The sequence below is a fragment of the Equus asinus genome, chromosome 29, assembly GCF_041296235.1.
Source record: "Equus asinus isolate D_3611 breed Donkey chromosome 29, EquAss-T2T_v2, whole genome shotgun sequence".
Classification (NCBI taxonomy): Eukaryota; Metazoa; Chordata; class Mammalia; order Perissodactyla; family Equidae; genus Equus; species Equus asinus.
Window position 1 is genome coordinate 20,140,461 of NC_091818.1, and position 65,315 is coordinate 20,205,775.

A 65,315-nucleotide genomic window follows, 5' to 3' on the forward strand; every position below is an offset into this window, starting at 1 on the left:
GATGTGAATCCTTTTATGTTTGCCCTATGTGGGGTTCATTGAGCTTCTTGGATGTGTATATTTGTAACTTTAACCAAATTTGAGAAATTTTCAGCCACTATTTCTTCAAATATTTTTTCTGCCCCTTTCTCTCTCCTCTCTCATTGGATTTCCTTTATGCTTAAGGTGGGAAGCTGGATCAGGTCCCATGAGTCTGTGAGGTTCTGCCCACTTTTGTTTTTTTTTTCTGCTCTCCAGACTGGGTAATCTCAATTGACCTATCTTCAAGCTTATTGATCCTTTCTTCTGTCTATTTAAATCTATTGTTATGCCCCTCCAGAGAATTTTTAATTGTTAGAATTTTCAGTTCTAAAATTTCTATTCAGTTCCTTTTTATGGTTTTTATCTCTTTATTGATATTCCCTAGTTGGTGAGATATTATTCTCCTGCTTTCCTTTACTTCTTTGTCTATGATTTTATTGATCTCTTTCAGCACATTTAAGATAATTTAAAGTCTTTTTCTAGTAAGTTCAATGTCTGTGCTTCCTTGGGGAGAATTACTGTTAATTTCCTTTTTTCCCCTAATAATAGGTCAAACTTTGTTTCTTTCATGCATCATAATTTTTTTGAAACCTGGAGATTTTGAATATTATAATGTGGCCACTCTGGAAATCAGATTCTTCTCTCTCCCCTGGGTCTGATGCTACTGCTTTTGGGAAGGTTATAGTTGCTTGTTTAGTGACTTTTCTAAACTAATTTTGTAAAGACTAAATTCTTTGCCATTAGTGACTACTGAAGTTTCTGATATATAAGCTTATTGGTCAGCGAGTGATTTGGCAGAGACTTCTTTGGGTGACTTGAGCCAACATCATCACCATCAGCAGCAGCAGCAGCAGCAGCATCTCCCAATCTTCGCAGATTGGTTCTGTGTTAGGGCACTTCTTCAGTGCTTAGCAAAGCTGTTTACAACTCTTCATTTCTAGCTTACGGAGCCTAAAGGTCAGTTGGAGGGGAAAGCTTAGGATCTTCTCAGGTCTTTTTTGAGCATGCCTCCTGTGCTGTGTATGTGTGTGGCTTTCCAGATTCCCCATATACCTGAGATGTTTTCAAAGCCCTTATTCCCCTGTCTCCTTCCCCAGCTTCTTCTTTCCCAGGATTTTCAGTGTATCTGCTGCTTGTCCCAACTGTGCTCTCTTACCCAAGGCAGCTATAGTTAGCATATTTGCCATTAAATGCTTTTGACAAATGCTGTGCAGGAATCTCCTTTGGCTCTGAGAAAGCTGGAGGAAAGAAAGCCAAGCCCTTGAGTGGATTCCTCAGGGAGTCACCAGACAGATCAAAACACATAACCACAGTTCTGGGAGAATAAGGTCCAAATTACCTCCTCTGAACCAGAAGCTGCACAAAGAACACAGATTTCTGTCTTCATAGCCACTGCCAGCTGGGGAGTAAGATATGGTACACAGGTAAATTAAATGCCAGAGGGCTCTCTTACTGAAATTCAGCAGCTTCTCTCTTCATTATGCATTCCCTCCATTGTTTCAAGTTTTTTGTTAGATTCTAAACATCAAGAAAGTGGATTCTGAAAGTTTTTGCCAGTTTAATCACTGTTTTAGTAGGGGGTGAGGCTTTGGAGTTCCCTAATTCACTATTTTTAGTGACGTCACTCATGGGTAACTAATTTTGACAAAGGCACAAACTCAACTTGATGGACATCTGCATGCAAAACAATGAACTTCAATCCATACTCTACACCATACAAAAAACTAACTCAAAATGGAACATAAACTAAATTTAAAACGTAAAACAATGAAACATCTAAAAAAAAAAACAAATCAGAAAATCTGTTGCCTTGGATTAGGCAAAGGTTACTCAGCTATAACTTCAAAAGCATCATCAATAAAAGAAAAAAATTTATAAATTGGACTTCATCAAAATTTAAAACTTCAGCTTTTCAAAAGATATAGTTAAAATTTGGCAAACATAAGCTACAGTTTGGGAGAAAATATCAGCAAATCATATAGCTGATAAGGGACTCATATCCAGAATATGTAAATACTCAAAACTCAATAATGAGAAAACAACTCAATTTTTTAATTGCAAATATTTGACAAAACACTTCAATGAAGAATATATATGGAGATATAAAATATATATAAAGATATAATAAGTATATATTAAGTAATAATAAGAATATAATGCAGAATATAAAAATAGGACATCAGCAAGATGATATTTAGTAGATCTCAATCTAGGCCCCACAAAAACAATAATCTAACAATTACTCACAGACTAAAATAGCTCTGCAAGGGCTCTGGAGTACAATTAAGAGTACCCAGTGGAGCACAAAAACCGAAGAGGGTTGCAAAGTGTAGGAAGCATTTTACCTGTGTCACTCCATCCCCAGACTGGTACTGCTTGGTGCCAAGAGAGCCCCTCAGCTGTAACTTCCCTGCAGAGGAAAAGGACAGCAAGAGGACCCCAGCAGGCTTTGCCACTGAGGACCCTGGCAACACTTGAGCTTGATACTTCAATACTGAAGACTTCATTGCTGAGGAACCCTTCAGTCTTTGCTGATACCCCAGCTGACAGAGCTACCCAGATCCAGAGCCATTACTGAAACCCCCTCCCCAGGGACAGAGACACTGCTGTGTCTCCCCAGGGTTGGAGATGCTGTACCCCATGCCCCAGCTCTGGTGCTGTCACACATGTGCCTTGGACCTGGAGCCACTGCACCTACCTCTGAAACAAGAAGCCCTGCACATCCCAAGAGAACTGCAGAGAACTGGTGCTCTCATGCACCCCTGGAAGCAGTGTCCCCATACCTAGTTCCAGACTCAGCACCATCATGCATGCCACCCAGCCAGCACCCTCATGCTGATGCATAGGTGGAAGGCCTTTTCTTTTTTTTTTTAAAGATTTTATTTTTTTCCTTTTTCTCCCTAAAGCCCCCCGGTACATAGTTGTATATTCTTTGTTGTGGGTCCTTCTAGTTGTCGCATTTGGGACGCTGCCTCAGCGTGGTTTGATGAGCAGTGCCATGTCCGCGCCCAAGATTCGAACCAACGAAACACTGGGCCGCCTGCAACAGAGCAAGCGAACTTAACCACTCGACCACGGGGCCAGCCCCTGAAGGCCTTTTCTTGACCAAAGTCAGCCCATACAGTCTGAAAGATATGACTGCTCCTTCAAATGCAGACACCAACTCGAGGCTACGGGAACACGAAAAATCAAGAAAACATGACACCACCAACGGAACACAACAAATTTCCAGCAAGTGATCCTAAAAAAAATAGAGATACACAAATTGGCTGACAAAGAATTCAAAATAATTGTTTTAAAGAAGCTCAGTAAGCTACAAGGAAACATAGACAACTGAATGTTGAACAAAATGGTAAGTTCAGCAAAGCGATAGAAATCATAAAAAAGAATCAGACATAAATTCTGAAGCTGAAGAATACAATTAAAGAAACAAAAAATGCAATAAAGAACTTCAACATCAGAATGGATCAAAAAGGGGAAAGAATCAGTGAACACAAGGACAGCTCATTTGAAACTATCCATTCAGAGGAGGAAAAAGAAAAAAGAATGAAAAATAAGGAAGAAAGCCTGTGGGATCTATGGGATATCATCAAGTGAATCAATATAAACATTGTAGGAATAACAGAATGAGAAGAGAGAGAAAAGGGCAGAAGCTTAAATAATGACCAAAAAATTCTCAAATCTGGGGAAGAAAATAGACACCTAGATGAAGAATCCCAAAAGACCCCAAATAAGTTGTACATAAAGAGGTCTACATCAAGGCACCCTACAATTAAATCATCAAAACTCAAAAACAAAGAGAAAATTTTGAAAGCAGCAAGCAAAAGGGACTTCTCACATATAGGGGGCTTCCCCCCCACCACCATAAGACAATCAGTGGATCTCTCAGCAGATACCTTACAGGCCAGGAGAGAGGGGGATGATATATTCAAAGTACTGAAAGAAAAAACCTGCCAGCCAAGAATACTATACTTGGCCAAATTATCCTTAAAAATGAAAGAGAGAAAGTCTTTCCCAAATGAAAATAACTGAGGGAGTTCTTCACCGTTAGACCTGCCTTACAAGAAATGCTCAAGAGAATTGTTCAAACTGAAATGAAAACACACTAAAAGTAACATGAAAGCATATGAAAGCATAAATCTCACTGGTAATAGTAATTATATAGACAAACACAGAGTAATGTAACACCGTAATTGTGGTGTGTAAATTACTTCTAACCGAAATATAAAAGTTAAAGGACAAAAATATGTTAACAGATGCACATAAAAAGAAGCAACCCCTGAGAAAAACACAAAATGTATTGGGGGAGAGTAAAAGTGTAGAGTTTCTATATGCGATTAAAGTTATTAACTTAAAGTAGATGGCCATAACGACAAGATATTTCATGCAAGCTTTGAGGTAACTACAAAGAAAAAACCTATAATAGACACACAAAAGATAAAGAAAAAGAATCAAATCAAATTGCTACAAAAAATCATCAAATAACAAAGGAAGACAGCAAGAAAGGAAGAGAGGAACAAAATAACTCCAAAACAGATAGAAAACAATTAACAAAATGGCAATAGTAAGTTCCCACCTATCAACAATTGCTCTTAATGTAAATGGTTTAAACTTACAATTCAAAAGGCATTTAGACAATCCTGATCAAAATCCCAATGACATTCTTCACAGAAATAGAACGAAGAATCCAAAACTTCATATGGAACAAAGAAGACCCCAAATAGCCAAAGTGATCCCGAGAAAAAAGAACAAAACTGGAGGCATCACAATCCCTGACTTCAAAACATACTACAAAGCTGTAGTAATCAAAACAGCATGGTACTGGCACAAAAACAGACAAGCAGATCAATGGATCAGAATTGAAAGCCCAGAAATAAAACCATACATCTATGGACAGTTCATCTTTGACAAAGGAGCCAGGAACATACAATGGAGAAATGAAAGTCTCTTCAATAAATGGTGTTGGGAAAACTGGACAGCAACATGCAAAAGAATGAAATGAACATAATCTTGCACCATATACAGGAATTAACTCTCAATGGATTAAAGATTTGAGTGTAAGACCTGAAACCATAAAACTCCTAGATGAAAATATAGGCAGTACACTCTTTGACACTGGCCTCAGCCACATCTTTTTGAATATCATGTCTACTCTGGTAAAGGAAACAAAAGAAAAAGTTAACAAATGGGACTACATCAGACTAAAAAGTTTCTGCAAAGCAAAGGAAACCATCAACAAAATAGAAAGACAACCCACAAACTGGGAGAAAATATTTGCAAATCATTTATCAAATAAGTGGTTGATCTCCAAAGTATGTAAAGAACTCACAGAACTAAACAACAACAACAAAACAACCTGATCAAAAAATGGGCAGAGGATATGAACAGATATTTTTCCAAAGAAGATATACAGATGGCCAACAGACACATGAAAAGATGCTCAACATCACTAATCATTAGGGAAATGCAAATCAAAACTAAGATGAGATATCACCTTACACCTGTCAGAATGGCTGTAATTACCAAGACAAAAACCAACAAATGTTGGAAAGGATGTAGAGAAAAGGGAACACTCATACACTGCTAGTGGGAATGCAAACTGGTGCAGCCACTATGGAAAACAGTATGGAGATTCCTCAAAAAACTAAAAAGAGAACTATAATATGACTCAGCTATCCCACTACTGGGTATCTACCCAAACAACTTGAATTCAACAATCCAAAGGAATATATGTACCCCTTTGTTCATTGCAGCACTATTCACAATAGCCAAGATGTGGAAACAATCCAAGTGCCCATCAACCGGTGATTGGATAAAGAAGATGTGGTATATATATATATATATATATATGTGTGTGTGTGTATATATACACACACACACACACACACACACACGCACACAATGGAATACTACTTAGCCATAAAAAAAGACAAAATCATCCCATTTGCAACAACATGTTTGGACCTGGAGGGTATTATGCTAAGTGAAACAAGCCAGACTGAGAAAGACAAACACCATATGATTTCACTCATATGTGGAATATAAACAAATACATGGACAAAGAAAAAAGTTCAGTGGTTACGAGGGGAACGGGGGTGGGGGTTGGGCACAGGGGGGTGAAGGGGAGCACTTGGGTAGTGACAGACAAGAAATAATGTAGAATTGAAATTTCACAATTACGTAAACTATTATGAATCTCAACTTTTTTAAAAAGGTATTTAGAGTGGATTAAAAAAAACAAAATTCAGTGATATGCTGTCTACCAGAGACTCACTTTATTTATTTAGTTAGTTTTTGGGTTTTATTACTATTTTAAAAAATTATTTTATTAAGGTCACATTGGTTTATAACATTGTGTAATTTCAGGTGTACATTATTATATATCAGTTTCTGTATAGACTGCATCATGCTCACCACCAACAGTCTACTTTTTATCCATCACCATACATATCTGCCCCTTTACCTCTTTCACCCTCCCCCCACGTCCTTCCCCTCTGGTAACCACTAATCTGTTCTCTTTGTCCGTGTATTTGTTTATCTTCCACATATGAGTGAAATCATATGGTGTTTGTCTCCGTCTGCCTTATTTCACTTAACATACCTTCAAGGTCCATCCGTGTTGTTGAAAATGAGATGATTTTGTCTTTTTATGGCTGAGGAGTATTCCATCGTGTATATATATACCACATCTTCTTTATCCATTCATTGGTTGATGGGCATGTAGGTTAGTTCCACATCTTGGCTATTATGAATAAAGCTGAGATGAACATAGGGGTGCATAAATTGCTTTGAGTTGTTGATTTCGTGTTCTTTGAATAAATACCCAGTAGTGGGATAACTGAATCATGTGGTATTACTATTTTTAATTTTTTGAGGAATCTCCTTATTGTTTTCCATAGTGGTTGCACCAGTTTCCATTCCCACCAACAATGTATGAGGCTTCCCTTTTCTCTACATCTCCTCCAACATTTGTAATTTTTTGTCTTGGTAATTATAGCCATTTTTTAAAATTTTTTTATTACAATTATGATAGTTTACAACCTTGTGAAATTTCAGTTGTACATTATTGTTAGTCATGTTGTAGGTGCACCACTTCACCCTTTGTGCCCTCCCCCCAGTCCCCCTTTCCCCTGGTAACCACCGATCAGTTCTCTTTGTCTATATGTTAACTTCCACCTATGAGTGGAGTCATACTTATTTCACTTACCATAATACCCTCAAGGTCCATCCATGTTGTTGTGAATGGCACGATTTTGTCCTTTTTTATGGCTGAGTAGTATTCCATTGTATATATATACACCACATCTTCTTTATCCAATCATCAGTTGCTGGGCACTTAGGTTGGTTCCATGTCTTGGCTAATGTAAATAATGCTGCGATGAACATAGAGGTGCATGGGACTTTTGGAATTTCTGATTTCAGCTTCTTAGGATAGACACCCAGTAGTGGGATGGCTGGGTCATAAGGTATTTCTATTTTTAACTTTTTGAGAAATCTCCATACTGTTTTCCATAGTGGCTGCACCAGTTTGCATTCCCACCAATAGTGTATGAGGGTTCCTTTTTCTCCACAACCTCTCCAACATTTGTCACTCTTGGTTTTGGTTATTTTTGCCATTCTGACAGGTGTAAGGTGATATCTTAGTGTAGTTTTGATTTGCATTTCCCTGATGATTAGTGATGATGAGCATCTTTTCATGTGTCTATTGGCCATCCTTATATCTTCTTTGGAGAAATGTCTGTTCATGTCCCCTGCCCATTTTTTGATCGGGTTGTTTGATTTTTTGTTGTTGAGCTGTGTGAGTTCTTTATATATTATGGATATTAACCCTTTGTCAGATAAATAACTTGTAAATATTTTTTCCCAATTAGTGGGCTGTCTTTTTGTTTCAATTCTGTTTTCCCTTGCCTTGAAGAAGCTCTTTAGTCTGATGAAGTCCCATTTGTTTATTCTTTCTATTGTGTCCCTCATCTGAGGAGTTATGGTGTCCAAAAAGATTCTTTCGAAACTGATGTCAAAGAGTGGGTAATTATAGTCATTTTGACAGGTATAAGGTGATACATCATTGTAGTTTTGATTTGCATTTCCTTAATGATTACAGATGTTGAATATCTTTTCATGTGCCTGTTGGCCATCTGTATATCTTATTGGGAGGAATGGCTGTTCATGTCCTGTGTCCATTTTTTTTATCAAGTTGCCTGTTTTTTTGTTGTTGAGTTGTATGAGCTCTTTATATATTTTGTAAATTTAACTGCTTGTTAGATATATGACTTGCAAATATTTTCTTCCAGTTGGTGGGTTGTCTTTCTATTTTGTTGATGTGCAGAAGCTTTATACTCTGATGTAGTCCAATTTGTTTATTTTTTCTTTTGTTTCCCTTGCCTGACTACACGTGGTATTTCAAAAGGTGCTGCTAAGACCAATGTCAAAGAATGTACTGCCTATATTTTCTTCCAGGAGTTTTATGGTTTCAGGTCTTACATTCAAGTCTTTAATCCATTTGAGTTAATTTTTGTGTATGTGTAAGATAATGGTCTACTTTCAGTCTTTTGCACGTAGCTGTCCAGTTTTCCTAATGCCATTTATTGAAGAGACTTTCCTTTCTCCAATGTATGTTCTTGGCTCCTTTATCAAAGATTAGCTGTGCAGAGATGTGTTGTTTTATTTCTGGGCTTTTGACTCTATTCCATTGATCTGTGTGTCTGTTTTTCTGCCAGTACCATGATGTTTTGATCACTGTAGCTTTGCAGTATATTTTGAAGTCAGGGAGTGTGATGCCTCCAGCTTTGTTCTTTTTTCTCAGGATTTCTTTAGCTATTTGGGGTCTTTTGTCACCCTATTTGAATTTTAGGATTCTTTGTTCTATTTCTGTGAAGAATGTTATTGGGATTCTGACTGAGATTGCATTGACTCTGTAGATTGCTTTAGGTAAAATGAATATTTTAACTATATTTATTACTCCAATCCATGGGCATTGAATATCTTTCCATTTCTTTATGTCATCATCAATTTCCTTCAATAATGTCTTATAGTTTTCATTGTATATGTCTTTCATCTCCTTAGTGAAATTTATTCCCAGATATATTATTCTTTTTGTTGAGATTGTAAATAGGATTGTATTCTTGAGTTCTCTTTTTTTTTTTTTTAAAGATTGGCACCTGAGCTAACTGTTGCCAATCTTCTTCTTTTTTTTTTTTTTCTGCTTTTTCTCCACAAGTCCCGCCAGTATATAGTTGTATATTTTACTTGTGGGTCCCTCTAGTTGTGGCATGTGGGATGCCACCTCAGCATGGCCTGATGAGCAGTGCCATATCCACAACCAGGATCTGAACAGGTGAACCCCGGGCCGCCGAAGCAGAGCACGCAAACTTAACCACTCAGCCACAGAGCTGGCCATTGAGTTCTCTTTCTGTTAGTTTGTTATTAGAGTGTAGAAATGCAACTGATTTTTGTATGTTGATTTTGTACCCTACAACTTTGCTGTAGTTGTTGATTATTTCTAATAGTTTTCTAAAGGATTCTTTAGGGTTTTCTATATATAAAACGATGTCTGCAAACAGTGAGAGTTTCACTTCTCCACTCCCTATTTGGATTCCTTTTACTTCTTTTACTTGCCTAATTGCTCTGGTCAAAACCTCCAGTACTACGTTGAATAAGAGTGGTGAGAGTGGGCACCCTTGTCTTGTTCCTGTTCTCAGATGGATGGCTTTCAGTTTATCCCCGTTGAGTATGATGTTGGCTGTGGGCTTGTCATCTATGGCCTTTATTATGTTGAGGCATTTTCCTTCTATACCCATTTTATTGAGAGTTTTTATCATAAATGGATGTTGGATCTTGATGAAATGCTTTCTCTGCATCTATTGAGATGATCACATGGTTTTTATTCCTTGTTTTGTTAATGTGGTGTATCACATGGATTGATCTGCAGATGTTAAACGATCCCTGCATCACCCCACCTGATCAAGGTGTATGATCTTTTTAATGTATTGCTGTACTCGGTTTGCCAATATTTTGTTGAGGATTTTTGCATCTATGTTCACCAGCAATATTGGCCTGTAATTTTCCTTCTTTGTGTTGTTCTAGTCTGGCTTTGGGATCATGGTGACATTGGTCTCATAAAATGTATTAGGAAGTGTTCCATATTCTTAACTATTTGGAATAGCTTGAGAAGGATAGGTATTACATCTTCTTTGAGTGTTTAGTAGAATTCTCCAGAGAAGCCATTTGGTCCTGGACTTTTATTTTAGGGGAAGTTTTTGATTACTGTTTCAATCTCTTTACCTGTTATTGATCTATTCAGATTCTCTCTTTCTTCTTGATTCAGTTTTGGGAGGTTGTATGAGTCTAAGGATTTATCCATTTCTTCTAGATTGTCCAGTTTGTTGGCATATAGTTTTTCATAGTATTCTCTTATAATCCTTTGTATTTCTGTTGTAATTTATCCTCTTTCATTTGTAATTTTGTTTATTGAGGCTTCTCTCTTTTTTCTAATGAGTCTGGCTAAGCGTTTGTCAATTTTATTTATCTTCTCAAAGAACCAGCTCTTAGTTTCATTGAACCTTTCTCTTGTTTTTTTAGTCTCTATTTCATTTATTTCTGCTCTAATTTTTATTATTTCCCTAGTGCTGTTTTTGGTCTCTGTTTGTTCCTCTTTTCCTAGTTCTGTTAGGCGTAGTTTGAGATTACTTATTTGAGATTGTTTTGTTTGTTGAGGTAGGCCTGTATTGCTATAAATTTCCCTCTTAGTACTGCTTTTGCTGCATCCTGTAAGACTTGGTATGTTATGTTTTCATTTTCATTTGTCTTCACATATTTTTTATTTCTCTTTTGATTTCTTCATTGATCCAATGATTGTTCAGTAGCATGCTGTTTAATCTCTACATATTCCTGCCTTTCCCAGCTTTTTTCTTGTACTTGATTTTTAATTTCACAGCATTGTGGTTGGAAAAGATGCTTGATATGATTTCAGTCTTAAATTTATTGAGGCTTGCCTTGTTTCCCAACATAAGGTCTACCTTTGAGAATGTTCCATGTGTACTTGAGAAGAATGTGTATTCTGCTGTTTTTGGATGTAATGTTCTATGTATATCTATTAAGCCCATCTGGTCTAGTGTTGAATTTAAGGCCACTATTTCCTTGTTGACTTTCTGTCTGAACAATCTATCCATCGATGTAAGTAGGGTGTTGAGGTCCCATACTATTATTGTGCTGCGGTCAACTTCTTCCTTTATGTCTGTTAATAGTTGCTTTATATACTTTGGTGCTCCTGTGTTAGGTGCATATATATTCATAAGTGTTATGTCCCCTTGGTGGAATGTCCCTTGTATCATTATATACCGCCCCTCTTTGTCTCTCATTGTCTTTTTTATCTTGACGTCTGCTTTGTCTGATATAAATATGGCAACACCTGCTTTCTTTTGCTTGTCAAGTGCTTGGAGTATTGTCTTCCATCCATTCACTGGGAGCCTATGTTTGTCTTTAGAGCTGAGATGTGTTTTTTGGAGGCAATATATTGTTGGGTTTTGCTTTTTAATCCATCCTGCCACTCTGTGTCTTTTGATTGGAGAATTCAATCCATTTACATTTAGAGTGATTATTGATGTATGAGGGCTTAATACTGCCATTTTATCTCTTGTTTTCCAGTTGTTCTATATTTCCAGTTTCTGTTCCCTTGTATTTCTGACTGCCATTTCAGTTGGGCGGTTTTCTATGATGGTTTTCTCAGTGTTTTCTTTATTTATGATTTGTGTCTCTGCTCTGATTTTTTATTTTTAAAGATTGGCATCTGAGCTAACATCTATTGTCAATCTTCTCTTTTATTCTTCTTCTCCCCAAAGCCCCCCAGTATACAGTTGTATATTCTAGTTGCAGGTCCTTCTGGTTGTGCCATGTCTGCTCTGATTTTTTGTTTAGTGGTTACCGTGAGGTTTGTACAAAAGATCTCATAGATGAGATAGTCCATTTTCTGATATCTTCTTATCTCCATTAGCCTAAGAAGGTGCACCAATGGTCTTCTTTACAGAAATAGAAAAAACAATCTTAAAATTCATGTGAAACCACAAAAGACCCCCAATAACCAAGCAATCTTTGAGAAAGAAGAATAAAGCTGGAAGTACCACACTTCCTGATTTCAAAATATATTGCAAAGTTACAGTAACCAAAATAGTACTGTACTGGCATAAAAACAGACACATAGACCAGTGGAACAGAATGGAGAGCCCAGAAACAAATTCCTGCATCTATGGTCAATTATCTTCAGTAAGACTGCCAAAAACTCACAATGGGGAAAGAACAGCTTCTTCAATAAAAAGTGCTAAGAAAACTGCATATCCACATGCTGAAGGAAGGAAGTCAATTCTTATCTTTCATCATACACAAAAATAAACTCAAAATGGATTAAAGACTTAAACATAAGACCTGAACCATAAAATTCCTAGAAGAAAACATAAGAGAAAAAATCTTCTTGACATTAGCCTGAGCAATGATTTTTTTGGATATGACGCCAAAAGCACAGGCAACAAAAGCAAAAATTGACAAGTGGGATTGAAGCAAACTAAAAATCTTCTGCACAGAAAAGGAAACATTCAACAGAGTGAAAAGGCAACCTATGAAATGGGAGAAAATATTTTCAAACCCTGTATCCAATTAGGAGTTAATATCCAAATTACAAAGGAATTCATCAACTCAGTAGCAAAAAACATAACCCAATTGAAAAAATGAGCAAAGGACCTAATAAACGTTTCTCAAGAGAAGACATACAAATGGCCAGCAGGTACATAAAAAAGTGCTCAACATCACTAATCAACAGAGAAATGCAAATCAAAATCACAATGAGATATCACCTCACACCTGTTAGAATGGGTGTTATCAAAAGATACTAAGTGTTGGAGAGGTTGTGGAGAATAGGGAACTCTCATACACTGTTGGTGGGAACATAAATTGGTACAGCCATTATGGAAATCAGTGTGGAGGTTCCTCAAAAAATTAAATAGAATGACCACGTGGTCCAGCAATCCCGTTTCTAGTTATGTATCTAAAGGAAATGAAATCAGTATCCGAAAGAGGTATTTGCACTCTCATTCATTGCAGCACTATTCACAATAGCCTAGGTATGGAAACAACCTAAATGCCCACTGACAGATGAATGGATGGAGAAAGTGTGGAACAAAATGGAACACTATCCAGCCTAAAGAAAGAAGGAAATCTGTCATTTGTGACAACACGGATGAACCTAGAGGACATTACAGTAAATGAAATAAGCCAGACACAGAAAGACAAATAGGCATGATCTTATTTATATTTGGAATCTAAAATAGTCAAACTCATAGAAGCAGAAAGTAGAATGGTGGTTGTCATGAGCTGGAGAGAGGGGTAAATGGGGAGATATTGGTCAAAGGGTGCAAAGTTTCAGTAATGCAAGATTGGTAAGTTATGGAGAAACACTGGACACCATTGTGACTAGTTAGCATAGTTATCAATGTGACTAGTAGTATAGTTAACAATACTGAATTGCGTACTTGAAATTTGCTAAGACAGTAAATCTTAAGTGTTCTCATCACAAAAAAGAAAAAGGAAGGAAGGGAAGGAGGGAGGGAAAAAGGAAATGGTAACTATGTGAAGTGATAGACATGTTAATTAGCTTGATTGTGGTGATTTTTTCACAATGTATACATATATCAAAACATCAAACTGTACGTCTTAAATATGTACAATTTTTATCTGTCAATTATCCTTCAATAAAGTTGTGAAGTAAAAAAGAAAATAAAGGAAAAAAAGACAGAAAATGATGAGGTCATATTAAAGGGACTTTACCAGGAATTATGGGTAGCAATTTCAAGCATAAAACCTGATTTAAAAAAATTATATTCATGAAAGTACAAATTTCTCATTAAAATTTTTCTGAAGATATAAATATGGCAAGTAATCTCATAGAAAGATGTTGAACAGCATTAGTTACCAGGGAAATGCAAATTAACACCAAAATAAGACTCTACTACACACCCATTTGTAATAAAGTATCTGATTCCAATTTTGACATTTGATTGCTAAGAGTTTTCCAGCCCACCTCTCCCTCTTCCCTTCCTGCCCCATAACTGGGAAAGCTGCTAAGAAAATCCAGGTGCTCCCTCCTTTAGTGCCAGCGGGAGGTGTAAACCACACAACCCTGGCCGCAACCCCATCCCCTAGCCACCGTTAAAACCCCAAGCCAGTCTCCTGTCCTTGCTCTCTCAAGTCATTTTCAGACCAGCTTAAGAACCCTGCCCCCCTCTCCTTAGAGAGTCTTATTATGTAATAAACCTTTCCATACCCTCACTGTGCGTCTGTGTATGGCACCATCAGCCTTGAAATCCAAACCAAATTTTGCATGGGTGTTCATCCTACCTATGCGAGGTGGCCAAAATACTAAAGAGCTAAAATCATAAAGCCTTGACTATACTAAATGTTGGTGAGGATGAGGAGGAAGAGAAAGTAAAATTATACAACCACTCTGGAAATCAATTTGGCAGTTTCTTAATAAGCTAAATAGATATCTATCATATGGTCCAGTAATTCCACTCTTAGGTATTTGCCCAAGAAAAAAGAAAGCATATATTCATATAAAGACTGTACGTGAATGTTCATAGCAGCTTAATTTGTAATCGCCACAAACTGGAAATGACGAAAGTGGTTCATAAAATGGAATATTATTCAGTAATGAAGGACTGAACTGGTGATACACCCAAAAATATGAATAAATTTCAAAACAATTATGCAGATTAAACAAAGCCAAATATGAGTACATATTGTATTTTCCCATTTTTATAAATTTTAGTATATGCCAATATCTATAGAAAAGAAAGCAGATGAGCGGTTGTCTGAGGAGCAGGCTGGAAAGGGAGCGAAGGTGGAGCGGGGCGGGGGCCAGGCGGGGTTTCAAGGATGCACCACGAAACTTTTGGAGGTGGTAAATATATTCAGCATCTTGATTTTGCTGATGAGTACATAATATGTCAAAACTGATGAAATTTTATACTTTAGATATGCACAGTTTTTTATATTTTAATTACACTTCAATTTAAAAAGACTGGATAATTTTGCCTTGAGCAGTTGTTGACAGAAGAATGAACCAAGAACCGTGGTTTGGGGCATTTCTGAGATCTCTCCTTAACCATCATTCTGGGAATTCTCTTCAATTTTCTCCTTTTTTGGTCTCTTTTTTTTTCCGAATCCCTTCTTCCTCTTTCTTGGTTTGCTCCCTCACTGGATGGAAGAGACCCTTTAGTGGGGGATATTTCTATAAGAAAGAGTATTTCTGTAAAAATATTTATTCTACCATCACATTTATATGACAGTTTGACTAGGCATAGAATTTCAGGTTAGAATTCCTTTTCCGTCAGAACTTTGAAGGCTTTGACTATTATCTTTCTTCCTTTGTTGCTATTAAAAAATCCAAGCTTATTCTTATTCCTGATATTATTCCTTATTCCTTTGTGTGTGGACATTGGTTTCTTTGTACATCATCTTCCCTTCTGTCGTCTCCCCCATCTCTCTGAAGGCCTTTAGGATTTTCTAATTGCTTCCGTCAAAGTTTATGATAACGTGCTTTAACATGAGTCTATTTTTATCCATTGTGCTGGCCACTCATTGAACACTTTCAATTGAAAACTCATATCCTTCAATTCGGCAAATTTTCTTGATGATTTTTTCCCACTTTTTTCTTCAATGGGGGTCAGAGTTTATTTCTTATCAGAGGAAGAAGTGCATTTGAGGTGCAAAGAGGTGCTGTTAAGAAACGTAACCAATGTTCTGAAGGCTTTTAAACACAGATAAGAAAATTAGACAATGGTAACAACTGTCATTAAGTTGAAAGGCTAAAACCAGTATTTCAAACTTTTCCTAAATGTGTGATTAGGAGTGATTTGATAGTCTTGGAAAACAAATACTCTACATTTCCCAGCATAATGAACTTCTTTTTAAAAAGCAAAACAGATTTTAGTTGCACAGAATTTAAAACAGACTGTAGCTTATGTAACTAAACTTAATAGCCTAAAATATTTTCTCCTAAATCATGCCGCACATATTTTATTAATCTATGAATAAAATTTATTCCAGGATGGTACTGCACATATTTAATCATACTCAAATCTTTCTTCATCTAGGAGATCAAATATAGCTAATGTTGCTTAGAAAATGGGAACTACGAGACGGCTTTAGAATTAAGAAACATTTAAACCACACTTAAATTCAAATATTACTTAACACAGCTTTCACCCTGAAGCACAAAGAAGTCTGAGGTACTGTCTTTGTTCAGAGCAACCAAGATAAAAACATCAAATAATTTCAATTTTCAAAGTGATTTTATTAAATATTTAAAGACTTTAATTAAGGTCTCTCACAATATGGTTATGCTAGAATATATGTAGCAAACTATAAACACAAGCTGAAAACTAACTCAAAATAATGACAGCTATTTTTAATTGCTACACATCTGTTACCTAAACAAACATAGGCTGATAACAGCTGAAAAACTACAAATATGAAAGGGTCAAACATTAGAAAAATAACTGACTCATAATATAGAAACACCTAAATTATTTCAGTGACGTAAAAATGCACTAAAATTTTATGTTCATAAATAAGATATCCTGATAATATGCTTAAAGGTCAAAAGAGAATTTCTACACTGTCTCTTATAAATCATAAATTTTCAAGCAGTATTTGGCCTAAAATGCTTCATTCTTGGTCTCAGTCCAGATAAATATTTTGGAAAACTGGAAGAAAAATTGTATTTTATATTGCTTGAGGTGTCTCAATGTGGTTGGAAAAAGAAGATATTTTCCCCATTCTTTTTTGGGCATTTTGCACTCATTCACACATGGCATAAATTTAAACTTTGAATTGGCATGCACAAAATCTTTTATGAGGAAATCACAGTCCAGAAATAAAAGCTGGCAATTTCTGATTTTTGAAGCAGAGCACAAAACAACATTTGCAGTATCCGCTTTCCTTACTGGTGAAGTAGGAATTCGTTCCAGCCAGGTGTCTGCACTGTTATCTAAAGCCCAACTCAACATGTGCTGGCAAGTGAGATGTCATTTGAAAGCTCCTTACAAGGAAGTAAACTACGTGAATAGTGTACATCATTCCTGTAAGATTAAAAAAATATATATGGGATCAGAAGCTGGAATCAAGCAGAACTCAACGGTTTCCGGTAATGGCAGAGTAGATAATATACACCAACTCTCTCACTGAAAATGAGAGCAAAACCAAACTGAGCAAAACAAAAAGCAGCTGCTTGCAAGCATGGAACACTAAGGAGGCAGGACTGTGGAGAGGCACTCACACAGGGGAGCCCAGCCCTGCTGCTGCTTTCCCCACAGGGACTCCTGCTGAGGAGAGCTGCGCAGAGCTCGCAGAATACTCACAGGGAAAGGGGACAAAAACTGGCGTTCAGGGCCGACCAAGGGGAAGGGGCCCCGGGAAACACTCCTGGCCGTGGACGGGCTACACTGGGAGTAAAGAACTAGCACTAGAATCTGGAACTGAATCAACTTCAAAATCTCAAGGTGATCTGGGATCGTAAGTACCCTACTCACCTTCCAGAAGCAAAAACAAATCCATTCTGAAGGAGACGAACATCATACTCCATCAAGTAACCGACTGTTCTGGGTATACAGTGTCAACATACAGAACAAGGAGGTGTACTACCAGGAGAGAAGCCGATGTGATGAAAAGCAGAAACAGACCCACAGGGGAGCCAGAGAATCGAGAGATCAGACGCAGACTTTAAAATAACTGTGCTTAAAACAAGGAAATCAAAGACGAGATTGAGAACTTTGTCAAAAAATTGGAAAAGTTTTTTAAAGTACCAAGTGGAAATTCCAGAACTAAAAAAAAACCTACTGAAATTGAGAATTCAATAAATGTGTTTAAAAAATTAGACACAGCTTAAGAAAAAAATTGATAAACTATAATATAGGTCAGAAAGAAATACCCAGAAGAGACCAAAAAAAAAAGACTGGGAAGAATTTGGTTGAAAGTTTTCTAAAACTGACAAAAAAATATTTTTGTCCTTAGGTAATACTGAACAACTCCACAGGACATAGTCATATGTGCTGACATAATCACCACAATCCAGGTTGTGGGAAACTCCACAAGACAGACAACCCAGTATCTTCGATAAATGCAACCGGGGAAAAAAGAGATGAAGCAGAAACCTAAAGCTTCAAGAGACCTCAGAAACAGGTCAACCAACCACAAAGTATGGACTCTAACTGGATCCTGATTCAAACAAATGTACTTGGGGAAAAACAATTGTGATATCTGTAAGACGACTGGAAACTTGAACACTAATTGCATATGATGCTATTAAAGAATTCGTGTTTTTGTTTGTTCTACTTAGGTTTGATAATGATTTGTGATTATGTTGGAGATACTGACATATTTACAAATAAAATGGTAGAATGACTGGAATTTGCTTAAAATCACACAGATGGGGTAAGTAAATGGGGTTATAAAGACAATTTGCCCTGAGCTAAATATTGAAACAGGCAAAAGATATATGCAACTTCACTATACTTTTCAATGCACTTTTGCCTGCGTTGAAAATTCTCCACAATTAACAATAATAAAGTTTTCTATAATTATTGGTAAGCTTGACAATCTTTACTGTTTATATGTCCATTTTAATTGCTTCTATGATCTTTGTCTTTGTTTTGCCTATCATAAACTTGTAGAGCCCATTATTTATTAGAAAAATTAGCCCTTTTTCATTATCATCAGAATTTGTTCCTTTTGCCTATGGTTATTTTGTGGTATAGCTTTCCATTTTAAATAGTCACTCTCTCCCTTTTTTTTTTTTTTTTTTTTTTTGCTGAGGAAGATTTGCCCTGAGCTAACTTCTGCCAATCTTCCTCTATTTTGTATGTGGGTCGCTGCCACTACACGACTGCCAATGAGTAGTGTAGGTCCACGCCTGGGAACTGAACTCTGGCTGCTGAAGCAGGGGATGCCGAACTTAACAACTAGGCCACAGGGCTGGACCCCTAAAGCAGTTACAGTTATCAATACATTCTTTTATAAATGCTTGTCATACTCGTAAAAGCATACTTCTCTACTCCAAGTTTATAACTCTCATCTATGCTTTCTCTTTTATACTTTATGATTTCACTTTTTCCCCCTCCACATTTAAATTCTGACCCATCTGGAATTTATTTGGGTGTAAGAGCGAGATTGGGTTTAAACTATTTTTTTCCAGTAGCTACCAGTTGTCCTCACACAATTTATTGAATAATCCATCTTTCTCTACTTACGGACTGTTTCATTGATTCATCTATTTCAAACCAGTACCATCCTGTTTTAATTACTTTTGCCTTATATTTTAATTTCTTTACCAAATTAAAATTTTTTTCCTAGCTGTTCTTGTATGTTTATTCTTCCAGATACACTTCTAATGACTTTCAAGTTTCTTTAAAGAATCTTATAGGATTTTAATTGATTGCATTATTAATTGATAAATTTATGTAGGCAGAACACTTACCCTTATACTAAGCCTTTCTATTCAGGAAGAAAAATCATGTTTCCAGCAATTCAAACCTTTCATCTCTCTTAGGAAGTAGTGTATCTTGATTTAGAGTCTGGCACACAGTAAGCACAGGTAAGTGCTGACTGAATGAATGGCTCCACTGTACCATTACTTTAAGTGTCATTATTAGAGAAGTCTGGAAACTTGAAATCAGTGAAGTTCATAAACAGAATACATTTGGATGTTACAGAATAAATCCTGTGTTTTTTACTAACTAGAACCCTTAATCAGTAACTTTTTTGTACACTTGTACAAAAATGTTCATTGATATGTAAAATGACCTTCAGGCTCTGTACCATTCACTGATATCTTTAAAATCACAATGAACAAACACATATAATCTAATATTGACTCGCTATAAAATGTACTTTCTTGAATCCTACTCCTTTGAAAATTGATGGGTTAAATGGGTACACAGAAGAGGGAAAACACTGTTGGGAAACTAGCTAATAGGTCACTGTATTAAATTAGGAGAGAGGTAATAAAGACACAAACTAAACAAGCTAACGGCAACAGAATTAGAGAGAAAAAGATTAATCAAACAAGGGTGGGAAAAAAGGAATCTAAAAGGATCCTAGAGTTTGAGCTATGGTGGCAGAGAACAATGGTACTAACAATAGAAATAGGCAAATTAAGAGGTTAGCCAATTTTAAGGAATAAAATAATTTTAATTCAACACAGGTTGAACTGGAGGTAAAGAACAAGAGTTAAAGCACCAAGTCCAGAGCACGATAAAGATGCAGTTCCAGAGGGCGGGGCCAAGACGATGACTTGACAGTCAAACGTCCACGAGTGATGGTGAAGCTATGGAAACAACGGTATCTGACAAATTTGTTTATTTCAACCCATCTTACTGTTTAACAACAGAATCACTGAGCAGCGGCACTTCAGTTGTCTAAGTGTAGCCACTTCTTTAAAAGATTAAGAAATCAAAATATAAAAATATTTCATCAATTATAAAAATATAAAATATAAAAATATGCAAAAGGCGCTGTAGTTCTCCTCTTAAAAAACTCAATTATACAAAGCTGAAGGAAACCACTCCTACTGATAACCAGGCTTTATAATCAGTAATGCCAAAAAATCAAGTAGGGAAACTCCAAAGATACTTACTGTGGGTTCAACTAGAGAACTGAGAGAAAAAGGGAAGTTACCACGTAAATCATTAACAGCCCTTCTAAATTACCAAAATTAACTGCTAAAGAAGAAAACCAAGGTGAAGCTTGTGTTAGTTTTATACTGATATATACATTTGTAGAATTTCAATGTACATTTTAGATGCAGTAAGAAAAAAACCAACCAGGCTTTGAGTGTCAAATTCCCTTGCAAGATATCAGCCAACTTCATAATCTACCTTTTACTGTCAATTTTTGAGACAAGAGAGAACACGTCAATATGCTCTTTCAAGCCAATGTGTAAACTTAGCAAAGATTAAGTAAAACTCTAGTCATTAAGCTGCAGTAATCTAAGCCAAGTACTAGTAACTTTTTAACAGGAAAAGCTTCAAAAATGTATGACTTTCATTGTACCTAACAAGTTTAACATGTTAATGAATTTTGGTAACACAAAACATAATGCAGACCTAATTTGTAATCTTTTGTTAATTTGCTCCATTTTATTTGACAGCATCCATTATACTAAGTTTTTGATGTGCCGTACTTCCAAATAAACCCAGAAAAAATAATCTGTAATTTACATTTTTCATTAATTTAGACTTGGCCTATTCTAAATGGGGTATTTTACAGCATGTACTCTTCATAGTCTGACATTTACTGTTCCAAGTCCTATCTTTCCAATACTCTCTTTAAAATGTCTCAGCAGCACATTCTAAAAGCTTAGGAACTTTGCCATGAAAAAAAGAAAGTTTAAATATATTCATCTAGGAGTAGACAGAAAAAGGGAAGAATGTCTTTAACCTGGTTTGGACTCCACTGAGTACTCAACGATGGGAGATACACATACAGACAACAGGAGAGATCACACTGAAAAAATGAAGTGTGTTTTTTTAAATAATTTGTGGTGATTCTATATATCCTGTATCACAGACATTAAAGATTGAAAATTCTATCTAAAATAGACATTTTCTGGGAGTTGCTCCATGGGAATTCCAGAGGAAGATTGTAATGTTTATATTTTTTGGAATATGTATCCACAAGTAATTGAATTCAGCAAGGAAACAAAAATGTCTTTCAAGTCCTTAAATTTTCCAACAACATCTCAAGGTGAAAAGTGATTTCTGGTCATGTTTTCCTTCCTTTCCAAGCATATATTGCAAAGAATTCCTCATTAATAAGGCTTTACATAGAATTCTGTATCATGACCCGGTATTTCCTGATGATGGCTTTAAATTACTTAAACTTTACTTCCTTATTAAATATTAAGAAGACAGACTCTTCTGAGGTATGAGAGTCAGCTTCTGAAACTTTGTAGAAAATTTAACAGCCAATTTTTCTTTTTTTTGAGGAAGATTAGCCCTGAACTAACATCTGCTGCCAATCCTTTTTTCCCCGAGGAAGGTTGGCCCTGAGCTAACATCTGTGCTCATCTTCCTCTACTTTATATGTGGGACGCCTGCCACAGCATGGCTTGATAAGTGGTGCATAGGTCTGCACCCGGGATCCGAACTAGCGAACCCCAGGCCGCCAAAGTGGAACAGGTGAGCTTAACCACTGCACCACTGGGCCGGCCCCGAACAGCCAAATTTTATCTAACTTGATGAGACCTATGGTACTCAAATTCACTTAGAAAGCAAGCAAAGGAGCAGTGATCTAAAACTGCTTGATATCAACAGATTAATCATCTAAAGCACTGCTTTAATCTGTACTCCTCTACACAAAACCCTTCAATTCAAGGGTTTACCAGTGAAAACATACTCAACTTCCTTAACTTTCACTGGCAGCCCTTCACAATCTCACTCGACCTTGACTCTCGAGGGTCACAGTGGGTCTGGACTGCCACTTCTCCCACCATGCTTGCCTCTTCTGACCCGTTTACGCTGTCCTCTTTTTTCACGATAACCCCAGGTCCCTCCCTCGGTCTACCTACTATCTCTTCAAGACCTACCCTACCCTACTCAATAAAGCCTTTCCTGACCATCTCAGGCAGAAGTGGGTTCTTGCTTTCTACAGCACTTTAACTGCTCCACTCCTACAGTGTTCCCTGACGGGACTGAATCGAGACACGAGACTACTCACCAACTCAACGCCAAACTCTGGAGAGCGGAGTTGCTACCCGGACAAGCTATGACCTCTTGGTTGTTCTTTCTGCTGGTTTTGCAGATGTTTACTGTGTCGGCTTACATTATATATGCAAATGTAGCTTTAAGGAATTGAATGGAGCTGCACTTTTAAGATGAAGGAATTTCTAGGAACATGAAATGACGTAAAATAACCTGATTCTGTGCTCACCTGACTATAACCCTAGAGCAAAAGGAAGAGGCGGCAAGTAGTAAACGACAGCAGGAAGAAAGTCCTACTTAACTGTCTTTACTCCCTCTCCTCTATGATCTCCAAAGACTTGTGAATGAGAGAGATTATACATTTATACATCGTTCTCCTAGAATGTCTCTGGCCAATTCTCTAATTTCCTAAAGATGGGTAATAACTCCAGGAATTTATACTCTAGTCATGCATCACTTATCGACGAGGATCCGTTCTGAGAAATGTGTCGTCAGACAATTTTGTTGCTGTGCAAACTTTCATAGAGTGCACTCACACAAACCCAGATGGTACAGCCTACTGCACACCTCCGCTGTATGGGGGTAATGTTAAGGGGCCACCGTCACATATGCCGGCCGTCACTGAGCGAGATGCTGTTATGTGGTGCATAAGTGTAGTGGGCTATAAAATCTGAAATGGTGTATAACTGCAATCAATCTGATCTAGGTAGGCTCATATCAAAATGACTTTCACACACTGAATAAAACTTATTATACATGAATGCTACTGAACGAAAGCCTGGTAATAGCTAGAAAAGAAAAACCTCGAAAACGTTTTTCCTTACCTTATTATTCCACCAGTTTTGACTAAGAAATGGCAATGACAAATAATTGCTGACTATGCCTAAGATGTAATAAAAACTATCTTTTAAAAATTTGGGATGTGGATACAATGAACTTAGGAGAAAACATATTACATTTGTTTGTAGTCTATATTCAGTTAACTAGAATTTAAACTTCGTATTAGCAGATCACTGTAGATCAAAATTCATCACCTAAGTCTCACACTGAAAAATAAAACAGACCTACAGTGTCAAAGCTATTCTGTAAATAACAAAAAAGAAAATGCTAACACATACACATACTTTAAAATGGCCATTTTAGACTTGACACCAAGCAAAAAAAGAAAATGTCCAAATATCTATGAACAGGAAAAAAAAATCATTTCATCTAGAAGCTTAAATATTTATGCTTTTTAAATCTTTTTTAAACTCTCAATACAGATTTCTAGCCCAAGAGAATAAATCTAATTAAAGAACAAATGAAAAATGCCTTTTAATTTAAAGACATTGCCTGTATAACAGAACACTGATACTTGTTTGTTGCTTTCCAATGTGATACCAAATAGCACAGCCACGTGGGCACGGAGGGTATCTGCTTTATAACAATTCTATTAGTGAGTTTCCCAAAACATCCCAAGAAAAGCTCATTCTAGTTTCTGATCTAAAATTTAGATGGGAAACTATTTTGAAAAGCACTACAAACACTAAATCTGAATTCTAAGTAGCAAGCATAATGATTATATACCACAAACGCTACATCGTGACAGCTAGAGAAATAACCTGTACTATGGGCCAGGCTCTGCACCGAGCACTTTCCTATTCACCTCGCTTCATCTTCACAACAGTCTGGCGAAGTAGGCACTATTAGCATCCCCATTTCATGGACTAAACAGGTGGGGCCCAGGGAGACGGAGTAATTTACCAGGAAGCCACTTTAGCTCAAGTCTGTGTTTGCAAACACTACACTGTTTGCTTCTTAAACTGAAAGCTTCTCCAGAGGGAATGTAATGGAAATTATATTTCAATATGTATCCACTTCCTACAGGCAGAAAGAAATTCTCACAAGAGGAATACTGGGAATATCACACATTAGTAGAAACAGGGTTTTATTTTTGAAAATAGAAAAAGTAACTAAATAATAGCCAGCCCCAGTGGTCTAGTGGTTAAGATTCAGCACTCTCACCACTGTGGTCTGGGTACGTTTCCTGGTCAGAGAACCACACCATCTGTCGGCTGTCATACTGTGGTGGCTCTGTGTTACTGTGATGCTGAAAGCTGTGACATCAGTATTTCAAATACCAGCAGAGCACCCACGGTGGACAGGTTTCAGCAGAGCTTCCAGACTGAGACAGACTAGGAGGACCTGGCCACCCACTTCTGAAAAAATTGGCCATGAAAACCCCGTGACTAGCAGTGGAGCATTGCCTGATTGAGCGCTTCGAAGGAGAGAGGGGGGTGCAGAGACCGCGCAGGGCTGCACTCTGCTGTCCACAGGGGTGCTACATGTCAGAATCTACTCGACGACACTAAAAACAAAACTAAATCATATTTGAAAATACAATGTACCAATATTTTTATATATCTGGCTTAGAATACCTAGAATGTAGTGTTAGAAGTGTCTGCATTCTTATCTTTTAAAAATACAAATATTTTTAGAAATCAGTACCAACCTGTTTTAATTTATAAATGAATAAGAGTACTTTGCTTGAAGAATACAAAAACACATCTAAAGGGTACTACCAAACTGTGAGGGTTTATTGTCTTCACTGCCTACACACGTATACCTAAAGTTCTTTCAAAGGATTTCTACGCAGGGACTGATGTGGATATCAACAATGGTTTGAGTCTAAAACTGATTTTTACCATTCGCTTTGTATAGTTTATCAATTTATGATCCTCCTTCACCTGTTCCTCATGGCTGCGTTCTAAAAAAACGCCACCGGGTACCAGACTGCTGAGACTGAAAATGTCCCGGGATGTCAGACCAAGTCAAGGGCGCAATGAGAAGATCAGGAAAGCAACACCAGACGCAGCTGACATCTGTGAAGGCAGTCCAAAGATCATTTCATAGGAGGAAGCCAGTTCTTGCAGCCACGGTGCAGCCATCAGGCCTGAGTACTAACTGTCCTTTTCCCATTGGTGTCCGTGGGACCTTCTGCACCGCTACTTTTTATGGATTCCAACAAGTTTTTAATTCTTTCACTTGCAGGCTTCTTCCTCTTCTTCTTGGCAAGAGACAAACTATTTGTTACAGAGGGGAGCAGCAGGGTCGCCAGCCCCCAGGGCTGATTCCCTGACGGGGAAGGGCGATCTTTATCTTGCTGATGTAAAATCCAGGCGCTCTCTCTGGCCAGATCCACAAATTTCTGCAGCTGGCTTTGAGTTACATTTTTGCTGATGTTGAGAGAAGTTTCAAAAGGATTCTGAATGTGCAGCGGAGAAGATTCAGGTTTGTTTTGTTCCCTTCCCTACAGATTATTACAAAGAAGAAAAAAATGTATAAATATACGAAGGGCTCAGATATAAAAACAGTTTGGCTTAATACAAAGTCAAAAACATGTAAAATACTAGCATTAATTTTACAGAGTAAAGAATTTCTTTCCTAAGGGGACTGGGTATGCGTGCATGTTATGCATTTGTGTATATATGCATGTGTACTTCTGATTTTTTTCCCCTTATAGTTTTATGAGTATTCTTTAGAGAAAAATAAATTAGGTTTATGAGCTATGGATAATGATGTCACTGCTCAAATGAGAGGTATCTGGACTAAGTCAACCAATAAAAGTATTTTTAAAATAACTAATTTTGACCTAACAGGATAGAGCTGGGAAGGGGAAAAAAAAACGAAAAAGAAAAATGGCAGAAAATAAGATGAAGATACACTTATTTTTAAGACTTGCTAAAAATATACCTATTACAGTGGGAATGGAAGCACACAAAATTCGAAGCCTTACAATAATTAATGTTTCCCAAGTATGAAATGAGAAAGGAAGAGAAGGAACAAAGGATCATTCATTATTCATTTTAAAACACTAAAAGTTTCCTATTACTTTCCTAAAGATCCAACTTAAATAAGGCACTGCCAGGTTGACGCCTCACAGAAATAGAAAGAAAAGCTACAGCGACGAGCCACATGAACAGCGGTGATCCATCCGCCCAGACCAGCTTTCCCTCTCTCAGATGGTATCACGTGCTACAAAACCAATGGTCAAGGGGCTCCCACGTGAGCAGCACGTGTTTCCTCCCTCACTCCTCTCATGCCACTGCTGGCAGGGGTCCTGCCTGTCCTCATCTCTGAGCCCTGGGAGGAAGGGGACAGAAAGGATAAAGAACTTCATATGTTCGGTGACCTTTTCTTCTAGATTGCATTCCAGACCCGTGTCCCTTCCCTCCCTTCCTCACACTTTTTTTTTTTTATAGGAAGATTAGCCTCTTTTTGCTGAGGAAGACTGGTGCTGAGCTAACACCTGTGCCCATCTTCCTCTACTTTATATGTGGGACACCTGCCACAGCATGGCTTGACAAGTGGTGTGTAGGTCCGCACGCAGGATCCAAACTGGCAAACCGCAGGCCGCTGAAGTGGAATGTGGGAATTTAACCACTGCGCCACAGGGCTGGCCCGTCCTCACACTTTTTTTAACAAAACCTCTACAATCAGGATAAGAGGGAAGAATGAACAAAGCAGAGTTGAAGAAACAACAAAAAAGAGTATCTGAGTATGTGTTAGACGAAGCCAATCTTACAAGAGCTGTAACTAAGGACCCAAAGGCAAACCAGAACAAACCCAGAGAGCGAGCTCAAGGATCGCCACACGGAAACAGACTTCGCCTAGGGTTCTGCTCTGACTGAAAATGTCTATCATTCCAGCTACTCAGATGAACCAAAATCATAAATTCACTTGCCTAAGTAAATTAAATCCTAAGGGATCACACTGAAGGAATTACTAAAATCTATCTCTGGGACTATGTATCCGATTTCTTCTATAGGAACACAAATCCAGTTTTAAAAGAACTGTATGTAAAATTATGCTTTCCAGAAAATTATTCAAAATCTGTTCCACGTCTGGAAGGACACGGTAGTATTACTTATTAGTAGTAAGTGAGGAGAAAGGTGCCATGGCATAGTGACAAAGGCACACGTTGAAAGAGCTGGCTTGTGCTCCTGCAGATAGCCAGGGTACTGAGCTCAGTCAAGCTCTGCAGCTCCTCTCGGCCTCGGCCTCCTTATTACTACCTGTTACTGCAGAGGTGAAATGCAATAACGTTTGTTAGAGTGCTTGAAGACAGTTTAATTAAATATTAGTACAGCAGGAGACCAGATACCCAATAACCAAATATTAAAATATTATTTACCTGTCGAATATTTATGGAATTTTTATTGAAAGCGAAATTTCCAAAATATTCAAAAAATTCTTTCAGTAGTAATTCTGCAAGAAAATAAAACAAGGAAAATAAGAGCAAAGTCTGTTTCAATCCAAAAAGGAACAAAGAAAAAGAAAATACCTACCTAGTGTTTCTGTGTTTTCCGAAGGTTTAATTCTGTTCAGGTCACAAATAAATGTACAGTTGTGGCCTTCTATTATACATTTATCTTCTGCATCTTAAATCAACAGAAACAAAAAATATTTCACATTAAATTTCAAAGATATTCTCTACTTCAGAAAAGAAATCTATAATTAAATAAATCAAAGTTACATGTTAATGTGTCCTATTACTAGTGTTACATGATACTTAGGGCTAATATTTAAAATTCCATTAAAAAAATTTGAGGGGCCGGCCCCATGGCCTAGTGGTGGGGTTCACAGGTTTGGATCCTGGATGTGGACCTACACCGCTTGTCAGCCATGCTGTGGTGGCAACCCATATACAAGACAGAGGAAGACTGCACAGATGTTAGCTCAGGGTGAATCTTCCTCAGCAAAAAAAAAAAAAAAGAGAGAGAGAGAGATTTGAGACTAATTATACTACCATGAAATTAACATTACATTTACATTAGCATATTAAAATTGTCGATCAATAACCCAATGATTCCTACCCTATCTTTTGAGGTAATCAGTTCACCAGTTACAAATGAAACCGTAAATAGCTTCCATCTTTCACCAACGCAAATCTTGACACTACCTTTGATCAATAAGATTTAAGGAAAGTCTCCATTTCCACTCTTACCACCTTTTTCTGCATTTACTCTCAACAATTCATCCATGATACTAACTGAATGCTCTAAGAGTTCTGAAAAACTTCGGGTAATTTCTAAAATGCAGCACTCTAGAGCAACTGGAATTGAGCACGACAAATTCAACAGCACACTGGACTTAAGCATTCACGTTTCCTAATGGTATTCCTATCTTTAGAGGTAACCGTTTCCCTATTTCCCTAATTGTTGATAAATCCACAGCCACCATGAAAGCCCTCGCCCACTCTAATCTGTCTTCTGTGGCACAATGTGCAGACACACTCCCACTCTTCCAAAGTCTAATCACTGGCCACCTTCCCCAGAAGCATTTGATTGTCCCAAGCCAGTGCCCCCTCCTTCCAGTCCCACGCTCCATTAGCACTTACCTGACCACATTCTGATTGGATGCATGCTGTCGACGGCCCTCCCTAGTCTGGGACTACGAAGGTCACTGTCCTTTTCATTATCGCCTCTCTCTCCTAGTCTAGTCCACAACAACAGTGCCTGACGTATAGCAGGCACATGACCACTAATCTTAATGACTGCTGATTTTGAATACTTATCTATAATCACTAGAGAGAAATTTAAAAAGAGATAAATGAGGTTCCTTCAAACTTCTGTCTCCCTTGTCTTGTGGTTTTGGTTATACGGTTGTTGTTGTTAAGCCCTGGGTTACTGACATAATTTCTCAAAAATTATTCTAGATTCTAACATATTAGTTTTAACAGCAAATTTTATGTGCTCTACTATACAACTTATAGTACCCTGAAGAATTTATATACAGTTCCACTTAGATCTATTTTTTATGGGGCCTTGGCATATGTTTCACTGTGTCAAATTGTCAACAGTTTACACTTTTTGTGACACAGCGCCAGTTACATTATACTGATGCTCTTTTAGCTGTCATGTCTTTTTTTTCAGGAACGAATTTTCAATAGAAAAATGAGATCCACATTAAAATAAAATATTTCTAGGAACGTACAGTGATAAAAAACAGACTGTCTCTACAACTGTCGCTCTTCACTAGAACAGTTTTTAACAGACAGTACAGAAACTTACAGGGAAAAAATCATCCTCTGATTTAAGATTGGGCCATCTTTGTTCCTCCAAAATCTCTAAGGCATTCAAACCTAACGAACAGCCCAGCTGTCAAGCCTTTCCCCTCCTTTTCTCTCTCTCTTCTTTTTCTTTAACACTATCACCCAGACAACATCTATACCATAATAGCACTATACATTTACTACACAATAGCCACTATAAAATGTATATGGAACAAAAGACCGCAAATAGCCAAAGCAATCCTGAGAAAAGAGAACAAAGCTGGAGGCATCACAATCCCTGACTTCAAGATATACTACAAAACTACAGTAATCAAAACATCATGGACCTGGCAGAAAAAGAGATACACAGATCAATGGAATGGAACTGAAAGCCCAGAAATAAAACCACACATCTATGGACAGCTAATCTTTGACAAAGGAGCCAAGAATATACAATAGAGAAACGAAAGTCTCTCCAATAAATGGTGTTGGGAAAACTGGGCAGCCACACGCAAAAGAATCAAAGTAGACCATTATCTTACACCATACACAAAAATTAACTCAGAATGGATTGAAGACTTGAATGTAAGACCTGAAACCATAAAACTCCTTGAAGAAAATATAGGCAGTATACTCTTTGACATCAGTCTTAGCAGTATCTTTTTGAATAACATGTCTACTCAGGCAAGGGAAGCAAAAGAAAAAATAAATCAGACTATATGAGACTAAAAAGCTTCTACAAGGCAATGGAAACCATCAACAAAAAGAAAACACAACCCACCAACCGGGAAAAAATAGTCGCAAATCATATAATCCAACAAGGGGTTAATTTCCAAAATATATAAAGAACTCACACAACTTAACAACAACAAACAACAAAGAACCCAATCAAAAAATGGGCAGAGAATATGAACATTTTTCGAAAGATATACAGATGGCCAACAAGCACATGAAAAGATGTTCAACATCACTAATTATTAGGGAAATGCAAATCAAAACTACAATGAGATATCACCTTACACCTGTCAGAATGGCTATAATTAAAAAGACAAGACATAACAAATGTTGGAGAGGTTGTGGAGAAAAGAGAACCCTCAAACACTGCTGGTGGGAATGCAAATTGGTGCAGCCACTATGGAAAACAGTATGGAGATTTCTCAAAAAGTTAAAAATAGAAATACCACAAGATCCAGCTATCCCACTACTTGGTATTTATCCGAAGAACATAAAGTCAACAATTCAGAGACTTATGCATCCCCTACGTTCATCACAGCATTATTCACAATAGCCAAGAGATGAAAGCAACCCAAGTGCCCATCAACCAATAAATGGATAAAGAAGATGTGGTATACATATACAATGGAATACTACTCAGCCATAAAAAAAGACAAAATCATGTCATTTTTGACAACATGGACAGACCTCGAGGGTATTGTGTTAAGCAAAATAAGCATGACAGAGAAAGACAAACACCGCATGATTTCACTCATGTGTGGAAGATAAACACATGGACAAAGAGAACAGATTACTGGTTACCAGAAGCGAAGTGGGTGGGGAGAGGGCAAAAAAGGTAAAGGGGCACATATACATGGTGACAGATAAAAACTAGACTATTGGAGGTGAACACGATGCAGTCTGTACAGAAGCTGATATATAATAATGCACACCTGAAATTTACACATTATAAGCCACTATGACCTCAATAAAATAATTTTTAAAATACGTATGTAACAGCCACTAGCCACATGTGGCCAAAAATTAAAAATTCGGTTTCTCAGTCACACTAAACATATCTCAAGTGCCTAACAGCCACAGGTAACTAGTGTCTATTGTAATATACAACACGGATACAGAACATTTCCGTCATCATAGAAAGTTCTGCTGGATAGTGTTGGCTTAGAAAACTGATTCTCAACCTGTTGAGACATATATCGACACCCTACCACTCTTTTCTTCTTCCTTTGGCACTTTCTTCTTAAAAGTACTGTATGAAACACTAGCAAAATTACTAAGTAAATACAAATTCTCTCAGTTGTGAAGAAAAGAGCAATGTATGCATCTTAATAACTTGTAATAGAAACCTGATGACATTTTTCTTCACCTTAAACGAAGTTAAAAACTACATGAAAAATTAAGGTTATGTATTTACTAAATTTGTTTTTCTTGCCTCCTTTGGAAACGTTTAGATTCTCATGGGTTATTTTTCAGCATGATACACACGACAAAAAAATTCACTGAGTAATGAACGTCCTCACAGACATATGCAGATTGATAAACTTACCCACATTTTTCAGGGAACTAATATTGTACTACAATAACTCATAATTTGTTACAAAGATCACACTGGCAACAGTTGGCATATAGATTACTAGGGGCTGCAGTATAGATAATCAGATCTATAGGTTGTGTAATTATGTAGGTTCTTCCTTCTGGTCAAAAGAGCCAAAATCAACACTGTGCCACCCACATGCATTTCTAATAAACAATATGAAGTTGACAGGGATATGAATGAGAGACATCATAACAGGTGTCAAGTTCATATGAAGGCTTATTTTTTTTTCCTTTGGCAACTAATCCTTTATAACACGTCCTACATTTATAAGAAGAGTTTACTAGAACTAAACTTGAATAGCTAAAAGCTCTATAACCAACTACATTCAGCTTCTATTATAATTATTAAAAGGTCCACTCTTCCCAGTATGCCATGGCTCAGTAATAATTAAATGGGAGAAGCCAACAGGTGATTGTGCTCTAATGAGTGCAGGCTAACTCTTTAACACAGGGGTGGCGGGTGCTATACGCCAGGCAAACTGCCATTCTACTTCCTTCTAATCTACCCAGCCAGTGATTTTTGAAAACGCACATCCAGGGGCCAGCCCTGTGGCTGAGTGGTTAAGATGGCACACTCTGCAGCCCAGGGTTTTGCCAGTTCAGATCCTGGACCTAGCACGGCTCATGAGGCCACGCTGAGGCAGCGTTCCAGATAACAGAGCTAGAAGGACCTACAACTAAAATATACAACTATGTACTACGGGGCTTTGGGGAGAATCAAAAAAAAAGAAAATGCACATCCGAGCAACTGCCTCTCACATATTTGGATCTGACTGACCCTGTGAAGAGTCTAAGTGTCATGGTTACACCCACCCTTCAAAGTAGCGTTATTTATTACCTTGTAGCTTACTTGACTTCAGAATGGAACTCATACTTAGATACCATTCTTCACAAGTGTACATCTAGAATGTAGGCTCTCTACTATTAATCACGCATGCTAATCAACAGACAAGGTGAAGTCCTCCCTGCTCCTCCCACCATGCCACCTGCTGCACTAACACTAAGCCTCTTTGAGGCTGCCTAAATACTCACCCTCCCAAAACACCACTGAAAAACAGTAAAATAATAGAAAATCTTAAAGATGGAGAATAGAAGACATAAGAGCAACCAACAATTTTTCAGGTTGAAGAACAGATGAACAAGTAGCAATGACTTAGGAGATCTGAAAAACGCTGAATTCTAAACCAGCAGTAAGGAAAGCCAAGAAGAAACCAGATGTACAAGGCAGAGATCCTAACGGCTCAGCAACTGGAGGCCCCACGTCTGACTGGAGAGACCAAGGCTGGAAGCCTGACGGCTAAAGAAGCAGACTCCCTAGGTCTCTTCCTCTCTGACAGAAACTTGAGGTTTATTTTGAAGAAGGTGAAAGAAAGGCTGTCTAGACCGAGATGCAAGACATAGCTGAGGGTGGGAAGACAGTTCCACAAGTATGTGCCGAAGGTTCTCTGCATGCTAGTAACCAGGCCTTTTCCTCCAGGAAAAAAAAAATTAAGAGAGTCATTTCTGGGGAATCTGAATAGCCAAGAGAAACGACCCAGAGATAGTGACATCTAAAGTTCCCCGCAACAAAGCAGTCCAGCCAGGTTACCCTACAATGAACATCAGAGTCAGCAAGCCCCAGCTAAACTCAGAGATTCCAATGAGCTTTTTAGTTTCTAACTCAAACATGAACAGAAATTCAAAGATCAGACACCTCCGGAAGGCTCTAACAGGAGACTAAAAGAAACAAATGAACAACTGTTTGGAAAGAACAGAGGCTAGGTGAAGAAAAATTAACTAATGGAATATCTGATGCTTCTATTTTGAGAAAAGATTTATTTAGAAAACCGGTAGCAAGTTCGAGAGTCAATTAACATGAAGCACATAAACAACTAAGCAAACAAGAAAATAAATAGTATTAAGAACTACTAAACTCCAAAAAACAAAAAAGTTATGCAGAAAAGGAAGTTAATTTTAGTTTACTCTATGGATCAGATACGAATAGCATTTATGTAGTAGAACAGTATGAAGCGTGGAGAGCTATACATAGAATATGAGGGAAGGAAAGGATGTGGGCTTGGTGGGGGCTACAGAAGGCAAAGGGTTAACTCCTCCCCTTCCCTCATGGGAAGACATAGATGGTGCCCAACGCTGAAGGTCAAGAAACAGCAATTCAAGCATTTTCTTTTGGAAAGATAGTTTAAAATATCAAACAGATCAATCAGCTAAAAGAGTTAAAAGCAGTTGCCTACAGGGAGAGGCACAGGCTCAGAGGGCAAGTTACTGTTACAAAGTTTGTAGAATATTCTATTCAAACTATGTGCATCTGTAACTTTGACAGAACTGAACTGTGAAAACCAGAGTTCTTTTCATCAGACACCACTAAGAGTGAAAAGGGAAGCACAGTGTGCATATATCTCATATATAGATATACATACACATAAATATGTGACATGGGACTCTTACGCAGAATATATAAAGAATTGCTACAAATGAATAAGAAAATGGATAATCTAATAGAAAAACAGGCAAAAGACTTACAGAAACTTCACAAGAAATACCCAAATGGCTAATAAATATTTGAAAAGGTGCTCAACTTCCTTAGTCATTGGAGAAAAGAAAAAATACACCATGTTGCCTGCACACATGTATTCAGAATAGTTACCATAAACAAGATGACACCCGGTGCTAGCAAAGACGGACAGCAAGGAGAACTCGGATACAGGCCTGTGGGAGCCTACCCTCTGGACAACTGTTTGGCAGTGTCTATTAAAGCTGGATATACCCAATCCTAAGACTCAGAAATTCCATTCCCTTACAGAAATGAGTACTTGTGTTCACCAAAAGAAATGTGTTAGAATGGCCACACTAGCACTACTTGTAATAATCCCAAACTACAAATTACTTAAATGACCATTAAAAACAGAATTTAAAATTTTGGGGGGCATATTCACATAATAGAATACTACATAGCAACGGAAATGAATGGTCCACAAATACACTATCAACATGAATGAATCTCCTAAACATAATGTGCAGAGGGAAAAAGCCAGATGCAAAAGAGTGCCTACCATACGATGCCTCTAACATGAGAGACAAACACGTAAAATGAATCTGTGCTGTCAGAAGAGGCTGGGGGTGGGGACGGTATGCAGTACCGGAAGGGAGAAGAGCTGGTACTTCCAGGTGCCTTACTCAATCTGGGTGGTGCTTACGTGGATGTGTTCAGTTTTTGAAAATCAATATATATACATGTACTTCTACGTGTATTATATTCTGGCTAAAAAAAGAAGTATAAGCTCTGAAAAATGCTTGGATTTGAATTCGGGCTTTGGCATGTTCTAACTGTGACCTTAGGAAACGTGGATAATCTCTCAAAGCCTCAGTTTCCTCACCTATAAAGTGAAAACATTAACACCGCCTCCTCAGGTCTGCTGGGAGGGCTGCATAAGATGATGCATGCAATTGTTTAGCCAAGAGCCTGGCACGGAGTTAGCACCCAATAAACTGGTACTGGGTCACACAGAACTACCCATTAAAGCTCTCCTCAATGCTGGAGTCTGTGCACCAAATCTGCTACAGATGCTACCCAGTCATTTCTTCCTCAAACCTTTACTTCGTCAGAGGAAGAACAGGGATCCTAAACGAAAAAGCTCCAATCAAACTGTTTATAAGAGGAGAACACTATGTAAAAGCACCAGGCACCGAAGTAAATATAACAAAGTAGCAAAGGCAAAAGAGGATGGAAAACACGAGAAAATGAGAGACACACAGGGGATAGCAGTGGAGATTCTAAGAAAACAAAGAAACAGAAATTCAAGAGTAACCAAAATAGGAAAGTTGCCATCATGCTCAGTGCAAAGGGCCTTCAGCTTTAAAATGTTCGTCTAATCATTTGAAGTCTATTTACTGAACCTCTACTATGGACCCAATACCATGTCACGAATGGAAGACGCAGAAACGAATCAGACAGCTGCCCTAGAAAAGCTGGGCCAAGGGAGGCAGACCAAAGCAGCACACAGTGTAACAGGTGTGTCCCAGAGGCCTGAAGCCAGTAGAGCTCTACCTCCTGGGAGGAAGGGGGACAGCCAGGAAAGACCTAACAAGTGAGATCCTGGACTGGGTGTGTCTCCCCTCTTCCCTGGCTTAATCTTGAAGAGGTTCTCCAAGTACAAAGAGGAGGGGGGCAGGAGAAGGCCCTCGTGGAGGCAAAGGCACAGAACCAAGAAAAAGCACAAACCCTGAGCATCAGCAAGGAGCTCAGAGTGCTGAAGCTGCTGATTTGCACAGAGGAATGAATGGAGAAGAGGAAAAGGAAAATTGCAAAGGGCCCTAAATACAACACAGAAGAGTCTGGACTTTTTAACTTATTCTAGGTTCCAAACAGTGGTTGACAAAGTCCCAGAGTGCTGGAGGGTGTTCCAGAAATTCATGCTGCCTTCTATTCATAAACAAACAAGCAAGAAAGCAAACAAACGAAATATTATTTTTAAAAACAAGTTGATAGACTCTATTTGCATATCAAATGAGAGGCACACTGAGAAGAAAGGAAATGATTGTACCCTAGACTCAAGCCACTTAGCTGATGAATCACAGAGCACCCAAGATGGTTTTGACTGCTTCACAGTTTAACACCGTTTTTATTCTCAGCCATATACTGGCAAACACACATCAGTATGGGATGACTGATTAAAATGAGGAAATATAAAAAACACAGATTTTGAAAAATACATAAATGAGTGAGAAAAAAATTTTGATAAATTTTCCTCAAAATAACCTTCACCACCTCCTTAATAGACATCAACTATGAAAAATTCTTGTACACAAAATTCAAGATATCTCTAGAACTTCAAAAACCAAAGACAAAAAAGCAGCAACAATTATATTAAATTTACTTTGCATTTATTGACAATTCAGGCCTACAATGTGCTATGTGCAGAGAAGCAACTGCAAAAACAGCCTGAAAGTTTTTCTTACCATGTTTAAAAACTAACACAAAAACTTCTAAACAACCAACTGGGATTTTTAAGTAGAAAACTAAAGAATTCCAAAACTAGTTTTGTCTGTTTTGATGCCATAAGATGGGAATAAATTTAAATTTGTTTTTAAATAGATTTGGAATAAAAATCTCAACACGTCATTTTCAATTTGTCCACAAATCATATTCTTTTTCTAAAATAATTAGCGGAAATTTAAAAAAAGACACTAGGAAGTTACTGAAGGATTTCAAGATAGAGAATAATACAAATAGATTTGAGTTTCTGAAAATCGGTCAGTCAGTTAAAGATGGATTGGTGCGGAGCAGAGTTCAGGAGAGAAGGCAGCGTACGCTCTCCCAGGCAGGAGTGGCAGCACCTGTGAGGCTGGAAGAGCGCAATCAAGGTGGTAGGAGCAGGCTGCCCCTAACATAAACTTGCCTCATTTCTTCCTCCTTTTTCCAGCTTCTACTTTTTCTTAGCTTCTGAACTCCAAAAGCTCCATGATGTATCCTCAAAATGGTTTCCATGAGAGCAGTATTAAGCATCAGGGCACAGAGCAGGGGTTGAAGGAAGTGCTATTTACAGGTTGCTTATTGGTGAGGATCTACCCACATCCTCTGCTTACGCGGGCCACCCCTCTAGCAGACTCTGAGTTCCCTGCGATCACCCATATCCCTGCTGCACAAAAACAACAACTGACACACAGTGGAGCAACCAAGAAATACTGAGTGAATGGAAGCACCCAACGATGAGAGGAGCACAGGCACGGGTGCTGCCCTTTATTTCATCCTCAAAGGGAGACAGATTCATGACCACCGCTCCACCTCCCTGAACACTTCCTACTTTCCATTAACCTATCCATCTGGGCTTCTTTAAAGCTCAATTCCAAGCTGTACCAACACTTCACAGTGTTCACAGGGAAGAAGAGATTACTTCTAATTTGGCTTATAAGGAAAAGTGGCATAGAAGAGAGAATTAGAGAAGAGAAGGCACGTTCCAGGCAGAGAAACAGACAGTGTGAAGAAAGGAGCCAAGATGAAATGTTATAAGAGTAATCACAGTGTTGGCTGGACTGTGGGAACACACAGAGAGAAACAGTGGGAGAAGACGTTGGAAAAGTGGGTTGTGGCTAGACAGGTGAAGGTCTTAGACACCAAGCTTCGTAAACTGTTTAAGGTTCATCCTGTAGGGAATAAAATCCCTTTTAAGGTTATGCTAAACAGGCAAGATTCAAGGATATCTTTTAAAAGAACTATCCAGAAGCAATATTTAGAATGGGTAGAAAAAAGATAGAGTGTATACACATTTTGAGTGTATCCCTGAATTATCTTCCTTTTATACTTTAGGACTATAATACTTCAGTGTCCCCTCCAGCATCCAACAAAATTTCCATTTACTTATAATATAAATTGAATAGCATACTAATTTTAAAATAATTCACCTAAGATTGCTTATAAACTTTCAAGTAAAAACCACATTTAGGATCACAAAACATCAAGAAACAGTTTTTAGCATCTTATTAGAGAATCTGGAAGTAGATTCAGATTTGGAAAGCCATCTCGGAAGCTGTGATCCAATCAAAAGCTGTGTCTGGGGTATGTTCTTTTTCAAGGTCATTCCAAGCTTGGTCAGCTAAGGGAAACGCTCCAGCCATCTCATGAGAGGTGTAAACAACCTTGCCAACTGACACAAATAAGACAGAACTCTCAAAAAAGTCTAAGGGCCTGTTTTGCAAATCATCTGCTTTCATGTCCCCTAGTGGGTGTTCCAAAAACAAAAAGCACTTAAATTTTAGATTCAAAGGCTTTAAAAATACAGAAGACAAATTATATGACTAACAAACAAATACACACAGCTTTGATAACACATGGTAATTATATTCATTCAAAACATCAGAAAGAGAGAACAGACTGCTCCTAGTCTTACCTGCAAGGTTTTCCAGGTAGTCCAGGGTTGGAAGAATAGGGGGTGATCTCCTCTGGAGAAAAAAGATGACCATCATTGTAAGGGAGAAATTTGTAATCCAAGCACCAGGAATACTACTCGTTAACGAATGGGCTCGAGCCCAACATCGGACACTGAACACCAAGGCTCTCACTCGAGAGTCCAGGGCACCATAGATATAAAGGAGTTCAGAACTTTTCAAGGCAATCCTTCAAAAGAGAAAAAGAAAATTTCAAACCCTCAAATTATGATCCCAGAGTAGAACAAAACACATACCTGGAACATATCTAAATATTTTACTATATCTCTATCTGAAAGTATTCAGAATACAATGATTAATCAAGAGCATTATGTATTTCCAACATAAAATTTAATGTAACTGACTGAATATCATTCATTACAATTAAGAAATTCTTTTAAATGTTGACAATCACAATGTAGTTCTAAAACCTAGCATTTTTAAATCAAAGTTCCTAAACGTGACTTCAATACACCACATAAGTACTCTTTATTACTTAAGTCTAATACTTATAAAAGCCAAATCCATGAAGATAAAGTGTCTGTTAAGAAATAAAACTTCAGAGTCTATTTTCAGTCAGTTTCCTAGTCCTAATGTTACAGTGCAAAGAATTACTAATCAGAAATATTTTAAAATTAAACTCCTACTGATCAAAACATGTCTTGTAATTTCTCAAAGGACTGAAAGAGGGCAAAAAATCATTTAACAGCATCCACTTCAAACTGTCTCTAAAGCACCACCAGGGCATTTACTTCCTGACTTTCCAGAGAGTAGAAAAATGGCAAATTAGAAATTCATGGTGATTAAATATTTTATATATGTAAATGAAGCTAAATTAAGCTGAAAAATAAGTATCAAATAGTGTAAATTGCTTCTTCTATAAAGAAAGAATGCAAGAGTATTAAAACTTGAAGTGTATTAAAACAAATTTTTTAAAATCTGTCCCAAGAAGACAATGAAAATAACAATATTATACACAGATAAATGTCATTTTGTTCTATTTTACATAGTATAAAGAAATGTAATAATGAAAGAAAATGCAGTGTGTATGTGTGTGTGTATATATATATATATGTATTTTATTTTTTTTTTTTTTTTGCTAAGGATGACTTGCCCTAAGCTAGTATCTGTTGCCAATTTCCCTCTTTTTGCTGAGGAAGGTTCGCCCTGAGCTAACACCTATGCCAATCTTCCTCTTTTGATATGTGAGCCACCTCCACAGCATGGCCACTGACAAGTGGAGTAGGTCCGTGCCCGGGAAATGAACCTGGGCTGCCAAAGAGGACTGCAAAGAATTTAACCACTATGCCACCAGGGCTGGCCTGAAAACGCAGTATATATTTTCACTCCATGGCTACTTGAGAGAAATTCAGAAATGCTTATTAGCACTTACTTGTTGGTGAACACTTGAGTTTAATCAAAACTGCTCTAGGTTGGATTTTCTGAATCTATTTTTAATTATGGTTATTTAACAGACAATACAGTAAAATCAAATGCATATAGTGAGAATACTAGAGTTAAGAAATAAAGTCCTTGGGCCAGACCCGGTGGCCTAGTGGTTAAGTTCAGCATGCTCTGCCTCAGCAGCCCAGGTTCAGTTCCCAGGCACAGACCTACACCACACCACTGTCTGTCAGTGGCCATGCTGTGGTGGCGGCTCACATACAAAGAGGAAGATTGGCAGCGGACATGAGCTCAGGGCAAATCTTCCTCAGCAAAAAATAAACAAACTCCTCAACTGAGTTTTCCCTATTTAGAACCAAACAAAAGTAACCAGAGTATGAAAGAACTTGTCTTTCTCATTCCATGTTTTCAAGCAAACAGGTTGCTAGGATAAGAAAATGAAAAAATGCTGAAGAAAAACTATGCAGTCTTCAGCTGCTTAGACCACTGTCTGACCTAAGCAAACACCACATGTGTTTAAGACACAAAGCTGACTCTACGTGGGGGCAAGTCAAACTCCAGTGGCGATGTTACTTCCTAAGAATGCCTAGAAGACTCTATACAGAAAATACAGAAAACTAAATACTATGGGTACTTTCATGTTGTGATCAGGCTACATAAGTAAGAGCAATGAAATACAGTTCTTCTCAGATGATGTTAGTTAGGCATGCTAACATTTTAACACAATATCCTAACATTTTATTTAGGAACACCAAAAGATCAACAGATATGTACAGTGCAAGAAAAAGGATTTCCTACTTTGCAATACAAGTATTCAAATTTTTAAAAAATTATTAGTAAAGCATATCTAAGAGTCTGAAGCCACTAATGTCTGCACAAGAAAAACCATGCTAATACCTTATAATATTCACATTTAAGATGATAAACTTAAGAGATCATACCTATTGTTAGTAGTCAAATCGCACTGAAATCCAGAGGCCTGGTGTGAGAATCTTACAAGCGGACACCGAGCATTTAATATTTTTTGTACACCCACACAACCAGGGCCAAACTGGTCCAGGCATTCTCCTATCACAGAGAGGATCTTCTGAGTTGCAATTCTTTCTGAAGGAACATTTTTCACTTGAAATTCCATCAGAAAATTTCCAGAGGTCTGAATAAGAAAAATATTAGTAAATAGGAGCTTTTTATAAAAAGGAATTTCTTAAACTTTTCCAAAAGGATGCTTTAAGTCATTTCCGGCAAAACACACACACACACAAATTCTTCATGTAATCATAATCAAAAGCAGACTTAAAAAATATTCAATTGACTTTTGTTTCTCCAGAGCATAAAGTGCTAATTTGAAATGCTACTGGCTTTTTCTAATTGACTCACATACCATAGCATGTTATGTATTGTAAAGTACTGTTACACGCAGAACCACTGACTGTAAATTCTGTGAACGTATATTAGCCCTTTCCTAGTTAGCCATTGTTTTTTAACAGATGCTATAAACCCACAGTAGCTACATGCACAAGAACAGCAGATCGAACAGAAGATCAAATAGATCAGATGGAAGAAAACAGACAGTATAAACACGCAACTATATACAGGAATTTAATATTTAATAAGATGAGCTCCGCAAATCATTGGGGGGAAATTACTATTCAACAAATGAGTCAGGCGGCCATTAAAAAATAAACTAGAACCCTATATTAGTCCCAAAACCAAAGTAAATTCAACATGGATCAAAGACTTCAGTGCAAAAAGTTTTATCAGTAAAGTACTAGAAGACAATGGGTGAATGCTTTTATAATCTCAGAATAGTGAAGGATTCTCTAAGCGTGACACAAAATTCCAGAAGACACAAAAGAAGAAATGATTCCATAAAAACTAAAACCATCTTAAAGCAAAGCACATAGTCACTACTAGATAAAAGACAAAGGAAGACAATAAAACATATGTCACATAAAGGGGTAATTCTCCTAATTTATGAAGGGTTTGTACAAACAAAAGGGAGAAAAACCCACCTAATTCTAAAAATGGGCAAAAAAGATTTGAATAAGAAATTAACAGAAGAAATAAAAATATAAGAAACATAGTGGGACTGGCCCCGTGGCCAAGTGGTTAAGTTGGCATGCTCCGCCTCGGAGGCCCAAGGTTTCACCGGTTCAGATCCTGGGTGCAGGCGTGGCACCGCTCATCAGACCACACTGAGGCGGCGTCCCACATGCCACAACTAGGACTCACAACTAAAAATACACAGCTATGTACCGGGGGGCTTTGGGGAGAAGAAGAAGGAAAAAAAAGGTTGGCAACAGTTGTTAGCTCAGGTGCCAATCTCTAAAAAAAAAAAAGGAACATAGTAAAAGATGTTCTTGTTTTCTACAGAAATTAAAGAAGAAACTACAACAGCATTGAGATCTTTCATTTATCAGTCTGGCAAAGACAAAAGGGCTGACAGGACCAGCACCGCTGGGTGCAGGAAAATGCGTATACACCGGCAGAGGGAGGATAAACTGGGACATACTTTTTGGACAACTTCAGTTTCCACTGAAACTTGAGATGCATAATACTTTGACCACCTATTAAAATTCTAGGAAACTGTCCCAAAGGAATACTTACATAAATGAGCTGACGTCCAAAGCTGCTCACTCGCCACGGCACTAGCTGTGTGGCAGACACCTTTTGAGTGCTCTATGTAGCTTAACAAGGCTCCCTACTCTCAACCACGCCTCCTCCAGAACTCATTCCTACTGAAAGGATTCAAGCCCCAACGGTGTTTATCACGGACATACAGGCCCCTCCTCCCCGCTGAGTGGACCAGGCGTGGGCAGCTGACTAAGCACTGTGGGACCGTACCATTCACTCATCCAGACATCTCTACTAGGAATTGGGACTGAGGTTCAGAAGCACCTTGTGGCTGAAAGATACAACTCAGAAGCTTTGGGGCACCACGTTCTATACCAAGAGGATGAAAATGTAAAGAAAATCAGTGGGGAGAGGGGAGTGAAAGAAAGATAAATACAGCTAATATGTGGGGAGAAAGAGAACACTTCATAGGTTCCTCAGAGTTTACACGTCCTAGTTCCAGTCCTTTCCTAAGACTAGCCCGCATTCCTGACCCTGGGTTCTATCATGCTTGCTCTACTTCTTTTTTTTTTGCTTGTTTAAGCTAGTTTGGGTTGGTTTCTGTTATGTACAACTGAAGAATACTTCCTAACATAGTTGAAAATAAAAAAGGAAAAAAAAGATATTACCCTGTCCAATAAATAGAGGGTTGGTTAAGTAAATTATGGTACATTCATTCAATGGAACTCTCTGCAGCCACCGAATAGGATGCGGCAGACTGAATTGCTAAGACACTATTAACTGAAAAAAAAATCAAGTTATAATCTGTGTAGATTAAGTTATAATCTATAAAGATTTTTTTTTGTTTAAAAAAAAGCATTTCTCTATGCAAAGGATAAAATCCAGAATAAAATACATTAAACTATCTACATTAATTATTTCTAGGTGTGATGGACCCATGAGAGATATTATACATTTTTGTAACTACTATTTTACAATTAGAAAAAAACAGATTAAAATAGTATACCAATGAGGCATGCATACAAACAATTCCTGCAAATAAACATGTTATATTTTCTCTAGTGATTTCTGTCATCTAGACAGATTTCTATTTACTAGGAAACTTTTACACTAAAGGGAATAAAAAATGGCTTTCCTTTAAAAACATTAAAATTTCAAAAATCTAGCTTAGCACCTTTATTATAACATCTTTATAACTTTTGTTTCCCTAGCCTATTGTATTTTTAAACACAAGCACGCACCAATGTATGTGGGAAGGAGGAACTCACACAAGGGCAACCAATAAATACAGTATCTAGCCGTTCAACAGAAAAGCAAAGAAGAACAAGCATCTTCTATCGAGAGTAAGCAGGATCAGAAAAGAAAGACTTATCTGGGGTCAAATAACCTCGGGGTGGCAAAAGAAAGGCAACAGGAGTAGTGTCAGAACATACGTGCAGCAGTATGTTGGACTCAGATGCAAAGGAAGGGTCAGAAACACTCAGGAGGAGATAACGAGATTTTTAAAATATTAAATATGATAAGTGAGAGAAGAATAAAGTCATTGAGGTAACAGAAGTGAAAATGACACCAGAGGATAATGGATCCGAGGAATGAAATTAGAGCCAGAAAACTGGAGAACCTGTGAACTAAGAGCAGGAATGTGACACGTTAAAGCTATTCACCAAACATGCTGCATCACTTTTCTCACACTCAGGAGGATGTTGCCTTCCTGCCCTTCTGAGGTTAAGCAGTCACGTGACTTGCTTTAGCCAAGGAAATGTGGGCAGAGGCTTCCCGCCTCGCCTGCAGGCAGAAGCTGAGAGCCAGCGCCCAGCTCCCCACGCTGCCTTTCCACTGCCTCAGTGACGCAGAAGCACGGGTGATGAAACCGCGGTCAGCCTCGGTGTCTGAGAGGTATACTAGAGGGCCCCTGCTGACCCGCTCTGGCCACACGGCCCCAGCAAGAGATGACAGTGATGTTTCTGAAGCCAGAGGTTTGGGAGCTGTTGATCACCAAGGAACACCCTGGTCTAATCCGGCTGATAGAAGAAGTGAGAGACTGAGGAACACACAGGTACTCAGACTAAAGGACTCTGCACAGAAACAAAACACTGCCATTATGGAAGATACAGATAATGAAAAACACATCTATTACGAGCAAAGGTAAGACCCTTTCAAAAATTACTCTCCTCCATCAGACAAATAAAAATTAGAAAAACGCTTCATACACAGCTAAATCAATAAACATTTCTTATTAATTTTTCTATTCTTTATAGCACTATTTAGTTTCAGATAAATTTTTGTAATATTATTACATGTTCTTCCTAATCAGTCTAGTATTATGCCACTATGGAATAAAGACAAAACACAAGTTAAGCACTTTGCCCAGAGCAACAATTTAGATAACAGGAAACAGGACTTAGCCACCAATTTTCACTTGTTACCTAAATCCTCTGGATATAGAACCCTATTAGAAAAAGGAAAAAACTGATGGGACGAGCAAGACAGATTTTAGCTCAGGATTCTGTGCTAAAATTATCTTTGTGACAACACATTTCACACAAACGTTATCTTTCACACATTAAAAATTTTATGGGGGTTGGCCTGGTGGCATAGTGGTTAAGTTTACACATTCCACTTCAGCAGTCTGGGGTTCAGAGGTTTGGATCCTGGGCATGGACCTACACACCGATCATCAAGCCATGCTGTGGCAGTGTCCCACATACAAAATAGAGGATGACTGGCACAGATGTTAGCTCAGGGCCAATCTTCCTCACCAAAAGAAATAAATAAATAAAAATTAAGAAATTGACTATTTCAGTAAGTTAGTTTGATTTATTCATTAGCAAATCATCTACTTAGTGCCTGTGATGCACAGGGTATCCTACATAGGCCTGTAAGACATACAAGAATCTCACACAGTCTTCCTAACAGCCCTCAACTTGGGCTGAGGAGCAAAACAAGCCCATAGGGAATTAGTAAATCAAGGTAGAATGCTGGGAGGCACAGGAAGTACCAGGAAGCAAGATGAAAGAGAGTTCACGATTGCACAAAGTGGTCAATAATGCTGCTTTATGAATGTGACGGATTTAAAAGTGCTTCCATTTCTCACTAAATTTCATTTTTCAGGTTTCTATTAGCAAAGCTAATACTCTGAAATATGTACGTGCAATGTTGCGTAAGTTAAACCTATATACAAAATAACGTCAAATTGTTTAGTGAGACTGGAGCACTGTCTTTTAAATTATCTTTTTCTAAATACCTCTATATTTTAGAAATCTAAGACCCAACTAAAAGTTTTCAACTCCTCCCTCTGCTTCCAACAGAAAAAAATGTTTTCTACTTGTCTAAGAATAAAATTACTCATGATATTGCTGCTGACGGTGGTGGATATTTGAGCACGTCGTGCTAAGCACTGTCCTATGTGTTTCACGTGTCTTAGCTCAATCAATTTTCTCAAGTTCTGCAAGACAGGTGCTATAGCACTCTCTCAATTTTACAGCTCGGAAAATTGAGGCACAGAGAAAGTCAATAACTTACCCAGGATCACACAGCTAGTAAGTACAATTACCATTGTGCAGTTTGGCACCAGAGGCCAGGCCTTAGCCATTACAACACATTACTATGCTCCTTGACTATGCAGTGAAGTCTTTTATTTAATATAAAAGTAGTCTAACACAATTTAAGTATCCCTGCTCAGGATTTAATACAATTTCAAGTACATGTCAGCCTTCACAAGACTAATTAATTTTGACTGGAGAGGAGAAAAAAAAATCAAGTATGTTTCCAGAAGGTGGAGACAGAACCAGGTTTTGAAAGCTGCTTCGGAATGACAGCCGGTAAAAGGAGGGAAAGAGCCCTCCTCACAGAAGGGACAGAGCAATTGTTTGGTCAGTATTCATATTCTACAACTCCCTTCGAATTTGGTAATTAAATAATGTGATGGGAAAACTCGATGTATAAAGATATACAATGAGAAATGATCACTAAAATTACTTAAGAGACAGAGCACTTCAATACTACACTAAAGAGAAGAACCATTCTAAGTTTGTGAGAAGATCTGACCCTTGTTTTAGGGTAACTCAAGCACAGACTGAAGGTTGGAATATCAAGGCACGGCACAAGGGATCAGCAGAAAGCAGGAAGCTGTTATAACAACCTAAGTGAGAGGTTATAAGGGACTGTGTGACTACAGCTTTGAGGAGGTAAATGAAGGCACAGACACAAAACATACTGAGAAACAGCTAAAAAAGATAGCAAATGTCAGGAAAGCTAAAATGTCACTAACGTGAAACATACATAAGAACTTTAACAAAAACAAAAAAAATTTGCAAGAAGATGAAGATAAGTTTTGTAGTCGAAATGTTAAGTTTGAAGTATCAACTGGACATTCACATGCAGTAGTTTGAAATACATTAAAAAAGACAGAGTCAGGCCAGCCCAGTGGCTTAGTGGTTAAGTTCATGCACTCCGCTTCGGTGCCCTGGGTTTGCTGGTTCACATCCTGGGCGTGGACCCACACAATGCTCATCACGCCATGCTGTGGTGGCATCCTACATAGAAGAACTAGAAGGATGTACAACTAGGATACAGAACTATGTACTGGGGCTTTGGGGAGAGGGGGAAAAAAAAAAGGAAAATTTGCAACAGATGTTAGCTCAGGCTCAATCTTCCTTACCAAAAAAGCAAAAAAAAAAAAAAAAAGACAGAGTCATAAAAACCTAACATTTTATAAAAACACAGAAGCCCTTTCAAAGTTGTAACTACATGAAAGCATCCTTATATTGTTCGAGAGGATGGTAGAGATATCAATTTTTACTTGGTTAGACATGCATGTTAATAAGAACATAAATGGAATAATTTTTAAACTATTAAGAGGAAAAAAGGGAGGGAGGAAAGGGCAGGAATAAAGAAACCATTACCCACATAGGAGGAAGGAAAGAAGGGAACAAAAAGCAAAGAAAATAGGAAATAAAAAATAAGACAGGAGAAGTGAATGAAAAAATTATCAGTAATAATAAATAAATACATGCAACTAAAAGACTCACAGACTAGAGTAAAAGCACATAAATCAGTGATCTGCTATTTATAAGAGATATATGCAAAATGTAACAATACACGTAAAGGCTGAAAATACAGATATAGAAGAAATATGACATGCCACAACTAGAAGGACCTGCAACTAAGATACATAACTATGTACCAGGGGGGATTTGGGGAGATAAAGCAGGAAAAAAAAAAAAAGACTGGCAACAGCTGTCAGTTCAGGTGCCAATCTTTAAAAAAAAGAAAAAATTTTTTAAAAATTAAAAAAAAAAAAAGATACGTGAGGCAAATAACAAGTGACCACCTTAACAAACAAAAAAGAATTTAAGGACAAGCATTTACAGAGATGAAGAACATAACTTAATATAAATGAACAACCCAATTAGAAGATATAATAATCATATACCCATATAGCTATAAGTAGCTAACATGGCCTTTGAAAAATGCAAAAATCCAAAGAATTCAAAGGAGAAATTAACAAAACTAAAAATCATGAGATTTTTAAATTTTTCAGTAACTAGCTCACACAGATAAAACACTTAGTTAATATACGGATAATCTGAATAACACAGTAACTAACTTGGACTAACCAAAAACCTTCTGAACTCCTGAAAAGAACAACCATTTTACTGCAAATGTATAGGATATTCACAAAAAATAATCACAAGTTAGGCCAATACAAAGGAAGAATTTACAGTTCTGGAGAACCAATATCAAATGGACCATACTCTTTAACGGCACTGTTTACTAAGTTTAGAAATCAACAGTTATAATTTTATTAAGTCAGAAGATTTCCTTTATTTTTCTAACAACTCAATTTTAGTGATCTAAAGAAATACAATTACCTTGTGAGCGCTGAATTTTCCTATTTCATCTAGATCCAAAAACATGTCCAAATCACATCCTAATTTCCCAAAACTGTTCACCGAAGAGCCGAAGGGCCTGACGGCACAGTCTGGAAAATAGGCGCCCGCCACGTCTTCAATAAGGGAGCAGGTGAGGTAGCGCAGCCTGGTGTTCTCCTCGGTCAGCTGGGATGCCTTCAAGAGGGTGTCCAGCTGATCATCTATCTAGCTGGCCGAAACAAAAGCAACAAAACAGAGAAAATGTACAGGTCATAGAAAATAATCGTCACTTTACTTCTAGACATTTGACGGCTTTGGAGACCTACCTTAAAAATATGCAATCTTTTTTTCTTCAGCCTTAAAAGTGGATTTTTAAAAACATCCTTTAAAAAACACTGAGGAAAGATGAAACTAGCAAAACAGAAGTTGGCTAGAATTAAAACTACTACTTTTCTTAGGCAATGAGTATAAAGTGTTGTTTTAGGAAAATGCAAGTAGTAAAATGCTCCAGAAAAGGAGGTCAAAACCACCATAAAGCTGGACATTTAAATGAAGTTGGGGAGAGAAAGGAACCAAGTTAAAGGCAAAAACAGTAGAAATAAGCAATGCTTCAAGTAACGAGGCCCAAGATTTCTCAGTCCCTTAGACTAACAATTCTGTATACTCACCAGAACACTGGTGTTAAAATGATGACATTTTGAAGCTGTGTATTGGAGTTGAATATTTAGAATAAAAATCATAGCCTCAAATGTCCATATTTGAAAATAAGTGAACTAAGCATTCAACTCAAGAAAAACAAAATATAAAAGATTAGAAGTAAAAATTTAAAAATTAGAAAATCAAACCAAAAAATAACACTTTAATAAAACCATGAACTGATTCTTTGAAAGGACTACTAAACCAGCTAAACCTCTGACAAGTCTGAGAAAAACCAAAACTAATACAAACATTATAAGAGCAGAAAGAAGAGATAAAATGAGAAATAAGATATTTTAAAATTCATAGAAGAATGCTGTGTACAACTGTCTGTCATTATGTTGACTAGAGAAAGAAAACACGCATAGTCCAAAGGCCCAAACAGCTTTGGAAGAACGTGGTTATCCCGAGCAGTACAAACGGGGTGAGGGCAGGGAGTGGGGAAGGATTCCTTTCGTTTTTCACTCAATGTATTCTGTTGTTTGCATATTTAATCATAAGAACTTCCAATAAATCATATCACGCACACATATTTCTTAAAGTTGGGGAAGTACACCTATAAACTTACACTTTCTGCATAACAGAGTAATTCAAAAAGCTTCTTGCTTGAGGGAGGCGACTGACTGTTACACGGCACACGCGCCGGCTCCGAGGGCTGGCCTGAGGGACTCCTCAGCTTCAAACTGAAGCACCGTGACCGGAACGGAATGGCAGCCTCCGTGCCCAGGCCCGGGGTACGAGTCACACTCTGCAGCGAAGCCACACTCTCCTTCTGACAAAACTCCACAACAGCATAAAGCCCCTACACCAAGAACATGAGACAAACAGAACACGTTTCACAATGATACATCCTACATGGTATTTCAGTTCATATTTCAGAGCGATTATCATAACATGAAAAACATTAATTTTTAAAATTCACAAATGATAAGCTTCTAACATGGGCACTGGTTGTAATCATTATAAGCAAATTAAGAAAAGGACCACTCTAAAGTGCTATTAGTCAAGAGAAGCTGAAAAGAAAGGTGAAACAGAAAATTAAAAGACAAAACAAAGACCCCCTCCCACTGGCCCTTCTCCCTAAGATAAGAGGACTATTTAAAGTATTCAAATAATAGAATCATTCAGTTATAAACACCTTGTAATTCTGTAATACTCCTGTAAGGATTTCTGTTCTCAGGTCAAAAAAAAACCCTCATTAAAGAAATTTAGGAAGGAAAATAAGGAAAGATGTAGGGTGTCAAAAGAGAATCTAACTTTATCATATTGCAAAGAGGCAAGAGTAAAAAACAACTTTAAAAAAAAGCACGAATGTTAAGGTAGATTGTTTTTCACATACTTACAAAGCTTTCATAGAAGAAATGATTATGAATAGGTCCATGTTGGGATAAATATTTGAGAAACTTTTTTTCACTGATTTTACTTGGGCAATGTATTAAAACAGTCCGCTGTGCCTGTTCTCGTCTTTCTTTCTGCACCTCAGAGAACCTCTTTTTGGGAGTTTGGTCTTCAGAGCCTATGAATGAGATAAAAATGTTTCCAACATACACACACACGTAAAATTAAAGAATATTTTGATAAGACCTAAAGAATATTTTGATAAGGTGTATAAAGATATTAAATGTGACTAAACCACTTTATCCTAATCTCATCTTCTTTCTTCTCTTCCTTTCTAAGGGTGAAGCTACACACTTTCAATTTTCATTTCACCATTCTCTTGTGACTATCACTAAAACTGCCCGCTTTCTCTGTTCTGATTACTATATTCAACAAACAGTGCTAACGAGAGAGCGCTCCACCAAATTTTAAAAGCAAAACTAGGAAACTAAAATCACTCATTTAACACTCCCACAAATACACACATACAAAATCTGTGCAAGCTATAACATTTCAAAGCCTAAAAGAAATTATTACAAGCCTGAGTGTAAACAGACAAGGAGTTTAGAAGTTTAATGTATTTAACTAAGTTACTATAGTTCTTCTGTCAAGGGTCTTGATCTGGCTCAAACAATTAACAATGAGTTACCAACTATCATGTGCTCTGTATCACAGGGAAATCAAAGAATTTAAAATCTAGTTGCTGCCCATAAAGAGCTCATGGACAATTTTACTAAAGAAATAAAGAGTAATTTTTTGCTTTCATTAAAAACCACTCCAGGATTTAAAAATGTAGACAAAGAGAACAGATTAGTGGCTACCAGGGGAAAGGGGGGGTGGGGGGTGGGCACAAAGGGTGAAGGGGTGCACCTACAACATGACTGACAAACAATAATGTACAACTGAAATTTCACAAGATTGTAAACTATCATTAACTCAATAAAAATTTTTAAAAAAAAACCACTCCAGGGGTTAGGAATTTTACAATCTCAGGAAATGAAAACAGGAGCTATGATAGTCAATAATTAAATATTAACAATCCACTGGCTGCAAAGGAGAGATCAGCAAGTAAACTATAAGAAAAAAGAAAAGCATTCAAGTTCTAAGAACATTAAAGCCACCAAATCTTAGCAACTCAGTTTTCCTCCAAGATATTTAACTTCTAGTTGAGTGGCTTAAAAGTGCTTCTTCTGAAAGTCTGGAATGGTAGATTCCAGGGATTATAAACCACCACATGTGATATAAATACCCCCAACAAAATTCCAAAGAGATTAAATAGAATAGAAAATGTAACTGATGCATGGAAATCAGCAGGGGCTTTTAGCTTCATTTTCTTTCGAAAGGTTAAAAAACTAAGGGATCAAGGACATACTGAAAACACACTGTACCTTGATTTCAGCAAACTCCAAGACATTCTCATAGACAAGACAGAGAAATGTGGGCTAATGACAGTTAAGAGTTGGCTGACCCCTAAACTCGGCTCATTAGCACTGACCTACAGGCAAGTCCATTGTCCAATGGCACAAAAGAGAACTCTCAGCCTTGACCTACTCCACGTTTCTAACAATTATCAGACACTTACTATCTTTCCTACACTCACTGTACAAGATGCTGAAAACACATCTCTTAAATACGTGTTCTCATCTCTATTCTGGATGCCAATTCCTTAACATCAATCTCTTATTTCAGGCCTGTATCACCACAACAGCCAAATTCCTAAACTGGTCTCATTCACTCTAATCTTGTCCTTCTCAGGTCAATCTCTACATTGCTGCCAAAGTAATCTTTATAATCTTTTTTTTAAAGTCTCATTCTTTGACTTCTCTGCTTAAACCCCTTCAACAGCTTCCCAATCCACAGCATGGGTATAGGTACTGGCATCTTGGTCCATCTCTGCTCTTCAATGTGAATTTCTACCATTGCCTCCTTTTGCACTGTTGACTGATGGCAGTCTACCCACACAGGACTATCACTCACACTATGAACTTTCAGTGTCTCCTTCTCTCAGGCTGCAATGCCCACCTTCTCATTTTCTGCCTGCAAACTCCCATTCATCCTCCAAATCTTACTCAGGTCTGTGCAGACTTCTGACTCTCCACAGGAGACTCTCTCCCACCTCTGTATTACCTTACTTCAACATCTATGAAAGAATGTAATTCATGGTGGTGTATTTATCTCACAATATGGACGAATCTCTCCCTTCCATATTGAGGACAGGGACTGTTCTTATTCACTTTGATCTCAGTCTACTGACAGTCCTTCCAACTATTTCCATCTTTTTTTATGATACAGGCTTTCACTTTTCCAGCTGTAATTACCACCTATATGTTCTTGTTTCCGATTTTACTGAGTCTAGACTGACGTCCAACTGCTTGTTGGGAAAGTAAAGTCAAACTGTGAAATTTCATTAAGTAGGAGTATAAATCCTCCCCCAGGCCTCTCCCTCTAATGACAGCAGATCATTAAGCCCGGTACTTACCTTTCCAGAAAAGTTCAAGTCATACCTAAACATATACATTTGTATGTCTCCATAAACATTTTTTACACAATCAAAATTATACCATACATTCTAGGCTGTAATATGCTTTTAAAAATGTAATACATTGGGGATATCTTCCCATATCAGTAGATATATATTTACCTCATTTTAAAAATAATTGTTTAAGTATTCTTGTATATTTACCATAGTTTAGCCAATCCTCTACTGATAGATATGTAGACGGTTTCCCTTTCTTCACTATTACAAACAATAACGCAACGTCATCTGTATACATTGTCTTGGCACTTTTATGCAAGTATATCCTACAGCTGGATTACTGGGGAAGAGCAGGGACTGGAGCAGAGATTGAGATAGAGAAGGTCGATAAAAGATGGGGCAGCGTGCCTGAGAAAATGGGAGAGGTAGCACCTAAAGCTTTAACAGCTCTGGCCTTGAACAACAGTAGGTAAGCACAATGTAGACATGACAAGGTTGTGAAGGAGGGGACAAAAAGTTCAGGCAGTTTAAGTTTATCATCTCACAAAAGGCTTATCAAATCTACAAATGACACACAGTTAAGAGGAAAAACTAGTAAGTGCTAATATCTTATGACAGACTCAAACCTGCAGCGGTCACTGTTGTCTGGATGCCTGGCACGGCCTCCTTGTTCTGGGAACAGCAGGGCCCTGGGGGTAGACCACTGTGCGGCTGTGGTGGATCTGTCAACACAGCGACTCTAGTATCACACTCACCCTCACCCTACTAGACAGGCCAGGATTATCACACTGTTTTGAATAACTCCTCTTGGTCTAAAGGGTGGGAATGTGATCAATCAAAAGCTCTTTCTTAGAATTTTTCAAATTCAGGTCAAAGATTATTTCACTCTTCCCTTTGGAGAGAGCTGCAAGCAGTGAACACAGAGCTGCTGGTGGCCATGCGTCCACCAACACCACCATGGAGAAGAATCTCAGAGAATGAGGCCACTGAACAATAGATGAGGAGGAGAATACCTCACACTGACCACATCCATCCAGTCTACCTTAAAGCAGCTATGTCTCTTTCTGGAGTCCAGCTACAGGGGTTGGTATATCCTCCCTTTTCTGCTTATGCTAATTTCAGTTAGTTTCTGTCGCCTGCACCCAAGAGTCCTGAATAATACATTACATATTCTTACTCTTAAATTAAGGTTCTTTCCACTACTCACATGAAAGCTATGTCAAAATTAAGACCAACGTGGAAATGGAAATTAGCATATTTTAGTTCATTACAAACATTTTTCACCCATTAGAGCCTGACCAAAAACTGAACTGGCTGATTTACAAAACAGTGTGTTTCTTGTTACCAGAAAAGGTTAATAGGAATGTTTTGGCACTGAGTTCTCACACTGAGTGAAAAATTGAACTGGATATTTCTCAAGTTCCAATTATAAAATTATATGCTTCCATGTGACTATAAGGTGTACTTGCCTTCTTCTCTTTTTAAAAACGGAAAAGAAATGGAAAAGAAATTCAGATGAGGATTTTCTTACTTGTTATGCCCCACAAGAGCCCATGGATATTTAGTCAGTTAAATGACCCTAATGATACAAAATGAAGCACATTTCCTAAGAAAAACAACAAAGCTGTACTAAGTGAAAAGGATTGCCTTGGAATCAGAAGGTTTTATTCTTCTTTGCTACTGAATAGCTGGGTAAGTCTGAACTAGCCACATGGACTAGTCTGTTTCCTCATTCATAAAATGGAGTAATAATAATTCCTTCCATACCTTCTTTACAGAGTTTTATTTCTCAAAGAGCATTTGAAAATACTCTCAAATTTAAACCACTGTACAGATGTTAAATTACAATAGTGTCTTTGGCAGAATCCTTACTCAAATTTTCAGAGTTACTGAAGAATTTTTAACAGAATCAGCTTCTACTAAATACAATCCAATCAGCATTTCAATGAAATGTCATATTAAGTAACACTTCTCACTGTCAATACGAGTCTTTGACGCAGTCTGATGAGGGGAGCAATCCCATCATTTACTTTAGGGTAAAATACTTTACTTGTTCAGCCTACTTTAGAACTGTTCCCAGAAATAATTTCATTTCTTAAAACTATAGCTCAAGAAATGGTAGAAATCAACACATTTTCTTTTGTTTAACTGCTCGACTCGAAGTCTAAATTAACTCAGCTATATGACCCTGCACAAGTCAGCTCTTGGAGCCTCTGTGCACATCTGTAAGACGGAGACAGCGATACATTTCTGCTAGATTGTTTTAACAACTGTAAACAACGTACACACAACTCTTGGGTCACAAGACGGGTTGGCTACTAGAGAGCTTCTCAACGCACAAGAATATAAATTCAGAACGCGTGCAGGACAACAGCCTGTTCTAGTGGGTGCAGATCTGTTACCACGCTGATCTTGCTCGAAATGGCCAAAAGAATAAAGCAGACGGCTAAATTTCATAGGCAGAGCCCCACATTAGGGAGCCAGGAATCCTGGTTACTCATCAAGGCTTCACTATAGTCGATCTCCATCAGCAAACTGTGAGAATCAAAATCAGATACAATTGGGAATGATGAAGCAACCGACTGGTACGTGCCATCACTGTCATTACTGGGAACATTATTTCGCCAAGTTGTAAAATACTAGCAAACGGTGTTCTTGACCTGGAATTCACAGAGGTTTAAACGACCTCATTACCGAGCACAGGAGTCTCGGAGAAAGAAACGTCACACATCCCACCACTCGAGCAACGGAGGCGGCCCTGGGTTCCCCTAGGGAGATGGGAGGAGGACGGGACACAGCCTCACCCTATTGCCAAAGGTTCCACGGCCGTTTCCTGACGCCACGCGTTCGCCCTCTCTTCCCCCTTCCCTAGCCCGCTGTGGGCCGGGGCTACAGAGCAACCGAGGACGGGGCGCCATCACCTGTCTCCACGCTCCCCGACGACTGCTCTTCTCTCCTTACGTCTGCGGCCACAGTTCCTGGACGACTGAGAAGCCTGTGGCTAGGACGCAGGACTGGACTTCTCCGAGCACACACGGGTAACAGAGTCAACAGACCCACGCCGAGAGCCGCCATTGTCAATGGAGCAGAAGCGCGAGAGACGAAAGGGCATTCCGCTTCTGCGCATGCGCGCCGAGGCAAAAAGAATGGGCAGCCTAGAGGGTCAAAATAGGCGAAAGACGTTCGCTTTAAAAGAAGAAATTGTGTTAAGGCCTGGACCGAGATGGCTGAGCTTTCAGATGTGCTTTGTTTCCCGTCTCCCACAGTTCTTTAAAACAAGGCCCCAAGAGAATGAGTCGCCTACTGTTTCAGAGTCATGAAAATAGAACCAGAGAGCAAGATCACGAGGAAGGAGCGCTAACTTGGGAATCAAGTATCCCAAGTATCATAAATGACAGCATTTTTTCTTTACCAGACACTGTTCTAAGTGCTTGACATGTATTGACTGTTAATCCTTACAACAGCCCTGTGAGGTAGGAACTATTGTTATCTCCGTTTATTTATGGGAAGACTAAGGCATACAGAGGTTAAATGACGTTCCTAAAATGACACAGCCAGTCAGGGGCAGAAATGGGAGTTAAACCTAGCTTGTCTGGTAGAGTGTCCTTTTCACTTTTTTTGGTAACAATTTTATTGAGATTTAATTCATATACTAAACAATTCACCCCTTTAGGTGTACCAATCAATGGTTTTTAGTATATTCACAAAGTTCTGCAACAATCACCACATTTTTAGAACATTTTCATCACCTCCAAAAGAAACCTTGTGCCCGTTAGCTATCAGCCCTCAATCACCACACTCCCCCTAGCCCTAAATAACCACTTATCTGCTTTCTGTCTCTATGGAATTGCCTATTTCAGACATTTCATAGAGATGGAAACATGCAATATGTAGTTTTCTGTGACTGGCTTCTTCCACTTGGAAGAATATAATGGTTTCAAGATTCATCCACGTTGTAGTATCTCTCAGTACTTCATTCCTCCACGGCCAAATAATAATCCATTGTATGATGCTAAAAGATAAACTGAGGCATATTAAAAATTATGAGTTTATTTAGCAAAAATCAACTTGAATAGGGCAGCACCTAATCTCGCAGATGGAAAGGAGCTCTGAGGAGCTGCACAAAATGAAAGACTTCTATAGGCAGAAGAAAATGGGAACAAGGAAGTTATACTAGGCAAAAAAGAGGGTTGGTTACTGCAAAGTTACTTTCCTTTAGGGGATAGCAGGGGTCTATCATGCAGATTACCTCACCAGTGCTGATCAGGTGACTCCTGATTGACTTGTTTAAGATTCCATTTCTGGGAGAGCCGAAACTGTAATTAAGTCTGTTTGGTGAAGTGAGGCTTGGCATAAGTGACTCCATTTGGGGGCTGTTGTCTTGTTTTTAACAATGGATATGCCACATATGGTTATCCATTCATTAGTTAATGGATGTTTGGGTTGTTTTCATCTTTTGGCTATTATAAATAATGCTGCATGAATATTCATCTATAAATTTTTGTGTGAACATATGTTCTCACTTCTCTTAGGTGTATACCTAGGAGTGGAAGTGCTGGGTCACATGGTAGCTCTATGTTTAATCTTTTGAGGAACTGCCAGGCTATTTACCAAAGCAGCTGCACCATTTTCGTTCCCACTAGTGGTGCATGAGGGTTCCAATTTCTGCACATTCTTGCCAATACTTATTTTCTGTTTTGTTTTTTTAAATAATAGCCATCATAATGGGTGTAAAATGATATCTCACTTTTGATTTTCATTTCTCTGATGAATGTTGAGCTCTCTTCATGTGATTATTGCCCATTTGTGCATTTTCTTTGGAGAAATGTCTATTCAGATTCTTGGCCCATTTTTTAATTGGATTATTTGTCTTTTTATTATTGTTTTAAGAGTTCTTAAATATTCCTGATATAAGTCCCTTATCAATATATGATTCGCAAGTATTTTATCCCATTCTGTGTGTTGAATTTCACTTTCTTGATGGTGTCTTTTGAAACATGGAAGTTGATTCTGAGGAAATGCAATTTCTCTATTTTTTCTCTCATTGTGCTTTTAGTGTCATATCTAAGAAACACTGCCTAACTCAAGGTAGTGAAGATTTACCCCTGTGTTTTCTTCTAAGATTTTTATATTTTTAGCTCTTACATTTAGGTCTTTGATCCATTTTGAGTTAATTTTTGTATGTGGTATGAAGTGGGGGTCCAACTTCATTTTTTTGGATATGGATATCCAGTTGTCCCAGTACTATTTGTTGAAAAGACTCTTCTTTCCCATTGAATGGTATTGGCATACTGGTTGAGGTCAGTTGATCATGGGTTTATTTCTGGATTCTCAATACTGTTTCATTGATCTACATGTCTAGCCTTATGCCAGTACCACATTGTCTTGGTTACTGTAGCTTTGTAGTAAGTTTTAAAATCAGGAAGTTTGATTCCTCCAACTTTGTTCTTTTTCAAGATTTTTTTGGCTATTGTGGGTCCCTGCATTTCCATATGCATTTTAGGATCAACTTGTCAATTGTTGCCAAAAAGACAGCTGAGTTTTCATAGAGATTGTGTTGAATCTGTAGATCAATTTCAGGAGTATTGTCATCTTAATATTAATCTACTAGAATATGAACATGGGAGGTCCTTCCATTTATTTGGGTCTTTAATTTCTTTCAACAGTGTTTTCCAGTTTTCAGTGTATAAGTCTTACACTTTTATTAAATTTATTTCTAAGTATTTTATTCTTTATGATGCTGTTTTGAATGCAATTGTTTTCTCGATCTTGTTTTTGGCTTGTTCATTGTAAGTGTATAGAAATACAGTTGATTTTTGTATATTGATATTGTCTCCTGTAAACTTGCTGACTCATTTAGTAGTTCTAATAGTTTTTTTGTAGCTGCCTTAGATGTTCTATATACAAGATCATGTCATCTGCAAAGAGAGAGAGTTTTACTTCTTGCTTTTCAATCTGGAAGCTTTTATTGCATTTTCTTGCCTAATTACCCTGGCTAGAACCATTAGCACAATGTTGACTAGAAGTGATGGGAATGCACATCCTTGTATTGTTCCTGTTCTTAAGGGAGAAGCATTCAGTCTTCACCATTACATAGGGTGTTAGCTGTGGGTGTCTTGTGGATGCCCTTTTTCAGGTTGAAGAAGTTCCCTTCTCTTTATGTTTGTTAAGCATTTTTACCATGAAAGTGTGTTAGATTTTGTCAAATGTTTTTTTCTTCTGCATCTACTGACATGATCTTATAGTTTTGTCTTTTATTCTATTAATATGGTTTATTACTCTAATTAATTTTCATTGATTGATTAACATACTTTTCATTGTCTACTTTTTCACATCTTTTTAGTTTTGTACCAAATACATATAGGGGTAAAAAGGAAGCACCTTTAAACACTTTACATCTTTCATATAACTTTGTTAATGAAGTTATTATATGAATTCTTAAATATGGTCAAACTACATTTAAAAATCATATAAAGCTTTATAATGATATATTCTAAATTTATTATCATTCAAACTGACCATTCACACCCATATCTTTGAGTTTTTATGGTTTTGCTACTGGTAGTAATTTTTCAACTATTAATTGCAGCTCTATAGTTGTAGATATTCATAAACTTAAGAAGGTAAAAGGTTATTTTAAAATCATATTTTCTTTCACTTAACCTTTATGAGTAGATTGTAGAAACCACAGAATTAAGATTGACATAATGTTCTCAAATAAAATTCATGAAATATGTAAATTCATCATCTGACAAGCCAGTTTAATATATTTACTGTGCTCCTTATATCATCACTTCTGGAATTTCTAGACTCCAGTCCTCCCAGCTTCTCCAGAAATTCAAGCCAGGAGGCTTTCCATGAATTACAGCTTGGGCATCAGCATGCCAATCTTAACCATTCACTAAAATTCAGTCATAGAGTTTGCCGCGATTGATAAGGAACAAATAAAATTGCCAAAGTGATTTCTCATGGTGATATTATGCAGAGAGGTAAACTGTTCCTATGCTGTTTCCATAGAAATGAGGATGAGCTTTTTCAGCAGTTTACAAATATATCTCTATGAGATCTAAATGAGATCATCATCTTTCAGTATGTAAAGCAATTGCTCAGGCCCTCATATTCAGATTGGCATCGTCTATTACCTCTTTCCTGAGTCTATCCATCGCAGATTATTCCAGAATCCCAGGCAGAGGCTTCTGCTGTCCAAATGGACAGTCCTGTCAACAAACACCAGGAGAAAACTCATGAATCTGGTCGTTTCTGACAATGCAAGCCTTGTTTCTACTGCTGCCACACGGGGGCACTGTTGAAAACTGGTGATTACATAGTGCAATGCATACTCATCCACAGCAAGCCTGAAGCCATGCAGTGCCGCTGGGGTCTCACTGTCCTGATGAAAATAGCTTACAATGCTTTTGAACTTTCTATGGGCTAGTATTGTATTGTGTTTAACTGCATCATCTTATTTAAATCTCACAATACGCCTGTGAATGTTATTATTATTCCCATTTTATAGATGCAAAAACCGATGTAGAAAGGGTAAGCAAAATGACCAAGGTCATAGAGTAAGTTGTGATTCTAACTCAAGCTTGAATGATTTTCTAGTCACCATGATTATAAGTCCATCCTTTCACTATATTTTGACCTAGTAATTCCACTTGTCGTAATTCCACTTCTAATTAGAGAAGCACATCAAGGTTTACATACAAGGATATTCAATGAGGTATATAATGGTAGGAATACTGGAGACAATCTAAAGGTCCAACATAGGGGCCTAGTTAATTTACAATCCATCCACAGATTAAAATACTAATAGGTAATATTTATTAAGTGTTTAATATTAGCCTGTCACAGTTCTAAACATTTTGTATCTTGACTAGTTAACCCCCACAAAACCCTAGGTTATAGGTATTATTACCATATTTCATCTAGGTTAAGACACTCCTTTATGCACCACTGAGAAAAATGCTGCCAATTAATGTGGTACACAATGCTTTCTCATTGTTGGTGGAAAGGCACACTGATTTCAGAGATATTATACTATGGGAAAAATTGTTCATCTGAGAATTGATAAAATTATTTCCTTCACGTATGGAGGGGCAACTGAGGCACAGAGAGATTAAATAACTTGTCCAAGGTTAAAAAACAAAGCTGTAAGTAATCACTACTCTCTGAGATGCTTATGTAAACGTTGACAGCTTGCGACAACTTTTCTCTTTCCCCTCTGATTTTTTTCTAAGCAATTGCTACCGTTTTTGGAGCACGAATGGTCAGTTAGATTTAAAGTCACAGACAAGTGCTTGTAAGCAAATGTTTTAAAATGTGAACATTGGCTTTTGGAATGTGACACAATGTTCCTTTACTCTGTATATTTCACGCTGTTTCTTCCTCTTTGGGGGAGGCTAGGCTTTCTAAAATTCAGAGACCTGATTCCTGCGGCAGAAGCATTCGGTGAGCTTACTAAAATATAAAGTTCTGGGCTGTACCCCTAGACTTATTTAATCAGCCTATCAGCGTTGTGATTCAGGAATCTGCATTGTTTACAAGCTGTTAGGTATGCTAAAACTTCAGAAGCACTGCTGACGACCATCACTATCTGTGTGGGTAATCCCATGGGACTCTACACTTTTCTGAAGAGGTGGTTTTACCCCATGAAAAACATCTCACTTAATCTAGTTTTTGCTGGCCTTAAGCACTTTTCTCCATGGAGAACAAGTTCATGACTTTTTTTGCTATATTTGTAATAATAATAACATTTGCTCCATTTGCTAAATTTGCTGATACTAATTTTTTACTTAGATTGCAAAGCTTTATTGATTCACTTATATGTGATTTTTAATTGTGATCCTATCTTTAATAACGAGTTCTGTAAATTTAGAGCCCAACAAGTCCATGAACTCAGACACATAGTCAGCAGTACAGAAATAGTCATTTCTATTCTTGGCACATTTAATACTGACTCATGTCTTCTTTTCTTTAAGAAAGGAAAGGAAGGGAAGGGAATGGAGGGAGGGAGGGAGGAAAGAAGGAGACAAAGAAAGAGAAAGAAAGAAAGAAAAGAAAAAGATCCTTGGAACAGGCAAGAAGGAAGTGAGATTGCTTTACCATGTTTCCTTTGTCCCTCTCAGACCACTTGTCACTGGCTGCCTTGCCCAACCCTCAGGAAATGCTGTTGCCACCAAGCTACAACAAGACCATCTTCTTGTAGGCAGAGAAAACCAGCCTCTAGCTGGATAGGGACCAGTATCTGGGGACAGTCTGATGCCACTCCTCTGGAGGGAACCCACATTTTCTCCCTGGGTCAAGCCACTTCTGCTTGGTCTGCGGCAACCCAGCTGGGTTAGGAAAAGAGAAGCCTGCCTGAGGAGCCTCATAACTAAAGGCTCAAAGACATAAAAAGTTTGGCTTATTCTTATCTGTTCTAGTGTTCTAAAAAATGAGCACTCTATGCAGGTCCCTGAGACATAAAAATAGGCCTCTAAATTGACCTTTCTAAAAAGACTGTCAAGATCTCCCTAAAACCTTTGCAAACTATGTAAGACATTCGACAATTTCTTAGTTGGGTATTTCCTTTAAAACGTCCTGTTTCTTAACAATTTCAGATATTTTTCCAAGAACCATAGGGAGATTTGCAGTGGAATAATCCAGCTCACATGGTAAAAATGAAACTACCACCATGTGGCTTATGATGCAATGAATAAAGTAAGTGTAATAAAGAGGCACTAAAGAAAACCAGAAGGTTTGGTATCTTCAAAAGAAAAACCACAGCAATATGTCTTCGACCTGCTGAATTGGTTAGCCGGGTTTCTGAACACACTGACCGGGTTTCTGTTACTAACTTGAGTCCTATGCAGTTGAAAGAAAAACCCAACCGCTAACAAGTTCTACGCTATTTCCTCTACACTGAAGACATTACATTGTAGCACTCTGTGGACGCCATTTTTTCCCTATAATCTCCCACTGACTGTTTTCTCCACTTACACATTGGAATAATAACCACATTTACTAACCGTCTTGGTTTCACAAGTAAGGAAATTAAAGCTCAGAGGGATTAAGTAGCTTTTCCAAATCACACAGCTAGTAAAAGGTGAAAAAAAAGGCACCTAGATGTTATTTAACAAAAAAACCCACATTCTTTCTTTCACCCTAGACTTTCCATTAGAGAAAGAAAGATAAAAATACCATATAATGGATTATATATATATATATTTTAATTTACTTTCATTTATCTTCTTTTTCTTTTTTTTGAGGAAGATTAGCCCTGAGCTAACATCTGCTGCCAATCCTCCTCTTTTTGCTGAGCAAGACTGGCCCTGAGCTAACATCTGTGCCCATCTTCCTCTACTTTATATGTGGGACGCCTACCACAGCATGGCTTAGCAAGGGGTGCCACGTCCACACCTGGGATCTGAACCGGCAAACCCCAGGCCGCCGAAGTGGAACGTGTGCACTTAACTGCTGAGCCACCAGGCCGGACCCCAACATTTCTTTATATTACTCTTTTCTACAAGGAGCTGCATGTTATAGTAATAATAGATGGGATTTGTGGGTCAAAAAAGCTAGCTTCCGGACCTGGTTCTGCTACTTGCTAGTAATGTGACTTTGGCTAAGTCACCCTCTTGACCTCATTTTCATCATGTATAAAGTGAAAGTGTTGGAGTAAATCACCTCTAAGATCTTTGCTTACTTTGAGAATCTGTCCACATCAAGTAATAACAAAATTAAAGCATGGATTTAAGTGACAAACAGCTATTTCACTTTTGACCCATACCAGGTTGCTGTAATCTACACCATTATTTTGATGTGAGGGGCACATTCTCAGAAAGGTCCTCTCTGATCTAAGTAAGGTTCAGTCCATCAGCATCTCTCCACACCCCTTCGCTTCCTCCACCTTGTTCATTTCCTTCAGGACACTTGTCACAAGTTGTACTGATACGTATTTGTTACTTGTCTGGTATCTCTCCCCCCAGCTCAACTCTGGGTTCCCTGAAAGCCATGGGGTTTCCTCCACTGCTGTTTCCCAGCACATGGGACCCTGATGAAAACAGAGCACACTCAAATATTTGTTGAATGAACGAATGAGTGAGCAAATTGCCTTTAAAATGCTGTGGTGGTGATTTTTATCCTCTCTCTTGTAAAGTTAATTTTAAAAGTAGTTACCAGAGATAAAGGTAACAGAATCTTAATTTCTGTGCATTAAAAAGAAAATCAGAATGATGTTCATTAAAATATTGACAGTAATTATCGCTGATCTGAGTGTTGGAACTGGGAGTAAATTTCATTACCTCTAATTTGCAGCATGTCTTTACTGATGTGAATTGTTTTGCAACCAGATTTAAGTTTTTAAAAAGTACAGACTCTTGGCGTGGTCTCTAATTCAGTGTTCCTCTGGGGACAATTAAATCTGTAACCTGTGCATCCAGACGGAGGGCTTCGGGGACCATGTGGTATGTCTGGAGCTTCCCCATCGTTAATTAACTGGAGCTGAGATGTGTCTCAGTATTCCAGCCCTCCCCCCCGCTTGGAGACCCATGCCCCAGACTACGCTCGTGAATCTTGGATCTGATGGGTGAAGCTGGGGGAGCTGACTAGGCAGCAGTTCACTCTGTGAGAACCACCCACAGTGGCAGGTTCGAGCAAGCAAAGAGGGGGGACCCTGAGACCAGGACTGCAGGCTGAAGTGGGGAGGGCTGGCCAATGGCTTCACTGACGATAGACTGCAGCAGTTGGCAACAATGGTGGAGTGTATCTCAGGCAATTCCTGGAGCCTGTCGATTCCCATAAGCGTCTCTTGAATGAATGAGTGACTCAGCACCTACTAAGTCCAAGATTATAGTAATCCAATGGCTACATGATTTTGAAATCAA

General features: G+C 37.9%; 1 protein-coding gene across 1 annotated transcript; it reads right to left on the reverse strand.

The window, feature by feature from the left end:
- Positions 1-25,318: 25,318 nt before the first annotated feature.
- Positions 25,319-56,582, reverse strand: MTPAP (mitochondrial poly(A) polymerase). Its single transcript, XM_014851801.3, has 9 exons — positions 56,370-56,582; positions 50,939-51,111; positions 50,164-50,397; positions 48,900-49,124; positions 41,394-41,605; positions 39,012-39,238; positions 28,091-28,183; positions 27,937-28,010; positions 25,319-26,052 (listed from the first exon to the last, which is right to left on the reverse strand). Exons 1-9 carry the CDS (start codon positions 56,521-56,523, stop codon positions 25,690-25,692), a joined length of 1,755 nt encoding a protein of 584 aa, XP_014707287.1. The 5' UTR covers positions 56,524-56,582; the 3' UTR covers positions 25,319-25,689.
- Positions 56,583-65,315: the final 8,733 nt, after the last annotated feature.

Coding starts and splice junctions, on each gene's coding strand:
- MTPAP (XM_014851801.3), bottom strand. CDS start 56,523: ATGGCGGCTCTCGGCGTGGGTCTGTTGACTCTGTTACCCGTGTGTGCT. Junction 39,239..41,393: donor GATTTGACTACTAACAATAG/GTATGATCTCTT, acceptor TCTCTTTTGAAG/GATTGCCTTGAAAAGTTCTG. Junction 28,184..39,011: donor CTACCTGGAAAACCTTGCAG/GTAAGACTAGGA, acceptor TGTTGATTTAAG/ATGCAGAAGATAAATGTATA.